This window comes from Cavia porcellus, unplaced genomic scaffold, assembly GCF_034190915.1.
Source record: "Cavia porcellus strain 051 isolate PalLab524CR breed Dunkin Hartley unplaced genomic scaffold, mCavPor4.1 scaffold_49, whole genome shotgun sequence".
NCBI lineage: Eukaryota > Metazoa > Chordata > Mammalia > Rodentia > Caviidae > Cavia > Cavia porcellus.
The window spans coordinates 2273500-2342891 of NW_026947532.1; the positions used below are offsets into that span (position 1 = coordinate 2273500).

General features: G+C 56.6%; 1 protein-coding gene across 3 annotated transcripts; it reads left to right on the plus strand.

Moving 5' to 3' along the window:
• The first annotated feature begins 8805 nt into the window (after window positions 1-8805).
• Window positions 8806-43316, plus strand: Olfm1 (olfactomedin 1). Of its 3 annotated transcripts, none has more exons than XM_013153439.2 (6): window positions 8806-9215; window positions 21497-21646; window positions 25475-25630; window positions 27687-27906; window positions 35015-35121; window positions 41665-43316. In XM_013153439.2, the coding sequence occupies exons 1-6, from the start codon at window positions 9150-9152 to the stop codon at window positions 42337-42339; spliced, it is 1374 nt and encodes a 457-aa protein (XP_013008893.2). In that variant the 5' UTR covers window positions 8806-9149; the 3' UTR covers window positions 42340-43316. The 3 variants fall into 3 exon arrangements, with proteins under 3 accessions (XP_013008893.2, XP_003470936.3, XP_063100322.1); XM_003470888.5 differs by lacking the exon at window positions 8806-9215 and adding an exon at window positions 19541-19783; XM_063244252.1 differs by lacking the exons at window positions 8806-9215; window positions 27687-27906; window positions 35015-35121; window positions 41665-43316 and adding exons at window positions 19552-19783; window positions 27177-27503.
• The last annotated feature ends 26076 nt before the right edge of the window (window positions 43317-69392 follow it).

Here is a 69392-nt window from a genome sequence, read left to right on the forward strand (position 1 = left end):
CAATGTGCCAATAAATTCAAGCTTAAAAAGAGAGTATGACAGATGACTTCATGCCAACGAATACGATGATGTTGTTACAGAGTTTGTATAAGCTTAAGTGTTAAGTTTTTCCTGGAATATCTGATTGAATTCATCAGCAAAACCAGCTGAGTCTTGAATTTGCTGGAAGAAAAGGCTTACTTGTATGAAAAATTCATTTAAAAAAGTAGCTATAGAGATACACAGATTTTATCTTCAGCTGGCATAATTTTTGCATGTTGTATTTTCAAGGAATATGCCTTTTATTAACAAGATGCCTTTTTATCAGTGCTATAGATCTGTAAACTAGTCCCCATTCATGGCTGAAATAACTGTTTGAGTAAAAATGGCTAAAGAGTCCATAAAACAACTACTGGAACTAATAAGTGAATTTAGCAAGCTCAAGGTTAGAAGGATCTTTCAAAATCAATCACAGTTTTATGTATTAGCAGATAATTAGACATAATTTTTTGGGTGTTTTGAGACATGATCTTTCTATGTGGCTCAGGCCAGTCTTGGTATCTGAGGCTGGTACCTCAGGCTGGCATCAAAGTCTTGATTGGCCTGCCTCCACCTCCTGAGTGCTGGGGTTGCAGGTGTGCATCAGCACACCAGGCTGGAAAATGGAAATTTTAAAACTCATTTATAAAAACATGAAAACTCATGAAATGAATGAATGTAACCAAAAGTATGGTTTCTCCTCACCGGCAGTCATACAACACTGTTGAGAGAAATGCAGGATCATCCGGGTCAATGAAAACTAGGTCTCACCTATACAACAGAGACTCCAGCATGGTAAGATAGAAATGCAATGACAGACCAGCCAAAGCAATTAAAATACAAAAGCAAAAATACAGGTCCAGTACTGACACTGTCTCATTTCTGGGTCTACTATAAACATGTAGTAACCAAGACAAAGCATTTGCAAAGGGTTATGCACATAAATCAGTGGTACCTAACAGAGTCCAGGAATGTTCTCACACATGTTTGTTAAACTCATTTTCAACAAAGGTGCAGTGACAATTCAAGGGGAAAGAAATGAAAGAAATTTGATGAAAGACAGAGTGTGCCTACTTGAGAAAAATCAGCACCCCTACCTCACACCATAGACAAAAGTGAACTCAAAATGGTGCACAGCCAAGTGCAAAAGTTAAAATAATAAAAGAAGAAAAGATAGGAGAAAAATCTTTGGAGCAAAGATTGCTTAGACTGGATGCAAAAAGCACGTATCACAGAATAAAAATTTGCAAATTGGGTTTTATCAAAGTTCAAAATTTTTCCTCTTTGGAAAACATCATTTAACCATAAAGGGGAAGGTCCAAAATGGAAGCGGCATTAAAGTAGACATGTGACCGAAGATTGGTCTCTACAATGATAAAGAAGTCTTACCACTCAGTAGACTGGTAAAAGCAGACGAAATCCTCCACTGGGGGACCAGAAGAGGCTGCTGCATCAGGGCGGTGCAGGCTGAGGCCCTGGGGCTCAGTCTGACCCAACTGAAGCTAGGGGTGTGACTGTCCCGGCTCGGGCATGGTGACAGGGCCCACAGTGCAGCGGAGGCGAGGTTGTGCATGGGATTCCCACACAGGCCACAGCAGACTGACCACTCCCCACTGCCAGTGCCTGCTCTCTCTGTTGTCCCAGCATCCCACATGCTCTGTGCCCTCAAAAGCTTTGCAGACAGGGTACAAGGGTGTGCAGGACACCTGCCAGGTAACCATCCCAGATCCCAGCCAGGCTGCTCTGTCCTCCCTTGAGGAGGTCCAGGAGTCCAGCTTGTGTGTGATGGCTGGGGTGGTGCCAAGCTTGTTCATTGGGTCCCTGCACCCACCCCAACAGCCCTTCCTTGCTGGTCTGGGGTCAGTGTTGCTACCATCTCAGGGTCAAAGGATGAAAAACCGGTGTTCCTCCATGCTGGTCACGGTCCAGGCCCTCTGAGCGGAGGCTGGAAGGAGATGTGAGGCTGATGCCAGTGAGGTCTGGCTGGGAAGCCGAAGCACTGTAGGAACCCATCCCTACCTGGCTCTCCCAGAGGGGTTCACTGCTTCTGGAGCCCTGGAAGACTCCATCTCTCTGTGTTCCCCTCATTGGATGGGGCCACCAATGTCCTAGGGAAGGTCACAGAGGCCAAGCAATTACCTGCTTTCATTTCGAGGCCCTGACATCTCCTAGGCAGCCTGCAGTGATTTTTCCTAAATAGCTGGTTTGATACAAAATGATCAAACCGTCTCTTTCTTTTCTGATTCCCTGGAGCTGACGCTGGCAGAACCACTAGACCCAAAGGCTGCGAAGGGAGGTGTCTTCTCTCGTCTTGCCATTTTTTCTAAACCAATGACCTTCGCTGGTGTGTTTAATAGCCGTTGATTTTCTTTAGATCTTTATTCTCAAATTGCACCCTGGGGAAGCAAGACCTTTAAGCCCCAGCTTTCAGACTGGGTTGAGCGCTATCTCTGCAGATGGGGGTCAAGGGGAACAGTGGGAGGAGATGGTAGCTGTGGTTAAGGGAGCCTGCAGGGGGTCAGGCCCTGGAATCTTTGACTCAGTTTCCACATCTTCAAAATGAGCCCACCGCAGTGCCTGCCTTGAATGGGGAGAAATACGGCAGAACCATGTGAGTGTGCAGGGAGGGGCAACCATCTCGGGAGCCTGGGCTGCCAGGGCGGAGTTCAGAGGTGGCCACTCTTCGGCAAGAGTAGATGCCAGGATCAAGCCGGTCCTGCAGAGGGGATATGGTGCAGACAAAGAAGAGCTGAGGCCCAGGGGCAGCTGAAGTGAGAGCTTTGGTCTCTGAGACTCAGTTTCCCCACTCTAGGAAGGGGGGCAAAGTGGCTTCAGCGGAGAGGAAGTGAGGATGCACGTTGCGGGCTCAAGGTCCTCGGCACTGCGATCTGTAATGGGATCATCAGGGCAAGCCCTCTGCCCATTTTGTTCACCGGGAGGGGACAGAATGGGGACACCCACACGCCTCAGGAGTCCACCACACCTTCGGGATGGAGGATCAGAGCTCCGGGGCGGGAATCAGGTGCATGCAGTTGGGGCTCTCTCCACTGGTTCTGAATGTTGGGGTCCAGCTGTCACCTGGACTGGGGTTCTCCTCCACGCCTGGGAGCACTATGCCAGCCCTGGGGCCCACCACAGAACTCCCTGTTCCTAGGCGCCTCTTCTGCCCCTGCCCTGGCCCCTGGATCAGGCTCCTGGAGGAGCCCCCCACCTTGGCTTCGCATCCCACCTCTTTCCCAGGGAGCCACAAATGCTCACAGCCTGGGGGACCGGGTCACCTGTCCTAAAAGCCTCTTTGTCTCCACTGGCTCTGTTGCCCCTGAGCCAAACCTGGGAGTCCCTCACATGATCCCTTCTAGCAGCCCCAGCACTCACATCCCTAAGGCAATGCCTTCCAGAGGTCACACCGCTAGTCCTTCCTGGCCCTGCCTCGTACCCTCGCCCTGTACTACCACGCTGGCGCCTCTCCCTCCCTCTTTGTCTGTCACCCCCTCCACGGGTCCTCAGTCCCAGCATCCTACTTATTTGCTTCGCAGCATTGAGCCTAGGTCGATAACTACCTGGTCCTTTGATTGGCTTGCTGTGTTTGTGTCTGTCCCTGCTGCTAGCTGAAAAGCAGTGTCCAACAGAGACCCATGCTCTGTCCCTGTGCCCAGACCTCAGGGAAAGTGTCTGTGGATGTGACCATGTGGATGTGACCAGATTAAGGACCTCAGCATATCCACGGGGTCCTGAGTGGAAGCACAGGTGCCCTCAGGAAAGGAAGGCCACAGAGAGTTGGCACAGAGGTGCAGGCCTGATACAAGCAGTGGGGTGGGGACAGGTCCAGCCTTGAGACTGGGGCGAGACAGTCGCAAGTGAGTGACACTGGGGCTAGAGCGGGCAAGTGAGTCCTCTTCGGGAGCCCCCAAGGAGGGCAGCCTGGCTGACCACTTGATCCTGAACTGTGGTCACTTGCTGGGGACATCGAGGCCTGGGCCCCCCATCACCCCGGTATTTAGAATGGGGGACAGTGAAGGGGGGGTGCTGTGGAGCACAGAGAGACCAGGCTGGGCCCAGGGGTGGCTTCCAGAAAGAGGAGACACCGTCCTCGTTGCAGATGTGCTCTTGTGAGGCAGGGGCAGTGCTGAAACCTGCCCACAGCAGTTCCAAGCATGGGCTCCGGAGAGGCTGTGGGGAGACGGGTCGGGGCTGCAGCCTCAAAGATATGAAGACTGGCAGGCTTGGCTCCCGGCCTCTGCAGGGGAGCAGGGTGGGCTGGAGGGGAGAGGAAAGGGCACTTGGGCTGAAGGTGGGGAACAGCAACATGTCCTGGAAGGCTGGCAGTGAAGGGGGGAGGCGGAGGAACCTTGGATGGAGACCTCACACCTGCAGCAGAGCCAAGCTGATATCTGATCCTCGGTGTCTGGTGATAGGGCCTAGAAGCCTCTCCAAGAGCCAAGCGTGGCCAGGGCTCTGCCTAGCGTGCGAGAACCATGGTGCCAGCCTGAGAACAGTGCTGATCAACAGCGGGTTCTCAGGAAACAGCTCTGGTTCTCTATCCCCAGCTCCGCAAGGTGCCAGGGGCCCAGAGAGGCTGAGGATGGTGGGCAGTGTCCACTCAGCAGTCCCTGAGAGGACCAGGCTGAGGACCTGAAGGCTCTGGGTACAGGCATCTCTGCCACTCCATGGGTTTCAGGCCCCATTTGCTGGAAATTCACACAGAGGATGCAGAGTTAGTGCCGTTGCCTTGGCAACGCTCTGTCACATCCTAATGAGGCTCAGTGGTAGAAAGAGGCCGGTCTTAAAGGAGCACGGAGCCTATCGATTCTCCAAGGTCCCCAGGAGTCTCAGCAGGAAAGTGGCTGCTCCCTGGCACTCGCTGGCCCCATCCACAGGGAGATGGCAGCAGGGGAGTGGGCACCAGCTGTGCCAGCCCAGGAGCACAGTAGCTCTGATGCCTCAGCACCTGCTGGCCTGTACCCTGGAGCAGTCCAGGCCTCTGGGTTGTGGACAGAGGCACGGCTGACCCGAAGGGTATGAGCCCTGGAGTCCAGGCCTCACCAGGGCCACTGCCAGAGAGGCTTTGTGATGCTCCAGTGGGAGGCCAGGGACTGGGGATGGGCACACTGCACTGGAACTCAGCTGGCCAGAAGGCACTTGGGGAGGCCAGCTGGCCAGCAGAAATGGGCACCACACCAAGCTCAGTCCTCAGCAGGGGCCACTGGACCACAGCTGGGCAGGCGGGAGTGAACAGAAGGACCACGAACTCTGACAACACAAATCAGAGAAGCACAGGGCTGGCCAGGGGTGATGCAAATATGATGTTGTCCAGCTGTCCACCCAGAAGTGGCTGAGCTGGTCAAATGGGGAAGAGCAGAAAGGCATCCAGCCCCAACGAGTTCCTGGTGAGTCCAGGTTCCCTGGTCCATCTGAGATGCTCTCCCAGGGAGTCAGCAGCTGTGTCCCTTTTACTTTGGTTTTTCTTCTTGAAATTCAGCTGTCTCTGCAGGTTCCAAACTGTCTGAGGGAAAAGAGCTGGGTGGGAAATTGCGTCTGTCGGGAATGTGCCTGGACTCTTTCCTTCTGCTATTTCCTAAATGATGCATTGTAGTGAGAATTTAAGTGGCATTCCCACTGTATCAGACATTTCAAGCACTCTGTCTGGAGAGGAAGTTCCGCAACATCCTGATTCCCTGACAATTCTGCTTGTGAACGGGAGCGTCTGACACAATTTTGCTTCCCTTCCCCAACTTCACATCAGGTGACAAACACGACCTCAGCCATCTTCCCCAGAACCACCGAATGAATTAAATTCCTGAGCAAAAAGACCACTATATCACACATCCATTTAAAGTAAAAATTAAAACCAAAAAGATTGGCCAAAAATAATCAAGTTAATAAGAAAAAGTACCCAGGGGTGTGTGGCAGATGACTGGCAAACACAGGTCATTGCTCAGTAGGGGGACCCCGTTTCTAAGCAGGGACTCGTCCTTCTCTGAGAACCTCACTCATCTTGCCATCAGGTTCTGTCCTAGGTACCTGCGGGGCTTTGTCACCATCACACTCACAGGGAGGTGACAGGCACAGAGCAGGGTGACTGCCAGGGTCCCGGCAGCTCCTGAGCACTGGCTACCTGTGCCTTTAGGCCCCAGCACCCTGCCCTTGTCCCTTCTATCCTCCTGGCCACTCACACAGGACAGCATCCGTGTCACGGCTGGCACAGCTGACCACTCCAGGCTCTCCCTGTCCACTTCTCTGTGCCCTAACTTTGAAGAAGCATAATCCTACCACTAAAATTAAAAAAAAAAATAGCTTCATGTAGCTGAAACTTACATTATAAAGCACCTACTTAAGTATACAAGTTAGTGGTTTGGGTTTTGGTAAATATTAAAATATTTTTTGAAGTACGTTAAAAGACATGCGATATAATAAAATTTTAAGTGCACAGTTTTTAAGTGTGCCTAACTCAGTAGCATGAAAGACATTCATCATTGGACAACTATCACTACCACTGATTTCCAGAATTTTCCATCACTCCAAACATAAACTTGTTCCCATGAAGCAGTCATCCTGGGTCCTGCCTCCCCCAGACCCTGAGACTCTGTGGTCTGTGTGATCCTCCTGGGTCTCTCCTAGGAGTGGACACGACATCTGTCCTCTTGTGACCAGGTTACTTCAACACCATCGTTGCCCCAATGTCAAATGTCTTTTCTTTTCATTGCTGAGTAATATTCCACCAAACACGCAGAGGTGGACAGACCTTTATCCATTCCTCTTTTGGGGGACATTTTGGTATCTCCACTTTCTGGCCTTTGTGGAGGACATTGCTCTGAACATGAGCGTGCAAACAAGCATTCTAGGCCCTGCCTTCAAGTGGTAAAGACCTGAGTTTCCAGGTCCTAGTATAACTATAAAAGTAAAAACAATTCTAGCTAAAACTGGAGGAAATTGACAGCTCCCCTCTCCCCCCATGCCACAGAGACAGAATCCCAAAGGCAGAGGTTCACAGCCTGACTCCAGGACCTGCATTGGCTCATGGGACTCCCTGAGCCTCTGTCTCCTGCTCCACCCCAGCACGGCTGTAAAGGTGGGAGGGGAAGCCAGGGCGCTGGAGGCTCTCGGCACGTGCTCAGAGCCCCTGGGTCCTTCTGAGGTCCTGAGAGGCTCACCCATTGCTGCATCTGATCTCAACCACTGGTGAGCCACACGGGACCCATGCCACACATTCCCGCTATGCAGAAGTGAAACTGAGGCTTGGGACAAACAGCAGCCCCTCACCAACCCTCGTGTGGTCCCTGAAAGCCAAGAAGCCTCACAAAGCTCTGGCCTTCTTCAGATGCGCATGAGAACACCTGGGTTAGAAAAAAATCACTGTGGGTTAGAAAAAAAGAGGGGATGCAAAGGGAAAAGAACCCCCACAGTGCTCCCCCCTCCTGGCACCAACTCTTCTCAGAAGCAGAAGGGCAGGGGTGCCCTGCACCCCAGAACTCTGGCCCACTCCTGCTCTCTCTGCTCTCTGAGCTTAAAGCCTTTCTGAGAGGGAAGAATCCGTTGCTCAAGGTGGACATGGCCAGGTCCCCAGGATGCCCTCAGGAGCTTGGATCTAGGCCTTGCTCTGAACTCCCTGTGTGCCCTGGAACACCCCTTACCATTATTACTGGGGCTCCAATGTCCTCACCTGTGACATACAAAGGGGAGACCCTGGCACCCCGCAGCTCTGCCTGCTGTGAGGAGATGGTGAGTCTGGGTCTCTCAAGTTTCTTTTGAGACAGGGTCTTGCTATGCAGTTCAGGCTGGCCTTGAACTCACTTTGTAGCCCAGCCTGGTCTGGAACTCACAATGATCCTCCTGCCTCAGCCTCTCGAGTGCTGGGACAACAGGTGTGTGCCACCATGCCCAGCTCCAGAGTTTCTTTCAAGAAGTTACACTAAAGCCAGCCAGCTAGGCCCTTCCAAAGCCTACTGCAGCTTCGCCTTCCAGGCATGCAGGTGAGGACCATGCCCAGGAGTAGCTGGATACAATCGGACTCCTCACGCTGGAAGGCTTAAGCTAGAGGAAGGGGGCAGAGAGGGCAGGAATGGGGACCACATGTCCACCCTGGTGAGGAGAGGGGCATTGGGACCCAGGGTATAAGAACAGGTTGGGCCAGGGGTTCTGGAAGGCTGGCCCGGTGGGAGGGCTCCTCTCCTGGGCTCCCTGTTCAGGTGAGGCCTGGAGGCCCTCAGAGCTGTCATCAGCTGAGGCACATGGCAGGGGCCCTCGTGAGCACGTGGTGCCCAGCCAGGCGCTGCAGCCACCACCCACAGGCGCAGGTCCTCATCCAGGCTCCAGCCAGCAGCTGCCCAGGGCCGGCTCCCCTTCCACCCCACAGCACTGGGCCAGGGAGAGGTCCCTCCCTCCGTGCACAAAGGACCAGGGATCTGGCCTTGGCTCCTGGAAAGGCGCGCCCAGCACTGAGTCTCAGCTTCCCCCTTCTGAGGGTCTTCACTCAGGACCTGTTTAGCTTCTACTCTGTGCAATCCTGTCTAACCCAGAGCCTCCCCGGGGCGCTATTTCTCCTCCCATCCGGGGTCCACTAGCTGCCGTCTTGGGGTCAGTGGGTCCCAGAGGCCCCATCGCCCTCGGTCCAGGCCGGCCAGGACGGATTGTTCTGGGCCCCAGTTCAATTCCCCCGCCTTTTTGATGTCACATCCTTTCCCGGCTTGCTCCCCAGCCGCCGGCCGCCGCCCTCCTCCCTCCTCCCTCCTCCCTCCTCCCTCCTCCCTCCTCCCTCGTCCCCGCGCAAGCCAGGCAGCCAGGCGCGCGGGTCCCCAGCGCCGCCCCCGCCCCGCGCCTCCCCAGCAAACTTTTGGCACCGCCACAGCGCGCGCGCTTCCGAGCTCGGGCCGCCGGGCGCGCGGGGAGAGGAGGGCGAATCCCGCCCCGCGCCCAGCCCTGCCCGGGGGCAGCCGCGCCGCCGGAACCCGGACCATAAATATGCGGCGCGGAGCCTCCGCGCAGCAGAGCCCGCGCGCCGCCCGCCCTGGGTGCTGATCCGCGGCCGAGCCGAGCCAAGCCGAGCCGGAGCCGGGAGCGCGTCCGCGTCCACGCAGCCGCCGGCCGGCAGCACCCAGGCCCCGCACGCCAGGACGTCGGAGTGGCCGCGAGACATGCCACCGGCCCGGAAGCTCCTCAGCCTCCTCTTCCTCATCCTGATGGGCACGGAACTCACCCAAGTACGTGCGGCCAAGGCCATTTTCCTCCCGCCAGGCGCCGGGGCAGCCCGGGGAGCCCCGCAAAGTCGGGGAGCCCCCTGCCCTGCTTCAGAGAGGGGGTCCGAGTCCTGCGCTGGTCCTGAGTGTGAGGGAGGGGTGCGAGAAGGCAGGAGACCGGGACCCCAGCCTTGGCACTGTGGACCCCTCTCCCGAGGCTCCCTGGACCCCGCTCCCGCTGAGAAGTTCAAAGGGCAGCGCTGGGGGTCGTGGTTGGCTGCCGATGCCACCCGGGAGGAGCCTGGCGCCTCAGAGCCCTGAACCGAGCCCCCTCCCCGCGTTCCCAGAGGCAAAGGGGCACACTCCTGGCCCCGCGCACAACCCCGGGGTGGCTCATTCCCTGTCTTTGGCATCACGCGCCCCCCCCCCCAGCCCCCAGACAGGCTGCGGGTATTGTGCCCAGAGCTCCGCAAGGGCAGGCGGGGAGCGCACGGTGCATCGCTGGCTTCCTGTGGAGAGCGTGGGGGCTGTGGCCACCGGGGTGTGTGACAGCTCTGCGAGCGTGGGCACGGGGACGACTGGGCATTGCCGGCGCTCGCCATCCCCTGAACAATGTACGTGTGCAGGGCTGCTGTTCTCCATTTTAAAAATGCATCGCGGAGCGGCAGGTCTGGGAGGAGAAAGTGCTGTCTGTGAGCTCCCTGTAGGGAGGGCGCGTTAGTGACATTAAAACGCCCTTTCTGTGGTGCCACCGTGCCAAGCTCTGAGCCAGGAGAGTCTGGCCTTTGGGAGTAAAAGTCTAGGAGGGGGTGGCAGCCAGCACCTTCCACCCGGCCAGCCCAGCTGCCAGGACCCTCCCTAGCTCCCTCTCAGAATAAAAGAGGAAACAAAGAGAGAAGGGAGGGCAGGAGAGCCGGAGGAGATGAGAGGGGAGAGAGGGAGAGAGAGAGAGAGATCTGGAACAAGCTCCCCTTGTTTCCTGCAAGTCTTTGCTGCTCCTGGCTCTGCCCAGTGAGCCCAGTGCTCCCTGACCCTGCAATGGGGTTCTGTCCCCCTTAACCCTTAGCACCCTGCCCTGGTGTTGCTGATTGCCAGCCAGTTGCCTCCACAAGGCTCCTCGTGGCTTCTGAGAGAGAAGTTTCCTGGTTCCTCTGGGGAGGGTCAGAAGGGGGGGGGGTGCTGGCTGCTCGTGCTGGGTGGATAGATGCATGCGTGCCTGTTCACACACACACGTGCACACACGTGCGGAAAAGAACCCCCAGGTTCCCAGCAGCAGCAGCAGCAGCAAGCTGTCTTTGCAAAGGGCTGTGCCATTCTCTGTTAACACATCTTGACAAAGAGACTGCTGGTTGTTGGTGGCCACGTGTGTGGCTGTCCGCAGGGCCCTTGGATGCCCTCCTGTAATCTTCCATCAGGGGACACAAGGTGCTTTTTCCTCACCAAGTTTCTCCCCTTCATGTCTTTGAAAAGGTCCCATGTTCTGGGAGAAACTTTGGGTTCGACTTCAGCAGGACGCTTTGTCTACGCATCGAATCGTGCTCACCATGCAGTAGTGGTCACCATGCCTACACCCTGGGGCCTATCCTGAGGCCCGAGGCTGCCTTCAGCACCCCGGCCAGCTCCTCGCCTCCGCCTCCCTGGCAGGCAGCTGGGAAATGTTGTTTTCTTTGCTTGCTGGGGAGCTGAGCCAGGGTCTCTCTGGGGACTGTGTCCCTTGGCTCAGGTATGAGCCACCTCCTGGGCGAGCCCACAGCCCTCCCTTCCCCGAAGCCAGGCTTTTAGAATCTTGCATGAGGGAAACCTCATGCCTCCCTTTGTAGTGGAGTTTAAGAAGCAGCTCACTGGTGGAAAACCACCCCCCCCACCCCTACACTTAAGAAAGAGGCAGAGATGTTTGTGACTCTTGCCCCCCCATTGGGGGCCACGGGCTTGGGACAGGTAGTTCACACCTTTAGCAGGGGCCACTAAGGTGGCTCTGCTCCGGCCCAGGAATCTTGCTTTCTGGATCCTGGAGCCTGCCTGGCTGCCCATAGTGCGCTCACATTTGTGAATGAAGGGACGGCCCCCGGCTGTGGGAAGCATGACTGAGCTGCCAGGTGTCTGGCTCCCACCTTCACTGCAGGAAAACTGCTCCCCTCTGCCTCGTCTGCTTCCCAGCTCCTGTCTAGGATGGGGACGTGAGATCCTGTGCTCTGAGCCTGCGGGGAAGCAGGTGCCCACCAGAGCCATACGGACACTACCTGCTCTTACAACGGGTGGCTGGTGGGATTCGCAGAGCCAGGTGGGGAGTCGAGCACGTGCCCGGGCCATCTGTCCTCTCAGCAGCTCCAAACAAGCAGCCGCTCAGTCAGGTGCCAGCTACTGATTGACAGCCTGCAGCTTACAAAGCCATGGTTCTGCATGAACTTTGTCCTCACCCCGGTAGACCCTGGACCTGGTCTTGCCTTGTGATTTTCAACAAAAGGCTGGCATTTCATGCCCTTGAGCAGAGGGGTAAAGTGATGTCACTTTGCACCTCCCAGAAGGATGCTAAGAGGTTGGTCTCAGTCCTGGGGGATGTGAGGCAGATCCCGACTCCTGGTCTGGGGCGCACCTTCAGCCCAGTGGCTCCCCCAAGTCTTCTGTTCAGATAGACAGGAGCAAGGAGCGTGGCCCCATCCGTGCTGGGGTATGAGGGGCTGGGAACTCTGTAGCTGTGACCTTGAACCCAGGTGCCCTTGCTCCCATCCCCTTCCCATCAGGCTCCAGCTGGGCAACCTTGAGCCAGTGCTTCACCAAGCTGAGCTTAACTCCAGCCCTTCTAAAAGAAGGAAGCCCTGCAAGCCCTGGTAAGGCTCTGTCATCTCATTTACCCTTCCCTGTCACAAGCCTTTCCCAGCGACCAGCTGGTTGGACTTAACCCCACCCAGTCTGAGCTGACAATACTCAGCGAGTCAGAGCCCTTTCCAACTGCCATCTGGGGTGATGCTCTTTGCAGGAGACCCAGTGCTCTGCCAGACCCATGTGCGTCCTAGGCAGGAAGATGGAGGAGGGGGTCAGGAACAGGGGTGCAGACAGAGGCTGCTGTTGAAGAAGGGTCTGGAACCCCAACTTTCCCACCTGCAGTTAAGCTGGAAGTGGCTCTTCTCGATAGCCACGAGCCAGGTGCAGGCTTTCTTAACACCCCTTATGCCCCGGCAAGGCCCCAGCTGTAAATGCACAGAGCTCTCCAGGGTGCTCACGGTTCTGCCGGCTTGTTTGCTTTTGGGCTCACTGGAGGGACTGCTGTGTGCCTGGCCTACAGTGGCAAGCCCTCTGCCAGGCGTGGTGCCTGCATGGAGATGCGGGCAGCCCCTGGGAGACAGAGAGGGGATGCTGACCTCGCTTCTCCACCCTGGTGAGGCCGGGATCCCCATTTCTTCTCTCTTATCCCAGAGCCAAAGGCCTCTCCGCCCACTGCCATGGACAAAGTAAAGGCAGAGAAACAGCTCCCCATGGTGACCAGCTTGAGCCTCAGCGGCCACCCATCTGCCAGTCCCTTACCCCAGCTTGTGCATGGGTAGCCGAGTGGTATGGGTGGCATGGAGTGGGGAGCTCGGGCGGAACCTACCGAATTCAGGGGTGCAGTCTTTGCCCTGGAGTTGCCCACCATTCTGGGGCTGCAGCTGCCTCTGGGTGTAACAAGCCCAGGCCCATGAGACAGGAGCCCAGGCCTGACCCCATGGTGGAAGGGGACAGTGTCTGTGACACCAGGGGGCAGGACTCTATAAACGCTCCGCATAGGGCAGCTGCTTCAGTGGAAGCCGTGAACTTCTCATTCCACTGACTTCCCCGATCCAAAGCAAGGTAATTTTCTGCCTTGGGTTGTATTTATTACTAAAGTTATCAGACCCTGTAATCAGTAGTAACATCGCCGTGTAAAGTAATACAAAACTAATTACTAGCTAAACTGAATTAGATGCGTGGCAACAGTGAGCGAGCGGGTGGATGCAGAGAAGAGGACCCGCTCATGTCCAGCCAGCAGCCTCAGGTGGCTTCCGTGACAGGGCCGGCCCATCTGCGAGGGGTGGGAGGGGTCACAAAGTGGAAATGCAGCGTTCCCTTTGGGCTGTTCCACACGTGGGGACCCCAGGACGGACCCAGCTCCTGTGGCAATGCAGGTGGCCGCTTACCTGAGTCAGACTCTTGCAGGGAGGAATATCGTCTTGTCATGCTGTGACAGTCCTGCCATCCTGGGCTCTTGTCCGAGGCTGGGAATGAGGACAGGAGCTCGGAGAGGGGTCTCCACAGGTGTATCTAGCTCCGTCTAATGCCAGGGCTCAGGGCATCGTCACAACAGGAAGCTGGAACAGCAGAGGGAAGAGCTAGTGTCACTGGGTGCCAGGAAGGAGGGCACCTCGCATGCCATCAGGTCACACTGATTTCTGCCTGGCGCTGGGCAGCGCCTCAGCTGGGCTTTTATTTTAATTTTGTATTATTAGGAGCTCTGAGAACACATGTGCTGTGTGCAGCCAGCTGCACAGCCAGCTTTCCAAGCAGGCAAGGAAGGAAGCACTTTTGGTGGGATCAAATCTCCAGGTGCCTCTCCTTCTCCCCGAGGAAGTCCTGCCACCCCTCAGAGATGAGGTCCTCAAGGGCACGTGCTGAGGGTTCTCACCTCAGCCTCTCTAGCCAGCATAAAATAAGGGGGCATGTGGCAGCTGTGGCAGCTTTGTGCCTCTGAATCCCCCCCACTCCCCGGGTCTCCAACTGCTTGAAATCCAGGAAGTCACAAGTAGAGTGTAAACACTAGGGTACATGCAGCCCCCTGAGCATCACACACCCCCAGGGCTCGGGTCCCATCGCTTGTCCAGGGAAGGTGGCAGTCTCCATATCTTCCTTTTGTCTGGGGTGGCCTCTGTTCCCCATTTCTTCTGCACCCAGAGTAGAAAGCACACGACTACCACTCAGGTGACAGTTGGTGACCGTGGCTTCTTTGTGGGATCTCTGCAAATGTGGGCTTCACGACCCGCTGGTTCCACAAAGTTGTCTGTTCACTCTGGTCCCAGATGTGGCTTGTGCGCCCCTCCTATATGCTTCTGTGACACATTCCAGGACTCTGAGGGTCTGGTGAGACCATGTGTGCTGGGAGGAGTCGAGACTGAATAGCCCAGGGGAGGGGGGTGTGGGGAGATGCCGGGTCCCTAGCTCAGTCTGCACCCAGGTGAGCAGGCAGCCGGCGCCCACTTAGACAGTAGCCTCACCCAGGCTAGGGCTCCAGTGGGAACACACACCCTCGGGGACTCTAGACTCTGAATGGAGATTTCTAAAGTGCCAAGAGCAGCTCTCAAAGGAGGGGGGCTCCTGCTCCCCACAGGGACACTTTGGGTGTCTGTGGCCGAGAAAAGTGCAGAAATGCTGTCAGTGGTTTTACTGGGTAAAGCCAGACAGCAGAGCAGGGCTTGAAGAACTGGGGAGCTGTCCTTGGCTTCCAGATAGGTCAGTCCTGCAGCCCGCTGCCCCCCAACACACACATGCACCCTTTCTGCTCCTGAGGCCCCCGGTCACCAGCTCTGGGCCTGCTGAGTTGCAGGCCAGGTCAGCCAAGAGTAGCAGTTGGGCTGAGGGCACTGATGGAGCCCAGCATCCTGTATCCCACAAGCATCCCTGGGGAATAGGAAATGGCAGGAGGCTACTTCAAAGATGGCACTGACCTTAGGGGATAAATAGGGAGGACTTTGGGGCAGTGGGTCCAAGTCTCTGTGGCCCAGGCTGGCCTTGAACTCACCACAATCTTCCTGCCTCAGCCTCCTGAGCTCTTTGACCAGGGTGACTCTGGGAATCAGCAGCAGAGGGCAAAGCCCGTGCATGGGAACCAATGCTACCTGGCAGACAGATGTCCTCTGCCAGGGCCATCCTGTGTCCCTGCCTGTCGGGGTTTCCCAAACACCCTGAAGACCCCAGACTGAGTGTTCCACATCCCTGTCATGACATCGCCTGTCTATCCAGATCTGGACCCGTTCATGTCCTCCTGGCTCAGCCCTGGCAAATTCTCTGGCTGGCGAAGCAGACACAAGACATTGGTCAGTCAGGAAGTCACAGGGCAGCTGGAGGGTGGCGTGTTCCCTGAATTATCTCGAGTGCCAGGCATTCAGAATGCCAGTCCTGGGATGCTGCCCCTTTTAGGGGCAGCTGAAGGGTCAGAGCTGCAGCTTCCCGATGTCTGGTGACATTTCTGAAGGTGACATGGACTGGGCAGGACAGAGAGGGACAGTGTGTGGGGGCCAGGCCAGCCGGTGGAGTAGAGTGGTAGCTCGGACCCACTGTGCTGGAAAACTGCCCTCTCTCCACAGCAGGGGGCATCACCCGCCCTTGCTAGCTGTGTCGAGAGGCCCACTATGGGCAGCTCCGTGACAATGTGCACCTCTTACCCTGGTTCAGACAGGTCCTGCCCACTGCCCCCTCACTGGGAGGAAGGAGCCCCTCTTGGGCGGGTGGGGGCCTTTGGCCCTTGGGAGACACTGCAGGCTGTGAGGGCATCCAGGATGGAAGGGAGGAGCCGGATACACAGAGCCTGCGGGAAGGTGGGCTGAGGGGACCTTGGCTCAGGCTATCCAAGGATGGGGGTGGGAGAGGGGTTCAGTGGCTGCTGGAGAGCAGTCAGGAGCCCGAGGGCTTCCAGGCCGGGGGCAGAGTCCATTTCCTGTCTGTATCCGGCAGAGGAAGGGAAGGAAGGGGACACTGAGGCAAGGGAAGATGGGTCACCAGTAGCAGCCCTCCGGCCTTTCTCGGCTGCTCTCTCTGCCTCCCCTCCCCCACCTGCTTTTCCTCTCCTTCCTTTCCCCTCTCTTTTTCTCCCTTTCTTCTCTCTCCTCGAGCCTCCCAAACTGTGTGCCAACAGCATGAGAAGAACACGCACATTTTAAACAGCAAAGGCCATCACCCTTCGTCCTCCAGCGTGTCCTTTTGTCAGGGAGCCCGGGGTGGGGGGGGTGGCCTGGTGACCTGTCCTCTCATAGTGATCATCCCTGGCCCCAGAACCTGCAGCTTCTCAGCCTGTGGACATCGGGTTCCTGACTGCGTGACGGGGAGAGTCACATGTGTCCTCCCTGCCCCCACGCGGCTGCTTCGGTCCTCCCTGGGCGATTCTCTAACGCCCCCCGGAACTGGTCCCCCATCAGATGACCACATTCCGGGCAGCATTCTGGCCCAGCTTTGCTCTCCATCCTTGCATTCTGAGGTCTTGTTTTTACCTGTGCCAACGAATTCATGCAGGGTCCACCACGATTAAGGCCTGTGCAGAGCTGGTTGGGGACAGAGGCCTGGACAATCTAACCGTAGGCCATGGCAGGAGGGGGACATGACATGGGTTGTCATGTCTTTCCTGTGGACTCTGGGCCAGACAGGGAACACTCTGGCAGAAATGTCTGCCAGTGGGCACCAGGGTTCAGGGCTCCCCTGGTGAGCACCCAGTGACATCATGCTTGGTGACCCGGAGGCTCTTCCTGCTGCACTGGCTCCACTGGCACGAGGGTCACTCAGCGCCAAACTCAGGCAAGCCTTGCCGCATGGAGGCCATTGGAATTTGGGTCGAACCGTCTTTAGGTGCTCGCTTTGGCTTCACACACACCAAAATCAAATCCTCTCTGAGAACACATGTGATGGTGGGTGTGGTGGGTCCTTTACACCCAGAGCCCTTTCCCCTTTGGCAGCCCAGGTCTAGATTTTGGAAATGCTATGTTGCCTTCCAAATCCAATTTTGCCTAATTGTGATCTCTCTTGAGGATCCTTACCATGGAGTTAAAAATAGCATTTGCTGCTATCAGAGCTCAACTTAAGACCCCAGACAGGACTTGGCATGGTCTTGAAGAGATGGAAGTGACTTCCTTGAATAGCCCTGCTCCTTACAACGGCGCCCGCTGCACACGCATGTCACAGTGGCCGGGGCAGGTGTGAGCAGGCCGGGTGCAGGCTGCAGCGGGGGCGCCGGTGCTGCATCCACCACACACCCTGTCTGCTTATGCTGTGCAGGGCTGGGCACGAGTGGGCGTCTGTTCTGTGCCCTGCAGACATAGACAAATGGCCAAGCAAGGAAGCCTGGGATCAGAAGGCACCAGGGCAGGTGAGGGTCGCCCCTTCCCTCACTCTGAAGTCCTTTGATTTTCCAGGCTGGCTTGGTCCCTGGGAGTCCCAGGAACCGCAAGGCCCGGCTCCCATGGGGTGAGGTCAGTGTGCATCTTTCTAAACCACCTCTTCAGACAGTGCTTCTCCTGGCTCCCCTACAGGGCAGCAGGCTCAGGAGATAGTTTGGGGTTTGAACCTCCAGGCCATGTCCTGGCTGCCTGTCCCTAAGAGGGGCAAGAGTAGGAGGTTGGGGGTTGAGCATTGGTTCTCTGGGGCCGCACCGGGCTGGATTTTATTTCCTCCATTCAGAAGCCCAGCCGCTAAGTGCTCTTCAAATGTAAAGTACCACGACAAGACCGATGGAGCCCTGAATCAGGAGTCCTTTAATGCCAGGAGAGTCATTCTTTATTCTATTGGCCTGTGCATTTGCCCACTGGGGACCCTCACGGGACGGAGTGCTAGTTGTTGGAGTTATTTTAATATTCAGCTGGGCGTCTGTCCCAGCCCAACTTACATCCATGGTCTGGGCCCTCCAGGGCTCCACAGAGTGGCCCAGGAGTCCCTAGGGGCATCACACCCCATGTTGGACCCCAGCCCTAGAGCTTGAGGCAACATGCATTGGGGGGTTGAGCTTCTTTCTGTGCCTCTGCAACGTGGGTGGCAGTGACAATGTCCCCTCTAATTGCTCCTACACTAAGTCACTTAATACTAATAATGCCTCACAGACGAAAGTTATTACCGTGAAACCCATTTTACAGCTAGGGAGATTGAGGCAGGCAACAGAGAGCCAGTTAGCTGGACAGGGTTTCCAAGTCAGGTTTGAGCCAGGCCCCTGGATCAGGATCTGTGCATGGATCTGGCAGTGCGCAAGACCTCCCTCCAACAGGGCCGCTTGTCCTTGAGGTGGCAGGGAAGTCAAGGGCACCGGCCTGAGGGAAGTGCCTAGGAGTGAAGGAACGCCAGCACTGTCCTCTTCCTGTTGCTTCTTTTCGGGTTTGCGAGAGGCAGCACCCCACATCTTGTGCCGAGTGGGCGCCGTGTGGACGTGTGGGCTCCTGAGGTGGCCTGGAAGTTTGTGGATTTGGGATCGCTCGGACGAGATCGCGGTCTTTGCTCTTCTGTCTTGGGAAGCCAGTGTGTGGCTGTGGACCGGATTCCCAGCGCCCCGAGGTGACCCACCCCCGGCGGGCTCTGAGCCTGCAGTACCACTTTTCCCTGGGAGGTGGCGCCCTTATCCCGCAGTTGGAGTTTGCGCGCTAACCGGGAAAACAAGCCGGAGGGACTTCCCCAGCCTGCGGGCCGCCACCCTGGCCCGGCCAGGAGCCTCTTGGGTGTCACCAAGTTCTCAATGGCCAGCCAGGACCAGGCGTAGGGAGAGCAAAGCGCCGGGAAGGCGCCCCGGGGAGGAAGCGGCTTCTCGCCCCAGCTGCTCCAGCCACCCCACCAGGGCCGCGCTTGTACCCGGGCGGGGGGAACCTGGGGTCCCTGTGTCCCAGCCGCCGCAAGCTTAATGGACGTGAAAGGAGTCGCCTTCGGCTCGGATTCGAAGCTGCCGCACCCGGAGAGCCCCAATGGAGTGTTCAGCCCACCCAGGCCGCTTTTGCCGAGAGGCACGCGAGACCCTGCGCCGGTGCCGCTCTCTAAGGGACCCCGCCCCACCTGCGCGCACGGACCCCGGCCCGCTGCCCTGCGTCCCTGTCTTGCACCCCGTCCGCGCTGGGACCCCGCGAGGCATGGGCGCTTGCTCCGGGCCAGGGTGACTCCGACTCCTGCCACCCGTGGGGTGTCTCCGCACTTCTGCCAAACGTGAGGTGTCTCCGAGTGCGTCCGCGAGGGCCTGGGGGAGGGATGCCGCACTGGCATTTTCTGGTTTGGGGGCGCTGTCTTGAGCCTGGTCCATGGCCACCCCAGCTCCTTGGCCGGCTGGGTTTGCAAACCTCCCTGTCCGCAGCCAGGGGGCGCGGGGAGCCGGAGCGCGCAGGAAAAATCCACCCGCTTCCTGGGCCGATTGCGTAGCCGCCGCCCGGCCGTGTCCCCGCCCCCGACCGCGGCCCCCGCGCGTGTCGCGAGCGGCGCTCAGAACCCAGCAGTCCTGCTCGGCGGCGGAGCGCGGGGACAGGGACGCGGCGGCGGCGACAGGGACGCGGACACGAACGCGGGCGGGCGCGCGGCGCGCAGGATCCCAGGCCTCCTCCCGGCGATGGCCGGGGCGCGCGGGGTGGCGGCGGGCGGGCGGCGGCGGCGGGCGGAGGGCGCGCGGGGACGCGGCCGGGCGCCCCTGCCCTCCGCGGTGCCCGCCGCCTGAGGCTGCCCGGGCGCGGGGCCGGCGCCGGCGCGGCGCGGGAGGCGACTGAGGCGCGATGTCGGTGCCGTTGCTCAAGATCGGGGTCGTGCTGAGCACCATGGCTATGATCACCAACTGGATGTCCCAGACGCTACCCTCCCTGGTGGGCCTCAACACCACCAAGCTCTCGGCGGCCAGCGGCGGGACGCTCGACCGCAGCACCGGCGTAAGTGCCGCTCCGCCCGGCCTCCCGCGTCCCCTGCGCCTGGCCGGGCGGGACTGGGACGCGGCGGCGCCTGGGGAGGGGAGCGAGACCGGGCGGGGTTCCAGAGGTTCCTCTTCGCGCCTTGTCCGCTGAAGGGGAAGGGGGAGCTCGCTCAGGGACTCTGCACCCTGGCGTCCTCGGACACTGATAATGAGTCCTCTGGTCCAAGCTCAGGAAACTGAGACCAGGGACTTGGGGACTTGGCCAAGGTCACTCAGCAAGTAAGGGGCGGAGGCGCCGCTTGACCCCACTCCGGGCTTGCCCCAGCCTGGACGCAGCCCGCTGTACTTTGTCAAAGCCCGGCTGGACCGGGAGTGGGCCCCAGGGCACAGGGCATAGGGCACCGGGCACCCCCTCACCTCCCATCCCCACACAAAGGCAGAACCACTGGGTTCCCTCCTCCGGAGAGGGTGCAGAGGAGCCGGGCGGGGCCCCTGGAAGCAGTGCGCGCTTGTTTCTCCCCTGGCCGTCGCCCACTCCTCCCTCCTCTCCGTGAAATCGCTGCCTTTCCCATCTGGAGCGCTGGGGCTCGGGGAGCAGTGGCCCGGAGCTCCTGAGGAGGCCTGGGGAGGTGTTGTGGTGGATAGAGCTGGCTGAGCCTGAACCACCCACTAGCCAGGGGTCCAAGCTGCAGAGGGGCGCGCCCTGGCCGTGTCCCTACGAGTGGAAAGGAGAGAAGGGCAGAGTCTCCGTCCCGCTCCCTTTTCTGCTGCCATTAAGGCTCGTGCTATTTCTGGAGATCTCGGAAGTGTGACCCCTGTATGAGACCCTTGTTCCTTCCAGCTTCCCTGTGGTTTCAGAAGTCCGAACTGTGCTTCCTCCAGGGTTTTGTTCCCTGCCTTTGGGTCTCGAGCTCCTGGGGTTGGAACTGAATGAAATGAAATTCATCACTACTATCGCTTCTCCCGCCCAGCTCTCCGCCAGGCCCCATCTAAAAATAGCAGGGAGGTGACTGATGCCAGAGGAGGTGCCGGAAACCCAGCAGGGGCAGTGTGTGTGTTTGGGACATGATGGGCAGGGCCACCCAAAGGAGCTCTGGTGTGGTGATGGTCTTCCGGCAGTCCTGAAGATGGAGGTTGGGATGACCCCTGCACAATATGTCACCAGCAGTTTGGTGCCATCCACCAAATGGCTTGTGGGTGGAAGCCCTTGCAGAGCTGGAGCTGGTGTCCTCGCCTGGCTGCCAGCAGAAAGCTTGCTGTGGCTCTGGGCCGTGGCAGCCCTGGGCTCTCCGGGCCCTGGTGGAGGGTGCATTGTCCTCGTTGTCCTCCTCTCCAAGTCTCAGGGACTGCGGTGCAGAGCCTGGCTGTGCCTGTGTCCCTCCCCGGGAGGGAAGGTGTCTGTCAGTCACCCAGCCAATTACTTTCCTGCTGGCTTCTCCCATGTACCCCCAAAACTCTGATTTAGTAAGATGTCAAAACTCACAGCTTTCAGCTTGGATTTTTAAACTTTAAAGAGCCCTTTGACTTCTCTCAGCCCTGGGCACTCTAGTGGGGACCTGTGCTCTTCGTTCCCAGGGAGTTCTTTCCCTCCGTGGGGTCCAAACACGACTTTGTCCCCCCAGTTCTCCCCGCGGTTGGCCATAGACAGTGTCCCCCGTGTAGCTGCCAGTGCCTGACCTTCCCTCTCCCTTTCCTCTCTGCGCCTTCACCTCGCCTGCCCCCTCCCCTGCAGGTGCTGCCCACCAACCCAGAGGAGAGCTGGCAGGTATACAGCTCTGCCCAGGACAGCGAGGGCAGGTGTATCTGCACAGTGGTTGCCCCCCAGCAGACCATGTGTTCCCGGGACGCCCGCACAAAACAGCTGAGGCAGCTACTGGAGAAGGTGAGTCCAGGCTGGGCATGTGTGCATGAGTGTGTGTGGGCCCATGCCAGTCCTGAGGCTGGGCCAGCCTGCTGGCCCATCCCTGGCCTCTCCTGGAGCAGCCCCATTGAAATATTTGTGAATGAATGAACAGACACGTGAATGGATGGCTAGACGGATGGGCAGACAGACGGGTGGAGGGGGTTACCCAGGGTGGCCCTGGAGGAGATGAATATGCCTATTTCCTGGTCCCTGTGGACACCACTGAGGAGCCCTGAGGGGCCAGGGAGGCTAGACTCAGGGTCCAGCCTGAGTGCTCAGAGCTGCCACCAGGGGACAGCTTATCTGGGCTCAGCCATGGGTGGCCATGCAGGTTTTACATGGTGAGGTTTCGGTGGGGGTGTCCACCATTGTGGTTGTCTTCCATTCAGATGAAAGACCACATGGTCACCATCATAGTCCAGCCGGGGGCAGTGTGTATAGCTGGCTTACAAATCACTGCATTGCTTCACTTGATCTTCCCAACAGTGGTGTGGAAATGGGTGATTCCAGAAGGAGAAAGTTCGGACCCCACAGAGGAATTGACTTCCCTGGGCCAAACAGCTGGTTAGCAGGGGAGTCACCCCACATGCTGCCCCAGGGCACTCTATTCTGCAGTAAACCTAGGTGCCGGGGTCTCTGGGCAATACTAAGGGAGGGGGAAAGTATCTCTGCCCCTCCTCCTGCCAGGGAAAGGGGCAGTTTATATGTGGCACTTATGGTTTGGATACCCTCCCCAGAGTGGGGCCACGCCAGACGCACCCACTAGTAAAGCCACGACTTCCTGCGGCTTGGCTAGGGCGGGGACCCTCTGTGACTCAGGACACCCGCTCTGCTCCCCTTCCCACAGCCACCCGCCCTGGAACCTGGTCCCAATATTCCTCCCTCCTTGCCCTAGCAAGTGCCTCCAGCCCACTCACCCTCCCTCTCCATGCTGCGGGCAAAGCAGGGTCCCTTGTGGGACTCAGTTTCCCCAGCTGTCAAGGCAGGGAGTGGGCCAGAGATTCTGCAGTTGCTGGGTTCTGTGTCTGGTGCCTCTGGAGGGCATGACCTTACCTCCTGGGGCCTGCAGGAGCCTCCCTGGTTGCCAAGGAACAGGCTGTATCTTTTTTTCTGCTGTTGTTAGTCACTTAAATAAATCATTTGCAGAGTCACAGAAAAATGCATTTAGGAGCCCACAAACATTTATTAACACCCAACAAGAGCAGGGGCCACTGGGTCTTTAATTATTCAGATTCAGAAGGCAGGCTGCTGGGCAGGGCTTGGGACTGGGGCCTTTGGGGAGGCCAGTGGCTGGGAAATGGGTTCCAGAAAGCTCCAGAGCCCCTGGGAAGGAGGCCTCCAGCTTTCCTTTCTGCTTACGCAGGCCACAGCTCTGCTTAAAAATTTAAAGCCCTATTTTGTGCGCGGGGGCACTCTATTTTCGGCGGCAAAGCCATTGGCTGGAAGAGAGGCCACCTCCTTAGTGGCCTTGCGTTGAAATGGGCAGATGGGCTAAGCATCCAGAAAGGCTTCTGGGGCCCTTTCTGCTTCTCTCCAGGGGGGCCCTGAGCCTGCCCTGGGGGGTCTGGGCAGGAGGAGCTGGGGAGCCAGATCCTTGTTTTTGGCTTTGTGCAAAGACCCAAGGGGTAGGATCTCAGGGTGCTCATCCTGGGCCCCCAGAGCATCTGGGGTGATGGCCTGGAGCTCTTGGGGGCTGGTGGCAGGGCTGGGATTGTGCTCTTGGAAGAGTCTGACTCTGGGTTTGGCACCTTTGTCTCGGTGCATAAAACCCCTCAATGGTTCCTCTCCCAGGGCTTTGCAGAGGTCACAGGCCCCGCCTGGCACCTGGACTCCTACCTGGGGATATTCAGTGGGAACCAGCAGTTGGTTACTTCCCACAGGCCAAGTGTGCAGGCAGGGGACCCCTGCCTGCTGCCACACCAGCTAGGGTGCGGCTTGGCTTTGTGACCTTGGGGGCCTGTTGGCTTCTCAAGGGCGCATCCTAGAAGTAATAGGCTTTGTGGATCCCAGAAGAGGCTTTGGACACAGAGTCTCTGAACACAGTGGTGACACTGGACCCTTTAGCCAAGGACTCACAGGGGAGTGGCCAGGAAGTGTGTGCCTTCCCTAAAGGCAGCTGGGTAGCTTGGCATCTTTAAAACCTGAAATATGGTAAAGTAGTGAAGGAAAGTGGGTGGGATGAGGAAGCCCACTGTGCAGTGAGAGGCCTCCCGAAGAAGCCAGGTGAGCTCCGCAGGCTTTGTCCTGGCTCTTGGGGCCTTGGCCCTCACTCAGCTCCAGCTGGGTCTCCTCTGCAGGGGTAGCAATAGGGTTCTGACTGGAGCTGCCTATGGGGTGACAGATGCAGCTGAGGCTCAGCTCTCCAAGAGAGTTCTTGTCCCTCAAGGTAAATGGGTAGATGGGGTGTGTGGCTGGGGCATGAGGTAGCACTTGCAGGATGACCAAAGCTCAACTCCCCAACTGCCCCTCCCCCCAGGGGCGGAGATCATCCAGAGACAGAGCAAGCAGGGGAGGGGCAGCAGGGAGCACAGAGCCACAGACAAATATGCTCTAAGGAGATCAGGGGCTAAGCCGCCCCCACGCTGTGCCTTACACACCCGAAATGCTGAAGCCAGTCCATGTGTGTCATTTCCCCATCAGGAGCCACAGGGTCCCAGCACTCTGAAGTGCTGAGTTAGCAACATTTGTCTTCCTGTCGCCCTGGAAGGCTCATTCCTGGTTGCTCTCTTTTAATACCATTTTACTATTATCGCAGAGCGGGGATTGGTGGGAAGAAGTGGGCACCTCACTGTCCTCTGTGTGGTCGCAGAGCAGGCAGAGCTCAGCCTTGGACCCAAATGCGTGTTTTCCTAGAAGGGAGAATATTTTCAAACTCAGCAAAAAGAGCAGGAATGGAGAATTGCTCTTTGGAGGTGCCTTTTTCCTCGGTAATTGGATTCGATTCAGGAAACGCCCCCCACCCCCACGGCGGCGGCGGTCTGGCTTCCTGGCTCCTCCCCACCGCCCTGATCGCATTTGCAGAGTTGAAGCCGCTTTCATGCAAACGAAATGCGCTGGCAGGTGGCTGCACTAAAACTGTTTTTCTTTTAAGCTCTCTGGAATCCTGTTGAATATTAAAGTCCCATCTCGAGGCGAGACTCAATTCAGATCTGCCTGTAAAGATGTAAAACAGCGATCCTTCATTTGCTGGGTGATTGATTCCTGACACCATGTGCCGAATGTGTGTGTTTGCCGAGCAGTCATCTGCCTATGATACTGTGGGGGTGATGGATGGCGCGGGAGACGGGAGTAGCTCGGCGCTGAGGCTGGAGAGTGGTTTTCTTGTTCTTTCATTCCTCACTTAGCGCCACCACCCCTGCAGGAAGACACCCTCCCTGCCAGAGGGAGGGGGAAGGGGAATTTATAGGGGGGGGCAGCCCTCTGTGTGTGCATCTCTTGCTATTTGTCGCTGAGATCATTGTGCAACATAAACAGTGTAGAAACAGCCCCCACCCCCAAACAGGGGAGAAGATAAATCACCCCAAGTCCTCTGCAGCCCAGGAGGTACCGACTTCTGTGAGGGTGTGCATCTCTGGTTGTAAGAGCCAGGCCGGGAGACAGCAGAGGTGATTTTACCAAGTTGGTTTGCTTTTAGGGACTCGGTCCTGGCAGTGCCGGAACTGGGGGTTAGCTGGTAAATAATGTGTGGGTCCTTCCTGGCTGCTGCGGGCTGGCTTTGTGGAGAGGTCAGCGTGGTGTGTGAGTGGGCAGGCGTGATCGCAGGCACCTGCCGCAGCTCTGGCCTTGAACCTGTTGCCCTTTTGACAGGTACAAAACATGTCTCAATCCATAGAGGTCTTGGACAGGAGGACTCAGAGGGACCTGCAGTATGTGGAGAAAATGGAGAACCAGATGAGGGGGCTGGAGTCCAGGTTCAAGCAGGTGGAAGAGAGTCATAAGCAACACCTTGCCAGGCAGTTCAAGGTATGTGTCCCTCCTGTCCTGTCTTGTCCTCTCTCTTGTCCTCTCCTGTCCTGTCTTGTCCTCTCTCCTCTCCTCCCTTGTCCTCTCTTGTCCTATCTCCTCCTCTTCCTCCATATCCCTCTCTTCTTCCTCCTCTTCTCCTATTCCTCTTCTTTCCTCCTCGTCCTGTTTTCTGGTCTTGCTCTTTTTCTTCCTCTGCTTCCTTCTCGTCTTCCTCTAAGGCTGGGCTTGTTTTCCCTTCCTGCTTCCCCTCTGCCCAAGAAATACTGAGTTGAAAGCAGAAGGGATACAGAAAGACCCTTGTCCTACCGAGGGCTGTCGCCCTTGGGGTAGAGAGCCCCCACCCTGGTAAAGGCACCTGGGGAGGGTTGGGTGGCACCATGCAACACACGCCAGCCCTGGCTTGGAAGCCAGTCTGGTTTAGAAGCTGGGGTCCCTCCCACCCCCTTCGTTCCTCGAGCCAAGACACATATTAGCTGCAAAGGAACATCATTTTGGTCCTTGTCATTCTACAGCTGCCGCAGGTAATCACATTAGCCAAGGATTAGCTTAATTGATTAGAGCTGTTTCTGAGCAGGGATCACTCAGGGCAGTCTTTCACATCTGACCTAATTTAGCTATGACAAGGCATGCTGTAGATGCAGGGAGAAAGGGAGCCCAGGCTCTCCCTCAGCTCGAGGTGAGCATTCTGTGTCTCCAGATCATTCTGGACATTCAAACCACAGGTCCTTTGCTCTGAGATGCTCTATGTGCCTGTATCAGTATGTATGTGTATATCAGCAGCGCTGCTGCTAGGCTGAGAAATTACATGCCGCCTTAATTAAGGTGTGTATGCATGTTAATTAGCAGTCAAGCCCTGATGTAAGCGAATAGGTCAAATTACACAGCCGCTTCCTCTCCTGGCTGGGGACTGCTGAGTCCCCATCTCTGTCTTCCTGTCCTTTTATGCTAATGCCTTCCTTTGATGTGCTCCCTGCATGAAGCAAGAACTAATTCTCCTTTAGAAGCAGTACATTAGGTAGAGGAGTCAGCAAGCTGACCAAGTCACAGATCCATCTCCTAGATAAAATTCTCCCAGGCTTGGCCCTGTCCAGGTGAAATGCCCTGGGCTGCTCTTGTCTGAGGCTGGTGATCGTTTTTTGTCCTTGTCTCTGCTGTGTGATTGTAAATTACCCTGAAGAGAGAGTTTGACCTTTTTGACCCATAAAGATGGGCAGTGGGTGAAGGCTGCCCCTTGTCGGTGCCCGCCAGACCCCCCTCTAAAGACGGGGTTTCTTCAGCAACCACCAAGTTTCTTACCCTTTTGGACATTGTCCCCCAAGACATTGTCTGAGTTGCAAATCGTGGCTTTGAGGAAGGAAAAACAAGCCCTTGCCCTTTGCATTGCTGAGAAATCCAAGCAAATTGCTGTGAGGGAGTCTACGTCGTGTTGAAGTCAGTGTTAAAGTGTGATTTTTTTAAGGAAGTGACCATGCAAATATTTGTCTCTGTGTAAGGCAGGTTAGTGAGCTAGTTTTTCAACGGTGTTTCATTTTCTTGCTTGCAGGGCTAACTTAAAAGCGTTTTTACAATGCTGCAGTGACTGAAGATGCAGTCCACTCCCATGTAACCATGAAAGAGCCAGAGAGCTTTTTGCATCATGCATTTTTACTATTATTTTCCAATACTTAGCACCATATCACTAAGGAACCTTGAATCCAACCAGGATCCTCCTTTGCATGCGACTCTAGATGCATTTCACGAATAGTTTGAACCCTTGTCAATGCATTTTTTGAAAAAGAAAGAAAAAAACAAGAACTTTGTGTATGTGACCTTGAAAGCATGTAACCTTGAGATGTTGCATCCTCAACTGACAATAAAGACCTTTCCCAAATATGTTGGTGTTCTGAGGACTGTTTAATATGCTCTCCTGACTGCTTTGGACCAGAATAAATAAATGCATACCTAAGGCGGCAGTGTGCACACATTCCCTCGCGTAGGGAGAAACCAGGCCGAGGCAGGGTGTTACGAGTTCTTGCATGCACCGCACTGAACCCAGCTTATTTTAACCTTGCAGGCGATAAAAGCGAAAATGGATGAACTTAGGCCTTTGATCCCTGTGTTGGAAGAGTACAAGGCCGATGCCAAATTGGTATTGCAGTTTAAGGAGGAGGTCCAGAATCTGACGTCAGTGCTTAACGAACTGCAAGAGGAAATTGGCGCCTATGACTACGATGAACTGCAGAGCAGAGTGTCCAATCTTGAAGAAAGGCTCCGTGCGTGCATGCAAAAACTAGGTAGGCCCAGCACCCTGCGGGCGCAGCGCCATCCGCTGGCCCCGCCCTCGCGCCCTTAGAAGTGGTGCTGAGCGGACAGCGCCCGCGCACCAAGGCTCGGTGGTGCTGAAGGGACAGCGCCCGCCTGTCTTCCCGGCTGGTGGTTGTGCTAGGGCCCCTGGGTAGAGCCACTGAGATAGCAGCCAAGGAGCTAGGCAGCGCCCCCGCCCCCTAGGTCCTCCGTGCAGGCCAGCTGCAGAGCCCTTTGCGTAGCACAGCTGGAGCAGAGCAGGATGACACTATATCCTGGTACCATCTGATGGAGGAGGCGTGCGTGCATACGTGCGTGCGTGCATACGTGCGTGCATGCGTGCGAGGGTTTATGCGTGGGTGTGCATATTGCAAGTGTGTGCTTTTAGAACACTAGTTGAACGCAGCTGGCCACAGGTCTCCGGTTCCTCTAGGGTGAGAAGAGGGCTGATGAGGCTAAGAGACCGAACCACACCTGGTTTCAATGAAAGGGAAAGGTGATTTCAGCCACATCTTAGCAGGAGAGGTTCCTGTTCTGGCAGGCTGGAGGAGTGGGAATCGGGAGGAGTCAGACCTGGGGTTCCCTCCCCAGGTGGGGTGGCCTCCCGGGCTCCATCGTGATCGATGACCCGCCTGCCAACTCTCAGTTAGCATCTCAGGCAGACTGAGCATGCTGGTGTTGGGGTCTTCTTTCAACAGCGCACTTCCTGTCCCGGCCCCAGATTTTCCTGAGAATCAGCCAGCCTTCCCTGCCAAGTGCTCTTAGCACAAGTGTGGTTCCTTCCCCTACTGTACACTCTCTAGGGGGACTGGGAGCCATTGTTGGGCCAGGAGCACCTCGCGAAAAATTTTCCAGGCTCTGTTTCTAACCTGTTCCTTTCGCCCTCCCACCCCATGCTTTATGATAAACAAAGAATCCAAAAAAGAACAGACACCTCTAAAATTCTTGGGTGTTAGGGAGAAGAGAGAATTTAGTGGGGGCAGAACTAGCCTCAGTTCTGGATCATTCATAAATGCTATTCTGGATTTTCTTGGTGAGGCAGAAGACTCCTGGTCCTGGGGCAGTGTAAGAGGGGTCGCTGGCCGTGTCACTGAGAGATCACAGACAGCATGCCTGTCAGCATCGTGCCTCATAGAGCCTCCATTCCAGCATGGCAGGGACAGTTCTGGCAGGACTCTGGGACGGATGGTCCCCACAACCCTTCCTATGATGACATCCTAGGAGCCAGCAGAGTGTTTGGAGCATTAGTGACCTGAGGGATGTGTGCATGAATGATCGTGGGCCCAGCTGACTCCTCCGCTGTGTGTGGCCTCTCTCCCGGCCTGCACAGCACTCCCAATTAGCATAAGAGCTGTGTTTCAGTGCGTGCTGTTAACCATTTCCTCTGCAAGTGGTGCCCCCACACTGGTGAACAGACCACAGATTCCTGGAGATGTGAGAGGGGGCCTCCATGCCCTGCAATCCAAGGGCCAGGGCAGCGGGGTGGAAAGGTACTACACTGGATATCTGAGGGCTGGGGGCAGGGGAACTGGGCTTCCCAGCCATCCTGGCCAGATTTTAGTAGCTGGGGGAGTGCACCTTATGGCACCAGGGTCTTGGGTCCTTCATGTGGTTATGTTCAGGCTTTTGATTTCGAGCAAAGAGAAAGACCACACCCCATGGCTGTGTGGCACTGCACTCTGGGAAGGCAAAAGGCAGTCAGGCCTCTGCCCAGAGACTTGTGTGGGGACAGACCCTGAGGCACAGTGGCTGCTGGCGGCCCATGCTCTGTGATTCTAGCACCCAGCACCCTGTCCATCAGGGGCAGCCCTTTCAGGTGGCACAGAGACTCCCAAGTGCCACTCGATAGCTGCCAGCCTCACCTGGGCATTTACCTTTTCCAGTTTCAGCTGCCTCCTCATCTGTGGAGGAAGATACAGGAGGAGTCCCTGGGCCCTGGGGGATGACAGGATGGGTGAATTTTCAGGTGTCACTCATGTCCCTAGCTGAGTGCTATCTGGTGACAGGATGGGTTAGTGAGAAGGTAGATAGGCAGGTAGGTGGGTAGCTAAGGGATGGACAGAGATGATGGTTGATGAGTGGATGGATGGGTGGGTAATGGGTGGATAAGCAATTGATAGAGTTGATAAGTGGGCAGATAAATAAAGGATAGATGATACATGATAGATGATTGGGTGACTGATGGGCAGGTGGGTAAATGATCAAATTACAGGACAGATGATTGGCTGACAATAAACATCTAGACAGCCTTAGCAGCTGCTGCCTCTCCTCCTCCTCTTCCCAGCTCAGTAACTTAAGGACCCAATCAACGTCCCTTGGCTGCCTAATTAGTCGTGGCTTTAGCTTTGTAACAGGCAGCTGTCTCTAGCCTGTCCTGACGCCTGTCCCTTGAGTGGCAGTGGCCAGGGACGTGGCTTCTGTGCCGTGGAGCTAACACTCCCTGCCGGCCCTCCGGGTGGATGGAGCTTTGCAGGAAGCTGCAGCTCAGTAGCTGGCAGGGTCGCCTCTTGTCCCCTTGCTGTGCCTGCTGCCTCTGTGGGTCCCCAATCTGACTGTTGGCTCCTTGACCCACTGGGATCAGGGTCTTGGTTTCCTTTCTGGGACAGCAAAGGGCCAAGTGTCCTTGCCGCCCTCAGAAGTCCTGGTTAGAGCTGTCCTCGCTGTGGACAGCCCCTGACCCAGAGCATGCATGGAAACAAGCAATGCCAGGGCCATGATCCCTCTGCCCCCCAGTCTTGGGTCCCCATGGAATCTCGTATTTTTCCCAAGGGTGCAGCCAGAAGCTCGAATCCCAGCCTCTTAGTGCTAGCCTGGTGGTTAAGCCTGGTATCTCCTGGCCCCTGGAAGGGAAGCCCTTCCTCAGAGCTCCACTGTAGCCCCAGGGAAGGGAGAGGGAGTGCCACTCTGTGGCCCTCCAGGTGCCCCTGAGTCAGAGCTTGGGCCATTCTTGCTGGGCACCGCAGAGTCAGGAAGCAGCTGCTGGACAGAAGCCCAGCAGTGTGGCTGAGACATTCTGCTCCTGCAGATCTGGGGGTCCTCTGTCTGCCCCCAGTCACACCATCCTTGCATGCCTGCTGCTGGCTTCTTTAGCTTTTTTCTACTTTGGAGGGGGAGGGGTTTTCTGTTAGCCAAGCCTGGCCCTCGCCAAGGAGTCCTGCCAGCCAGAGGAGAGCAGGTAGGGCCTCCTCTCCCTGGGGGAGGTCAGCAGTGGTCAGGGCATGATGTCGTTCCTGGTGCAGGGCTAGCACTCTCTGCTGGGGGCCAGTCGAAAGGCTTCTCTTGTTCCTAGCTCTGCAGAGGTCAGGAAGGGTGGCCAGGCAGAGGCTGGCCCTCACCTTCCTCTTGGGGCCCTGGGCGGGGCTGGGCCTGCAGGCGAGGTCAGGAGGCTTGGCATTCAGTCCAGGATCAGGAGTAGAGGGTCCTTGGCCTGAGAAGAGCCCCTGGGAGGCGAGAGCCAGCTGAACACACCTCTCCTGGGCTGGCTCCAGGTTCTTCCAGGAAGTCGTCAGGGCAGCCTGTACTCGGCAGACTCCTGCCAGGTCAGGAAGGGAGAGGCCCACAGTGACCTTCTGGATCAGCGCCTGAGGCTTCTGTGGGACCTGTTTACTTCAACCACATTTCAGACATTTGTTTGTCCAGCTCTGCAAACTTCTCCCAACCTAACTGTTCCAGGGTTACAGAGATAAACCTGGGAATAGAGGCTGGACCCACCGCTGAGGGGCAGCCAGTCCCCCCAGCTGCCCTCCGGGGCGTCCCAGAGAGCCGTGTGGCCTGGCCTAAGCCCCGTGGGCGGTGGCCTTTCTCCCTGTCTCCTGAGATGGCATGGGCTGCTCTGGAATGACCTCCCGGGAACAGCAATACTCGCTTCCATCACAGGGCTTGGGTTTGGGTTCCAGTTCATCTGTGCTTCCAGCCTGGCCGGGGACCCCTCCTTTGAGAATGTCCTGCCGGGCACTGTCGTCTCTGCCCTGCCTCTGCAGTGGGGCCTGCAGACCACTTCCTGCGCCTTCTCTCCTCTCCTCTCCCCTCCTCTCCTCTCCTCTCCTTTCCCCGCCTTTCCCCTCCCTTCCTCCCCTCCCCTCCTCCTCTTCCCTCCTCCCCTCCCCTCTCCTCTCCTCTGCCCTCTCCTTCCCCATCCCTCTTCTCTCCCCTCCCCTCCCCTCTTTTTTCTCTCCTTCCTTCCTCTCCCCTCCTCTCTTCTCTCTCCTCCCCTCCCCTCCCCTATCTCCTCTTTCCTCTCCTCCCTTTTCCTCTCCTCTCCCCTCCCTCCTCTCCCCTCCCCTCCCACCTCTCCTCCTCTCTTCTCCTTTCCTTCCTCCTCCTCCCTCTCTCTCTGCCTGCTTGAGCCCGAATGACTGGATCGGGACACTTTGCTGGGCTGGGTGTGCCAAGACTCTGGTGAGGCTCTGCCGAGGGCTTTTTAAAATCCTGTCAGTTCCTGAGGTCTTGGCAGATCCAGTCTGGACGGAGAACCAAAAATAACTCCTTGAGTTGAGGAGGCGGGTAGCCTCCAGCCCCACAGGCCCAGGAGCTGTGCCTGAGGCCAGCAGCTCAAAGCGTGGTGCACATGGCTGGGGTTGGCAGCTGGCATCATGGCCAAGCATGCATGTACAAGAGGGCACCAAGGAGGAAGCCCTGGTGCCCACACAGCCTGGGAGGTCCAAGTGGGCAGGCAACGGTAGCTGTCATGGAGGCTGCCGCCACCCTGACCATGCTGAGCATGAAGCCCCCTCTCTGTGTGCTCATCTTGCGCTTAGGGCGGCACAGCAGGGCTTGTGCCATGTGGCTGCTCTGGCTCTGCCTCTTTCTAGGCCCCCCGCCCTCAGAAAGGTCCCAGGTCTCTGCCTGTTCCTTGGTGCAGAGGGTGAATGGCCACAGGACCCTTGCTCATCCCCACTGTCCCTTGCTGGGCCAGACAGGGAGGCAGTACAGGTGTGCTGAGAATGTGTCACTCACCCACTCTTCTTGGGGACAGGGGAGGGAGACTCAGGCCTTTGTGTCCCCCAGGAAGTGTGCAGTGCCAACTGAGGTCCCCAATGGCCTGCTCGGTGAATTCAGGATGAGAGAAAGAGAGGGCAGGAAGGGAGGGGAGGGACAAGTGTGCAGAGGCAGAAAGGGCCAGGCCAGCACACGGCCTCTGAGCTGAAGTGGGGGTCCACCTGCAACCTCCACAGTGGTCTGGGCCCCTTTGGGTGGGCTTTTAGCCTGGGAGGTCTCAGTCACTCTGGGACACGGCTCGAGTGTGAATCCAGTCTGGGAAGACACTGCAGCACTGAGCAGGGTGACCCACAAGGTGCTGTCACCCAGGGCTGCCAGCCCTGTCACCCTCTGTGCAGTGGCTTCTTTGGACTTCAAAACCACATCCCTGGATCAGGGATGAGCGATCGCTTCCTCCTCTTCCTCCTCCCACAAGACAGTCACAGGGACCCTGGCTTTGTCTGAGTGAATGCCGGCAGTGGGCCCGGGGAGGGGCTGGGGACAGGGCTGGCTGGGACCCTTTTGGCTTCTCCCAGTCACTTTCTTATTAAGAGCAAGCTGCTGTCCATCCTGCCTCTCAGGTCCCCCAGCAGCCCAGTAACTCTGGGGTCAGCAGGAGCAAAGGGAGAAAGGACCAGCCACGAGGTGGCATCCAGCTGGGCCCCACTTCCCCCGGCCCTGCCCACCCCAAATCCCAGAGCAGCATGTTGGGTAAGAAGCTGGCCTAGGCTCTCATGGAAAAGGACTCTCCCGAGAGATTTCCAGGCCACACTGTGGTTTGTCCTTCCAGTGCCTGCAGAACTGGTCAGCATGGCCAGCATCTTGGCCCCTTCTCTGGGTCTCCTTCCCGGGACTCAGCCAAAGCAGGGCTGTGTGAGCAGAGCCCAGCAGGCTTCTGTGACGTCCAGAGTTGTGAAGGAAATGGGGAAAGGGGGAGGGATGGGGAGCAAGGCCGGCGGGGCCAGGGGTGGTGGTGGCCTTTCTTGCAGGCTGGGTCACAATGCTGGCCCAGGACTCTGGCCCATGACTCTGGTGGGACTCGGCAGAGTCCAGCTTTTTTCTGCTCATGGCGGCTCTTTATCTGGCCAGGCCCCCTGCTGCCAGAGAGGTCCCCTCCTTCCAAAGTGGGGGCCAGGGCTCTGCCTTTCATCTTCCTATCTTGGCGGATGCTGCAGTGGACATGGTCACCACACTTAGTTTTAGGATGCACCAGAGAGGGAGGTGCCCTGGGCAGCAAGGTGGTGACAGTGCCCTCCAGGGCTGGACTTGGCCTCTCACGTGGGGGATTATTCTGGCTTCCCCTGGTCTCCGGTTAAGTCGCTGACAATCTTCTATAAGCCCTGGATCTCCTCTGAACTTTGCGGATGCCTGTGTACATATGCTAACACGGGGGCCCTGGAGGGCAAGAGGAGAGGCAGCTTTGAGGGCGTCCACACAGACAGCCGTCCAGCACCGTCCTTGGAATGCCTTGCCCCTTAAGATGCATGCCCCAGGATGAGTGGCTTTGGAACAGCCGTGTGGCTGCCAGGGCCTGGGGTGGCACTGCCGCAGGAGGCAGCAGGTTGGGTAAGGAGAGCTGGGCCTGGCCTTGGCTCTGCCTGAATGACAGGGTGGCCCTGGGCACATCCCTTGCTGTCTCTAGCTGCTGCTGCCTATGAGGCATGAGGGCTACCTCGCTCCTGTCCAAGACCCCAAGTCTCATGCTCAGAACCTAGGCCTTAGCCCGAGTGGTGCCTGTGCATCTCTGTAATCCTAGCTCCTCTGGAGGCTGGAGCAGAAAGATCGCAGCCTGGAGGTCTAGGGAGCCCTGCCAGGTATCCGTAGCAGCTGTATGAGGCCGGCTGCTGCTGTTCTCGCTGCCCAGAGGAAAAACTGTGCGAGGCTGGCTCTTCCTGGAGGTGCCATGCCCCATCCCGAGCAGTCCCTAGACCTGCAGGGTGTGGCGCTCCTGGCTCCTTCCTGCTTCCCGTCACAGCCTCTGGTGCTCTGCAGTGAGGACTGATAGAAACAGGGCAGGAGCAGCCGCTCAGCAGACCTGGGGCAATGGGGGCTTCTGGTGGGGCGGCTGGTGGGTCACGGCCTCCCTCCACCCCGTCCTGACCCCCGTGTGCTCTGTTCCAGCCTGTGGCAAGTTGACGGGCATAAGTGACCCAGTGACCATCAAGACTTCTGGCTCAAGGTTCGGGTCCTGGATGACAGACCCTCTGGCCCCAGAAGGTGACAACAGGGTAAGTGTCCCTTTATCCTTTTGGGGACCACTTGGATGGAGGTGTTCTCATGGGCAGGACTGGTCTCTGACACTCACAGTAGCATCAGCGTGATCCCCACGTGGGCTGGGACCCGGAGAGCTCAGGGTCTTCTTGGAGAGCAAAGCTCAGGTCCTTCACTGGGGTCCCAGGCTGCAGGGGCTCCTTCAAAGCCCCTCCTGGATGCCTGGTGCTGGGCTAGGCTGGGCTGGGCTGGGCTGGGCTGGGCTGGGCTGGTGCTGAGTCCTCTGTCCCAGGAAAGCCTCCGCTCATCTCTGCCTCTGCTGCACAGAGGAATCCATTAGGCCTTTCTTGTTTTAATGACATCTCATTTGTATTTCATTTGCCATTCCTTTCATGACTGATAGAAGCCCATGTTCCTTTTTGATTTCGGGAAAAGGCCTGAGTTCTTTTTTCCTAGGCCTTTTCCCCAGGGGCAAACATCCAAAAAGGACACCCTGCCCCCACCAAGGCTCTCTGGTCCTGTTGCCTGGGGCTGGGTTGTGGCTGGAGCCCTTTGGGAACCAGAGTGAGGGCGGCTGCTGAGGGTGGAGAAGCCTGGCATCTTCCTGGACCCCATTCCACTCCTCCGGGCCAAGAGGAGGGAGCTTTAGAACACCAGATCCTGCAGCTTCAGTAGAGAATCAGTAATGTACAAGGCTGGCTGAGTCCCCTTTTCTGGGGCCTCTGGTCTTCGGGACAGGAGGGGGGAGGGGCGCTCTCCTCTCTGCGGGAGGTGACACAGGCATTCAGGGTGCCTGATACTCCTGTGTCTATCTGTCATTCTCCAGAGGGCAGGGTCCTTACCGTGTGGCCTCATACACCGTCAGGCAGTGCACCCAGACCCTGCTGGCGAGCTCCTGACGGCTGGCAGGGTGTGTACAGGAGGGTTTGGCATTGGGGCAGGGAAAGGTTGTTTCATTCCATTTTCTGAAGGTCGCTGTGCGGTGCTTGGAAGTTTTCTAAGCAGGTCACTGGCTGTTTCCCTGGCCTTTTCCGTTTGCATCACACCTGGAAAGCCCACCTCCTTTGGAGCTGGGCTAGGAACACCCTCTTGTGCAGGTGTGGATGAAAATGATGATAAAATGGGAACAAAAACCAAACATTGTAGCTGGTGCTTAGAAAGCATGGCCTATGTGCCTGGCACTGTTCCAAGCACTTGACATCCCGGTACTCCACGTGCAATTGCAGCCACCCTCAGTGTGTCCCCAAGCACCTGTGTGCACCCCAGGCTTGGGAATGTCGTTCTTCCTGGGCTGATGAAGATGGCATCCTCACTGCCTGCATACAGGGGTCCTGCCCAAATCCTGGGGAGGCTGGCCCTTGGCATCACTGAACACAAGTCTCTGGTGGGCACTGACACTCAGATTGAGGCTCCCAATGCCCTCCAGGGACCTGTGTCCCATCCACCTGTGGCTTTACCCACAGAGCCGGGGCCTACTGCTGACCTGTATGGGCTTCAGCTGGGACCCGAGACCAGGGGTTAGATACCTTCCTGCCGAGAGGGGCCCACGTCTGGACATCTGGTTGTGTCCAGCCCTGCAAATGGGCCTCTTGGCCCTGTTGGTCTCCATTCCCTTGTCCTGGAGGACGCTGGTCAAACCAGGAGCCAGAGCCCGAAGCTGAGCTGTTTGCACGGCGCAGCGCGGGTGTCAGTCCACAGAGCTGCTGAGCTGCCTGTGGGTGCTGCGGAGAATTACACATTCATTTTCCGCTCTGTGACTCTTGTGCCCTTCAGGAGAGAGGAGCTGGCAGACATGGTGCCAGCCAAAGGACCTACGGGAGAAAGGGAAGCTTGGGAGGTGGCAGGGAGGGTGCACACTGGGCTGGGAGGTGATCTGGGGCACCATCCTGGGCCTTCTCCAGCCACTCCAGGCTGTGCATTCTGTATGGTGGCCTTCATCTCCCAGCTTGCTAAGTGGCGTGTCGCCTGGTCCTGCCATTGATCTGGACCAGCAGTGTTTTGTTTTGGTGTTTTCCAATCTCTCATCCAGTTTTGATCACAGACACACAGGAGACCAGTAACGTGCAAGAGACCAATAATGGGCCAAAAAAGAGAGCAGGCAATGGGATGTTGGCATCAGGGCAGGGTGCCCAGGTGCATGGCAGGGTGGGCAGGGAGAACTGCTGTTCTGCCTGCCCCAGCAAGGCTGTCCCGGGCCACCCTGCAGGCGATGCCCAGCTGCCTGTGTGCTGAGCTGTTAGCATGGGGGAGCTTGGGACACCCTCCCACCTGTCCTGCCTCCACCCATTTATTAAGCACCAGCTGTGTGCCCGCTCAGTGCAGAGGGACCACATGGGCTCCAGGGACCCAGATCCTGACCCTGACCATGGGTCCCGCCCGAGCCCGCTGCCCTCTTGCTGGTCTGCTTCCACCAGCGCACTTGGGCATTAGAAAGGGGGCCTGTGCGGCCCTTATGCCAGCCCAGGAGGCTCACGTTCCCAAGGGGGAGGAATAAGGGTGAAAGCACTATCGTCTCTGTCAGCATCAGCGTCCTTGCCCGGTGTGACGCTGCCAGACCATCTGGGTCCTCTGTAGGGAGGTGACACCCAAAGGGGAAGGATCAAGGGTGCTCTGGGTTGGGCAGAGGCCGCCAGGGCCACACAGCACCATCCTAAGCTCCTAAGCTCCTTCCTGGGCCCACCTCCCCCGCCCTGCCCTTCCCCATGGCCCCATACCCCCTCCTGTCCTCGGCATTTCCTTCCTAGTGCTGGCCTCTCAGCATTATCGGTCCCAACAGGGGGATGTGTGACAGCTGCTTGCCAGGCCACAGGGAAGAGCAAACCAGGCCCGAGTCACTAGGCAGCCCTTTAAATAGCACCGCCATGCAGCCCCTGCGCGGCCCCCTCTGGGGTTCCCCAGAGTCCGGGGCGAGGCCTGCTTGTTGTTTTGTCCCAGCCGGAAGAACAGCCAATGAAAATAGGACAGTCAGGAAAACCAGCACTGTCACTAAACACCACTAACAGTGACCATATGGAGCTGCATCGCAGCAGGGAGACCCAGTTTCTTCCCAGGGGAAGCGGGCGTTGGGCGTCTGGTCTCTGAGAGTGGCATCTGGGGCTCAGCTGATGCTGATGATGGAGGAGGAGTCTGGGCAGGGGCTCGGGTTCAGCAGGAGATAGACGCCAGGAGCCCGAGGCTGCGGACAATTCAGAGGGATGGACTCAAAGGCGTCCGTCTCGGGCCAGTCAGCTTGTGCTGTGGGCCTGTGGCTGTGGCCACTGGACACTGGGGTTCAGAGATCCCAGCTGCCCTTAGGGAACCTGGTGCTCCTGTCTCTGCTGGGGGAAGGTGCAGGGCTGTTGATGGCATCAGAGGTATCATAAGGGAGTCCCTGCCACCCTCACCTGCTCTGCAACCTGGAGGCATCCTTAACTGTCTGCAGGGAGACAGAAGGGGGTGCAGAGAAGCTTGGAAGAGGCTATGGGCACTGGGGTCTGGGAGGGGTGGCTGCAGAGTCACTATTGTTCCCCCATCCCTGCCTGGGTGGCCCCACTTTGTGGGGTAGCGTGAGAGAGGCCTTTGGAATTTGGTAGAAAGGACCTTTTTTAAGGAGCATGGTGTCACAGCTCAGGGAGGCCGTGGTGGCTGTGCACAGTGGCTGACAGCTTGGTGCACCTTGTAAGGGGTGGCCAGTGCTAACAGGGCAGGTGAACCCGAACAGAAGCACCCTGCTCACTGGGTCCCTGAGCTGGGAACCCAGAAGCAGTGGTTTCGGAGACCCTGCCCTGTGCCCTGTGTTATCATGGAGGGGTCACAGCCTTCTGTTCCTGGTGTCTCGGGGTGACCTCAAGGCTGAGCACTGCATGGCCAGGGTGACCCCTCCATGGGGCTGGGCATATGCAGACTTCCCTCAAAGCTGCCGGGGCCCGAGGTGCCCTCTGCAGCCCACCCTGGGAATGGGTTCTCAGTCCTCTCAGTGAGGGTTGTGACAGAGCTTCCCTTGGCCCCCCAACACCAGGCTGGGGCTGCTGGCCTGTTTCAGGCTGGCTAATGCTAGGCACATGTGCCAGCCTTGGCCTGTGACATGGGGACCAGGGCTTTGTCTTCTAGAGCAATGGGAACAATGAGCAGAAGGGATGGGTGAACCAAGAGAGGTCACAACAGAGACAGCACCTGGCTTCTCGGCTCTAACTTCTGACATTTAGGACCTGTCATCTCTGTCGTTGGGCATCCTGGGCATTGCAGTATGGCTAGGAGCTTCCCAGACCTTTGCTTGCCTTGGCCAACCATGATGATTAAGACTCTCCATACAGGGTTCCTGTCCTCTGGCCAGGGCAGGGATTTCAGGCCCAGGTTTGGAGTCAGCCCTGGCTCTGTCCTCAGTGGAGTTGCTGAAGCTTTCTGGCCTCAGTGTTCTAGTCTGCAAATGGGGCAGAACCAGCAATGTGGGTACACGGGGTGGCCTGAGGGCAAAAGGGGAATCTGGCAGCCAGCACCTCTACCACCCCAAATAAAGGTTCCTGGTGCCCAGGCTCTGCCTGGGGCCTGGAGCTGGGCAGCTTTGAAGCTGTTTAGGAAGAACTGTGGGTCCTTCCAGAAAGCACCGGAAGCCCAGTGCTGTCTTGGGGACCCCTTTCTTGGAGACAGATATAGCAATGTTGATGGATTTAATCGGACCCTGGGAAGATCAGGGTGGGGGAGGTAGGTGGGGCCTTGCCCAGCACAGAGAGTGGCTCCTGGCCCCTTGGGCTCTGCCTCAGTGGCTCTGTTCTGCACAGAGCAGCTCCTGATAGGTGACACCATGGGACACCATGGTGGCCACACTTACACGTGGATACTGGCAGCCCTCATAGGTCCCCCCAGAGCCACTGTGACTGTCCCTCCCTCCCCAAACTGCATTTGAGTCTGATTTACTAGCAGATAGGAGAAAAGGCCACTGGAAAATCACCGGTGATTGAATAAATACTGATGTCATGGGCGCTGGACTCCAGGGATCCAGAAATGTGTCACTGGCTGTCTGTTGGCACAGGGAGGCTGGTGTGAGAATATCCACAGAAGGGTCCTCCCTGCAGAGATGAGGAGTGGTGGCTTGGGTGAGGGGGGCTCCGGGAGCCCCATAAGAGCTAAGCCAGGCAGAAGCAGTGAGCTCCTTGTCCTAGGAGGGGTGAAGGGGGCCGCTTTTAGGATGTGTGACCAAGGGGTTTTTGCACGTGGCCCTGGTGCCTGCTCTGCCCTTCCCAACTCTAATCCATGACCCACATCATGAAGGCCCCTTCTGTGGGAGGTGAAGGGTACTAATAGCCTCTCACATGAGCCTCAGTTTAAAATTTTTTAAAAAAGCTCTCATTAAAAACAGAAAGAACATCTGCCTGAGAGCACAGGAATGGATGTCACAGAACAAGGTTTAGATTTTTTAAAAACCTCTAACACATGTGTTGGGCCAAGTCTGAAGGCACCCGCATCCCTGATCCCCCTGCAGTTCCTGATGGATAAAGCGGCTGTCACTGCAGGCAGATGCCCAGGCGGTGGCATTAGCCTGGCGGATCCTCATCTGCTCCCGCACTGGTGGAAACGGCTAAAGGGCTTTGTTCAGAGTCTAGACAGTCCCGAGGCAGCTGGCGTCTAAGCAGTCACACCGTCTTCCCCAGTAGCCCAAAGCAGGGCCGCTTCCAGGTTTGGTGGGGTGCATTTCCACAGCCGGGGCTGTGTGCCGCAGAGCCTCCATTCTACTGGGAGAAGCACTTTTCTCAGATTAGGTGTGACCCTGAGCAATGACGTCAGTGCTCTTTCTGAGCTAAACGAATGAGGCTCTGCCACCCGGCAATGCCAAGATTCAGTGGGCACTGCGCAGGGCCTAGTGTGGTGGAAAAGTCTAGTGCACGGCGTCTTGTTGGCATTTGGGAACTGGCCCACCTCAGTGACCTTGAGAGCCCATTGTCACACAGGCAAGAGTTGCCAGGGCTCTGAGCATCTGTCCTTGCTCAAGACATGCAGCTGAGCCCTTTCTGTGCCCACTGGTATGGAGATATGGTGAGCTGGGCAGGGTTCGGCTGTGGACAGGGCAGGGAGCTAGCAGGTGCGGCCACAGTCTCACAGTCTGAGAGGTCTGGGCACAGGGCTCAGTCTGAGTCCCATGAGGTGCTCAGGGCCACACCCTGCTGTGGTGGCTGTATGTTGCATGGGGCCGCTGCAGCCTGTGTGTGCCATGAAGCAGCAGGGCCCAAGCTGTGCAGCTCCACGCCGCCCTGCCTGGTGTCCTTCCTCATCCTGCAGGAGCCTTTCTCTGGAGGAAGGACAGGACACACCCTAGTCTTTTTGTTTATATTTCTTTTATTTTGCTCTTTGTTTTCTTGAGACAGGGTCTTGCCCTTTGGTTCAGGCTGGCTTAATCTTACTATGTAGCTCAGACTGGCCTTCAGCTCGCAGGCTTCCTCCTGCCTCAGCCTTCCCAGTGCGGAATTACAAGTGTACGTTGCCAAGGCTGGCCCTTGCAAACTCCAGGTGGGAGGGTGCGGTCTCCCCCACCCCAGGATCCCCACCAGCCCCCTGGGAGCACTGACCAAGTCTCTTGTCTCCCGCAGGTCTGGTACATGGACGGCTACCACAACAACCGCTTTGTGCGCGAGTACAAGTCCATGGCGGACTTCATGAACACGGACAACTTCACATCGCACCGCCTCCCGCACCCCTGGTCGGGCACTGGGCAGGTGGTCTACAATGGCTCCATCTACTTCAACAAGTTCCAGAGCCACATCATCATCAGGTTCGACCTGCGGACCGAGGCCATCCTCAAGACGCGCAGCCTGGACTACGCCGGCTACAACAACATGTACCACTATGCTTGGGGCGGCCACTCGGACATCGACCTCATGGTGGACGAGAACGGGCTCTGGGCCGTCTACGCCACCAACCAGAATGCCGGCAACATCGTCATCAGCAAGCTGGACCCTGTGTCCCTGCAGATCCTGCAGACATGGAACACCAGCTACCCCAAGCGCAGCGCCGGCGAGGCCTTCATCATCTGCGGGACCCTGTACGTCACCAACGGCTACTCGGGGGGCACCAAGGTCCACTATGCCTATCAGACGAACGCCTCTACCTACGAGTACATCGACATCCCTTTCCAGAACAAATACTCCCACATCTCCATGTTGGACTACAACCCCAAGGACCGCGCGCTGTATGCCTGGAACAACGGCCACCAGACCCTCTACAACGTCACCCTCTTCCACGTCATCCGCTCTGACGAGTTGTAGCTCTAGCGCCCCGAAGCCGAGGGTCCAAGTCCTCGCCTCTGAGGGCCCCGCCCCTCCCTGAGAAGCAGCTGCCAAAATGATACTAAGAAGACTAACGATACTAATTTTGAAAAAAATAAATAACAAATCATCAGCAACGATTCTGACGCCTCCGTGTTCCTCCCACTCGGCTGGTGGGCGACAGATTTCGGAAGAACCCCCCCCCACATTTGCAGCTGGAACTGCAGCCCAGCACCCCCATCTACCCCCACCCCTACTCCAGTTCCTCTCCAGCAGCAAGGCAATGACTGTTGGCCGCTCCCGCCCAAGAGCAGCCTACTCTTCGGATCGCATGGACATTCCCTGAGTCGCGGGCAGCGCTGATAGGCGTGACGCTCCTGACTCTGCCATGGGAACCCCCAGCCCCACCACCCCGGGCAGCCTCTGAGGAGGCAGGGGGAGCTCACATTCGTTGAAGCTGCGTTTCCTGACCGTATTGTTGTCTCTTAGATTAACTGTGTCGAGGCTGCCAGTAGCTCATGGACCCGTGTTTAGTACTTCCTGAAGCAATGGGGGGCGTGTGTCCTGCACTTGCTGAACCCACACTGTTTGGACTCGCGTACCCCGTAGATCTATCGTGCAGTGTCTGTTGTTCTTTCCTTGAGGTGGTAACTTTTGTGCGTTTAGTGTATGCGGTGGATGTTAATGCGATGCCGTACGTAGTTTGGATTGATAAGTGGATGGTTCTTGTTTCTAAAAAGAAATCAGTGTTCACCCTTATAGAGACCTAGTCAAGTTCGTGTTGCTAATAATCCAAGGAATTCTTCTCTTCTTGTTCGATTACCTGGATGATATAACTGCAGGTGCAAAGGGCTTGTCTGGGAAACCCCGGTTTCCGGTGGGAAGGAAAGCCACAGAAGGCTCACTTTTTAGGTCCAGAGAGGGAAACTTTGTACTATCCAGTTATCTAAGGAACAATAAAAATATTAGGAGATGTTTGTGCTTCTCTTGTCATTTCTGGGGGCTTTCGAGGGGACAGGGACCCCTGGGTCCTTGCGGCTGTGGTCCAAATGTGAGTGGCCCTTCCAGGAGGGGACAGAAGGTTTGGGTAAGAGGATCGTGATGTGTCCCCCACTTCCCCCACTCCCACAGTTGGAACCTGGTGGTCAGTTGGGGCTGCCTCCCCTTACGAAATCCAAGGTGCCAACAGGGGGCTGCACCTGGAGATCCATACTCCCTTCTCCTGCTCCAAAGGCATAACTAGGAGAAACCTGGGGAGCGGTGACCCCAGCAAAGAGCCCGAGAGTGCCAGGAAGGCTGACTCAGCCTCTGGACAGTCACCCCTGAGAGGCTGGCCCTCTTCTCTGGTCCTGAGACAAGGGTCTCGGCAATGCCAGGGAGCCAGCCTGTGGGCAATGCCCTTGAGGGACAGGACTTTCCGGAATGCCCCGGGTGCCATGGTCCCTCCACCCACAAGGTGATGCCCCTTGCCTCAGCATGATGGGAATTTGGTTGGGGCTTATGGGTGGCATGGGGTTCAGGGTGTAGTGGACAGAGCTGCCTGTAGGTCCACTGTGGAATGTAAGGACTACGATACCAGCCCTGTGCCCAGTGGATGCTGGAGCAGGATGCAGCTGTGTGTATCTGGGTGCTATGTCTGCTCTGGCCACCACAGGTGATCTGGGCAGTAGCTGGGAACACATGGGTGATGGGCAAGGTGAAGGTAGCCCTGAAACACTGGGTGGGGAATGGGGAGGTCCCAGAAGCCCTTGGAGGTTTGCTGGGAACTGTGGATGGGCAGGGCCTCATGCACAGTCTGTATGGCCACTGACCACTCAAGGGACTACGGTCTGGTCCTCAGTTTCCTCTGCGTGGGCTGGGTGGACTGGTGATGCTGCTGGCTATGAACGGTCTAGACTAGCAGTGATTAAGTTATGGCACCTGCTGCTTGGTGTTAGTGATGATCCTTGAAAGCTCTGAATGGTCTGCCATCACTAGCCTAGACTTTCACTGCAGTGGGCAGTGGCCTTTCTCAGCCTGCCCAGTCTGTCCTCTGCTGTGCTCCTTCGAAGTCCCCAGAGTCTGGCTGTCCTTCCCTGGCCTCTTCCCTGCACACAGAATCCTCTTTAGCATGGGGACAAAGCTTGCTTCCAAACTAGGCTCCTCTCCAAATCCAAGCCCTAACCAATCCTTCCTTGCTCTCAGGTTTTTCTGAAAAGTTGGAGCCTCCACTGCAGGGAGTTGAGAAGAGAGGCGGGAGGGGTGGGGAGCTAATCCTTAATTACAGCCTCATTAGCTGAATGGCTCCCCAGCAAGCCAACCTCACGCCCCACCGCGGGACCAGCCTGCAATTAAAAGTTTCAGAAGTGGGACACAGTCTCTTTCCTTTCATGTCTACAAACGGTTTTGGAGAAAGACAGAATATTTAATCCCCCTGGGGCAGAGGAGCTGGTTATTAATAGGAAAGCCGGGGTTTTAATAAAGCCGTAACAGCTGGCCACGCCTGCCATGCTTCTGTGACGAAACCCTGTGCATGCACCTCTGGGAGACAGTGCGGTGATGGCAGTAATTATGGGCTGATTTCCGTGTCACTTCCCCCTAACAACATAGTAACACTGGAGCGGACTGTAACCTTTCCTACCAGTCCAAGATAACAGCCCAGTAGGTCCAGCATAGATTTGCTGTCTCAGACTAAGTATTTGCTAGGGAAAATATTCTTCCAAGGGATTACGCAAGAAAAATGGTTCCATCCAGAAAGCAAATAAAACAACCACCGGCCACTAAATCTCCCAGATTCCAATAATGGACTGTATTGGCGGATGGTGGGAACATCTGCGGGTGAATTTTCTTTATTAAAAGTTTGGCCTGGAATCAAAAGCCAGCAGTTCCTGGGGGTAGTCTGAGCTCACAGCATGAGACAGAGGCGGTTCTGTCTGCAGCTTGATCCTGGACCTGGCTCGGTTCCGCAGGGTTCTTTCCCCTCAAGGGAGCTTGGGACAGCGACCCCAGCATCTACAGAGCTGCCCATGAGCTTCCTCTGAGCCTCAGAGTCAGAATTTGTCATGGAGGGGGTGGCAGGGTGGCTCTCCTTCCTACCCAGGGGGCCAGAATCAGTCTCCAGCTGCAAGAGGCTGTCCCTGGGCCCTGGGACGTCGGGCAGAGACGGAGGCCGGTCCTTTGGGACAGCCACAGCTGTGCAGTGGGCCATTTAGGTGGCAGTGTTCACTGTGAACACTGTGTCTAGCACTTGGTGTCCTCTGTCCGTTTTTCCTTCTGTTCCCTTTCTGTTCTCCTGTCTCCGTCTTCAGGAGCCCTTTCTGTGTACAGAGTGAGGCTCTGTGACTCTACGCTGTACCCTGAAGGTGCTGCCCAAATGGACATTTATCTCTTAATTTCCGTGATGGTGGCTTTTTTTCACTTCTTATTCAACTGTAGTCAAAATGATCAGCTATTCATTTCCCGCCTTTGCTTCTGAGCCGCATGGGCCCAGTCTTCCTGCTCGGGCTTCTAAGGGATTCGCTCGGGTTTTCTTCTGAGACTTCTGAGTGTCCTCCTGGTGCTGGCACTGCCCCTTCTGGCTTCATCTTTTCCAAAGGCCGTCCAGCTGCCCTGCGGCTGTGGATTCCATGGGCCGCCCTTCCCTGCTGAATTTCGTGTCCTTGGGTTTATTTCTGGACCCTTCTCTCGAGGAGTCTGTGTTTGATGCTGTTCTTGGAAATTCCACTCCCAGATGTTCCCGGTCATTTACACAGACAGGTTGGGCTTCTCCCTGAGGTGAATATTCTTGATTTCTGGGGTTGGTTTAGTGCTTCTTGCTGCTCAGAGCCGTCCTTAAGATGCTTACACATGCAGGTGCCTTGGACAGCTGGACCTTGGGGTCATTCTCATCCCAGGTGGGGTGCATTGGCTTGGCATGAGATCCGTCATTCTCAGAAGAACAAGGGACTTAAAATGGATGAACTTTTTCTGTCTGGAATTTTCCGTTGAGTGTTGTTGGACGGAGGCAATCAAAACCATCAGTGTTTATTGAATGAATGCACAATGGTGCACAATGGTGAGCATGGGAACATATCTCCCAACACAGATCTAAGTTCAGCCATGGCCAGGGCTTGGTTTCTAGAACCTTTATTCCAATTTAACTATTTCCAGCACTTCACGGGGGCAGTTCTGGCTCCTGCTCTCCCCGGACAGTCCCTTTACAACAGGGGCTGCACAGTGACCTGGCGGAGTGAGCCACGAGCCCACAGGACAGAGACTGGACTCTTCTGATGCCCATTCTCCTCTCTAAAGGGAGGGAAGCCCAGCAGCCTGAGCTTAGGAGCCTCAGCGCCCCGGCCGCTAGTGCAGGCGGCGGCATCCGCCTGCACCCGGGCCAGGAGCGGGAAGCAATTTCGAGCTGTGAATTAGTCGGAGCAGCCAAGCAGAACAGAGAAGCAGAAATAGATCCCAACACGAAGGGTTTGCAAGGTTGATCTGAGAACACATCAGGGATGAGGTTCGATGGCTGTTTGGACAACCGAGAGTGTAGGTCCCCTCCTCCGAGCAGCATCCCCGTGCTGCTCTGTGGGCCGATGCCCCCTTGCTCGCCGCCCTGTGTTTTCCAGGATGGCAGAAGACTGGGACGCTTTCCCACAGTGACCACTGTCATCCGGGGATGGCAGAGTAGCCGCAGGGTAGGGTGGGGGATGCCAGCAGCACAGAAGGAAGGCAACAGATCAGGACCAACATCCCAGGGTCTGGAGGGGACAGATCTAAGCCAGCCAGCCTCGGACCGGCACAGGGTCACCTCCCAGGGTGGCGGGGGTGGGAGGGCTCTTAATGGGCAGAGCAGGGTCTCCAGCCTGCTGGGTTTTCAGTCTGAGTGAAATGGGCATCAGGCAGGGTGGGGTGCAGTGGGGTTTGGAGGGTGCGTGGGCACACTGGTTGCAAAGGGGAGGAGAACGGACCTCCCAGGCCTGGGGGGGGGGTGTCTGACACAGCCTGGGGGTCTCAGTGAGTGAGGTCTGTGGCTGGGTCCCAGGGAGACTCCTGCGTGGGGCACACCTGCCCTTCTGGGGATGCCAGTGTTCTCAGGCCCACAGAAGCTTGGAGTCCCAGGTGCAGCTGTGTGGGTTGGGGACCCCAGGAGTAAGCAGGAAAGGGAGTGGCCAGCGAAGGTGAGTGAGAGCCTCCATGGGGTCACCAAATCACCAGGTGGCCAGGAAGGAAGGGTGGGCAGGGGTCGAGACAGCCCTGGGAGCCACACAGCCAAGGCTGGAAGGTAAGTCAGGTGAGCTGGAAGGGGTCAAGGTGGAACCCTCACCAGAGTGACAGGGCAGGGGTAGGGGAGTGGCCCACCAGAGCAAGGCTACAGTAGAATCCAGACCCCAACAAGGGGCACACCAGTCACAGGCTGGGAAGATGTGGCCTCCCAGGGAAACGGACAGTCAGGGAGCAGGCCAGAGGGTTGGAGTTGGGTTGTGGAAGGCAGAGCCTGGGTGGGGCTCAAGGTTGCAGGTGGGCAGTGAGCTCAGGGGATCAATATGCCTGGGATGCAGAGCTGGGGTGTTGGGGGGCCAGTCTGGGACTGTGGCAGCTCCACTCTCCTCTCTCCTGGAGCCCCAGGAGCAAGTGACAGGGTGAATTTGGGGTCCCTTGTCTGCTGGCCACGTGGTGACTCAGGTGCTGGCCTGCAACTGCTCTCATCTCTGGGCTTGGCACAATGCGGGGCCTGCAGTCACGGGATGACCATGCTGTCCACCTCGCCCCCCTCAGGCTGGGCTGAGCTCAGGAGGCTGAGGCTGAGCCCCAGCCCTGTCTTCAGCCCCCTGGCTGCCTTATGTTTCCTGTCTTCCTGATGATAGGATCCAGAGCCCGGCTGTGTACCCACACTTGCGGTGCACCGACCCAGGCACACCCTTATGCCTGCACATCTGCGCACACGTTTGTGTCCTGGCACATAACTGTCCTGGAGGGGAAAGTGCAGAGAAGGGAGAGCCTCAGCCCTGCAGGAAACACCAGGAAGGCTTCCGGGAGGAGGCGGCATCCAGGTACACAGCCAGGCCCTAGACCCAGTGGGGTTTGGGAAGCAGACACAGCAGGAGAGGTTGTCCTTCCAGATGGAGGAACGGGGCAGACAAGCGAGCAGGTGGGCACTGGCAGGGTGCATCTGGAGGTGAGGAAGCTGGGTCCATGTTGGCATGCCCAAAGGAACCCATCTGTAGGTCACCTAGTGTCAGGAGGGACCAGGGAGGATCCACCACCCCCGGCACCAGGGGAAGGGCTGCCTGGCATCACCATTCTGCACCCACTCAGCCTCCTCTTCTGAATAAGGCAGGATCATATCCACTCCTTCAGCTTTCACATGGAGCTGTACAATTGGGAACCGAGAGGAGGTCTCCCAGGGAAGGAGGGGTGAGATTCCTGTCATTGGTTTATTCAAGCAGAGGCAAGGAAACCACGGGGCAGGGTGTCAAGGAGACTTGCATGTGTGTGAAGGGAACTGGGCTGGCTGTGCTCGAACCCCTCCTGACAGCCGCTGGTGTGCACATCGTGGCCCCAGCACCCTCTCTCCTCTGAGTTTCTTCATTAACAGGCAGACCGTGTGCTGAGTCGGGGTAATTTCCCAGCCCAGCTCAGGGAAGCGGCAGCCCCACCCCACCATCTGTCTGTGCCCAGCACCAGCTTGTCTCTGTACATCAGCAGCGAGGGAGAAAGCGAGGGCCACCCTCCCACCAGCCACGCCCCCACCCCACAGTGACATCCCCCTCCCCCTCCAAGTCAGCAGAATATGATTTTATTGATTGACCACGCCGGGCTTGTCGATTTCCTACACAGGCAAAAGCATGCATTTTCCTGTCTCTTTCTTAAACAAGTTGTAAAATGGATTGTGCGTCTAAAAGGGCGACATAAAACACTGGCCCGCATGAGCTTCAGGGATCGGCTGGCTTTATAAATCAGGGCGATGCGCTCCCTCCGAGAGCCTCCTTCCCAGATCTGCATGGAGAATGGCTGACTCCAAAACTGGGGGAAAGTCAGCCCAAACATGGCTAGACTGTCAGAGGCCAAGGCCACGGCCCCCAGCTGGCCAGAGCCCTTGCACACCTGGAGAAGCCACAAAGCCTGGTGCTGACTTTCCCAAACTTCTGTTCCACCCGCTCCAGACACATGCCACTTTCGGGGCCCCTATGCTGAGCAGTTTAGAAAAAGACCCCAACACGTCCTGTGGTCTCACTTTGACACCTGTCCGTGTTCCTGAGTGGGGTTTACAGAGCTGCTGTATTGTCCCCTGATACAGTAGATGAATGTCACCTTCTCCTTTCTCCTCTCATGGTACACAGGGATGGAGACTGCCCCAGCCACTGAGCCCCCCAGGGTCTCCCCAAAAAGGGAAGGCTTTGTCCTCATCCCATTGGCCAGAGCCAGTCATGTGACCCCAGTCCAGAGCAGGGCAGCTTGGGAGATGTGGTTTCCTGGAAACAGAAGAAGCAGGAAATTGGAGTGAGAGGATCAATCTTTGCCAGCTTTGTTAAAATCAAAGGTTCATCTCTGTGGACCTCTTGGGCCACACCCAGGAAACACTGTCTTTGGCTTCAGAGAGGCTCAGGTAGGAAACGCCTTGCCCTCTCTGGATGGGAGTCTGTGTTACCCAAATGCAGAGGTGCCAAAGATTTGCTGGGCTCTGAGGAGAGTGGGGAACCAGACCCCGGGCCCTGACCAGTGCAGATCCCATGACCTGTTTTGCAGACGTGTGGCCTTGAGGGTGGCCTCTCTGAGCTCCTTCCTTACCAGCTGAGGGATGCTGTCAGTCAGGAGCACTGACAATAGCTAGACGCATGTCTGTCCAGAGAGCACAGGTCTTAATTGGGGACAGGACTGTCACCGGCTGGCATGGGTCCTCTAGCCTGGGTCCCTGGGGATAGGACTGTCACCGGCTGGCATGGGTCCTCTAGCCTGTGTCCCTGATGAGGATCAGGCCAGCCCTCAGCAGAGGTGGCTGGGATCTCTGATCGCCGTCCCTGGCCATGGTCACAACTCTGGAGTCCTCACAGGTGAGGGGCCATTCCTTCCCCACAAAATGCAGGTGCCTGCCCTGGTGGTCTCAGTCCCAAAGCAGCAGATCACACGTGTGAGCCGATAGCTACAGCGTAGTTGGATGCCCCTGTATACCTCTCACCTTGGTGTCCTGGCCTTGAAGGGGGACAAGATCCCATCAATTTAGGGCCCATCAATCTCCTTTTGGCAACCTGTAGACAGAAGCCCCCAAAACAATTTCCATACCCACATGCAGTGAAGAGCAGGGATCTGACCCTTGGTTTATAAGGTGACAAAGAGCACGCAGTGCAGGCCAGCCTGTTAGTTACTTATCGGACATCTGCAGAGCCCAGTGAAGAGGCACAGGTTTGTTTGCTTATTTGTTTTTGAAACAGAATCCACTATGTAGCTCAGGCTGGCCCCGAACTCACAGCGGTCCTCCTGCTTCAGCCAGCTGAATGCTAGGATTACAGGCATGTGGTGCCATGGCCAGCTTCAGAATCACAATTTTTAAATATCAAAAATAGCTCTTAAATCCCCAGCTGTCCCAGAAGAAAACACAATCACACTTGTCGCAGGTCAGGGTGCCAGCATCGGCCAGGCCCCATCCTCACAGGGTCTTTGGCGGCCTTGACCCCACTGGGCTGCAAGGCCGAGTTGCAGCAGCTACATCCTCACCTGCTGCTGGCTGCCTCCCAGTCACGGTCAGGTCGAGTTCAAGTCTGTTTTAGGGGGCACCCAAGGGTGCTGGGCTTTCCGCAATGGAGCTGGGAGAGCCCCGATGCAGGGGGCTGGGGCGGCACCGCCCATCCTCACGGGTCTGGCAGTGTGGGCACTGCGTGCGGAGGCTGTGCTGGAGCAGCTGGCTGTGTTATGTAGCGCCTAATGACAGCAGGAGAAGCAGCCCTAATCACCCATGTTAACCAGCAATTTATTCTACGTCCATAATTATGTTTTGTAGCAGTAATGACAGCCCTGCGCTCTGGCTTACAGGAGGTGCAGGTATCCCCATCTCAGAGTGCAGCTGGTGATGCCACTATGGCCTGGCTGCTCCTGTCCCAGGTCTCATACTATGGCTGGTGGGACTGGCCGGGGTGAAGGACCGGAGGACAGGCCGTAAGTGGGACAGGCATGGTCCCCACCGTTAGGTTACTGTGGGAATGGTGAGGTGACAGCACATTGTAGATGGAGGATGTTTATCAAAGAATGGGACAGGCCAAGACAGTCAGGGCTGGACCTAACACCCCATTCCACGGAGATGTGGCGTCCGCCTCCCTGGCACTGGGAGTCCATCACCTTACATGTCAGAGGGACTCTGCATCAGGATTTGAAGTGGGGTCCTTAGCTGGGCATGGTGGGGCACGCCTGTCATCCTAGGACTCAGGATGCTGAGGCAGGTAGATTCCTTCAAGTGGGAGGCCAGCCTGGGCTAAGGAAGAAGTGAAAGAGCAAGGGGGATTATCTGGGATAACTGGGGCAGGGCCCCTGGCACCTCCCGCACCCCTTTTAGAGGAGCTGAAGAGGGGCTGGGTGTGCAGGTCAGGGAGGACTGGAGACACCGCCTGCTGGCACTAGTGACAAGGCCTCTGAGGACGGGATTGCTTCCTCCACAGGAGTCTGCTACTGGTGTGTATCAGATTTCAGAGCTGGAGCTGGGGCCCCACAGAGGACAGTTCGTGCTGTGACTCCTGACTGAGTGAGCAGCTCAGGGCTCAGGCCAGCTACCTGGGTGCAGCTCAGCTCCTTCCCACAGGGAACAGATGGGGAGGGAAGGGGAGAAGGAGGAAGGGACAGAGGCCCCCAGCTCCAACACTAGCTTTGTCCCACCGGAGCCACGCTTCCCTGCAGGCAGGAGGGGAACAGGAAGGGTCCACTGGGGGATGGATAGAGAGCTCCTCCCTGGCCCAATAAACCCTACCCGGGCCCAGCTGCTGGAATGCACTTTGGAGTCCCAGGGCTGGTGTGGCAGGTTGCAGAGGGTAGGCTCTCCCAGGCTCCAAAGCCCCTCAACCTCTGCAGCCTGAGCATCCTGTCCTCACAGGGTCTGGCTTCTGCATCTCCAGCCCCCAGTGCCAGGCCAAGCTAAGACACAGGAAGAGGGGGAGCCAGGAGGGTGAGCCTCGGGGTTGGACCTCCTCAGGCGCAGGTGCATCAGAGGCCATAATGGTCAGCAGGGCAAGAGAGAGACAGCCATCACCCCAGTCGACCTTGACAGCCTGGTTCTAGGCAGATCGATAGAGATAGCGTGACAATGACCTTGTTTTTTAGCTTCCATTCCCTGGAGACTGAGGCTTCCGCTTGGGGCACAGGATGGGGAGAGGTGAGGCAGGGCCTTTGGGCCATGGATGAGTCTATGATTCCGTGACCTGCTTGGGGCTGGGGACTCTAGGGAGAGAGACACCTGGTGACTGAGGGACCAGAAACCCAGGCGACCTCCTGGAGTCCCTTTCCAGCCCCAGGATGTAATTTCCCCACAGATCAGCCTCAAAGACACCTGGGGGGAAGGGGCAGTGACAAATATAGAGCGGCTTACAAGGTGCTGAGTCACGAGCTGCTGTTTGGAAAACAGACAGCTAATTGCGGTACTGTCCCAGGGAGGAGGCACAGCAGAAAAAGCCACCTGAGGCTTGGAGTGGCTCAGGGGAAGTGGGACTGGATTCACCCCAGGAGACAGGCGAGACACAGGCACCCTGCTTGTTACAGCCCCAAGAAGGAGCCTGTCCTGTGGGCATCTCTGGGATAGGGGCGACCCGGGTGCCTCAACCTCCAGCCCTGGATCACCAGCCAGATGACTGTGGTCCCTGAAAGAATAAGGTGGAGGTCCAAAATAAGCAAAGAAACAAAGACATCTCTGTTTAATACCTTTTCGTCATTTTCTAGGTCTCAGATCTACAGGTACCCCGCCGAGCACAGTGACAATCAAAGGTGGCACGTTGCACGCAGTCCCCACCCCCGCCACCTGGCTGTCCACTCCCACAGGGGATGCACAGTATCCTGGGTGGAGCCGTTAACATCAGGAAAGCAGTGTGCTTTAAGGACCTCCCTGCCCAGCTCCTGGTGACATGAAGTGCTTGGCTGGTTTTCAAAGGATCCTTGCAGGATTAAAGCCCTTCAGGAACAGTAGACCCTCTAACGAGGAAAAGAAGACCCGGTGTCCGAGTAACTTCTAAGTGGCATGGTGATAGACACTAGAATCCTCCCAGGGCCCTGAACCCACGAATAACTCTGTGCACAAAAAAGATCTGGACTCACACCAGGGTGGATTCCTTTGTGATACCACCTGCCGTCTGCCACCCACCATCTGCTTGAAGATGCGACTCCTTTCGTATCTCCTTTGCAATAAATTCTCCCTAGACTTCGGCCTGGCCACCAGTGTGTCTTGACTGAATCCTTTCATGGAGCCCACAGGAGACCAGGGACCAAGGAAGTAGGCAGTGGGTTCCACCCTGTGTAAGCTCTACTACATGGCAGGACATGATTGCCTGGTGACAGTCCCCACCCTCGGAGTTCATAGCCCAGACTCGAGGATGCATCAGAGCTGGGAGTGTCACGGTGGTGATGAAAGTTGATGGTGACACGTATGGAGACCTGGATGGGTGTGTTCTTGTTGCTAGCTCCTTCCGCTCGCCCTGCTTCTGGGTAGCACTGGGTGAGGCACTGTCCTTGTCCACCATGTTGTTTCTGCCCAGGAGTCAGCTGACCACAGACTGAACCCACGGGAACTGGAAGCCAAATAAACCTTTTCTCCTTCAGGTTTCGAGTGTTGGGTACTTTGTCCCAGCAATGGGACCGTTCCCAAGGCCTCACACATGGCACCCCCATCTTGGCTTTTCCAGGTCCAGCTGGTCCTTCCACCCATTGACTCCACCATCATCCAAATCACCTCCATCCTCTGCACCAAAGCAAAGGCTCCGGACACTAACACTAACTCTAATCCGACAGGTCCCCATGTCCCTCCTGCCATGCCTTGCAGTGTCTGCTTTGTAGCAGATAACTGGGCACTGCAGGCTGCCTCTTTCTGTTTTTCTCAGGGGCCTCTGAAGGGAGGGAGGCGTGTGTCCCTGGGTCCCAGCCACCCTTCTGGGGACCCGTGCGGCTCCTCCACTCACACCCACAGGCCTTGGGGGTTTGGAACGCATCATATCCCAGGTCAGCGCCCCTCCTGGGAGACAGTGTCTCGGACCCTGCCACACTGCCTGTCTATAGGGCTTCATGCCGGGGTGACTGTTAGACCGCTCTCTAGTGTGATCCAGAATAGCATCCCAGACCCAAAGCATTCCCCAGAGCTCCCCAGAGCTCCCTAGAGCTCTTTCTGAGCCCTGGGTCCAGCTTGTGACTTGCAGGGCAGAGATGCTGCAGAACACACACAGTCAGAAATTAACAGCAGCCTCCCCGGCCTGGTCTGACCTCAGCAGCTCTTCCCTCTCTGCCATGGCCTCTGAGGCTCAGGGGGATCCTGGGGGGGGGGTCCCAATCTGGGAGTACAGGTGTGTGCTGGTTTTCTGGGACTGATACGACCACCATTGCAGATATCTGAAAGAATATATTATCCTGGGGCTGGGGATTTAGCTCAGCGGCATAAGCGCCTGCCTTGCAAGCAGGCAGTCGTGAGTTCGATCCCTGGTACTGATAAAAACGAAAAAGACCAAAAAAAAAAGAGAATATATTATCCTCACGGTTAAAGCAAAGCAGGAAGCCAGAAACATGAGATCACAGTGTCCTGGGCCATCTGACCCAGGAGGTGGTCGGGGTCCCTCCTGCTTCGCCTGCTCTCCTTGGCTCATGGCCCCATCTGTGCAGCTTCTGCCTCTGTCCTCACACGGCCTCTGCTTTCTCCTCTCTCAGAAGGACTCAGTCCCTGGGTTTGGGGCCATTACCGTGACTGAGGACATTCTCCTCTCAAGCCCTGTGACTCATTACATCCATGAAGGTCAGCCTGACAGGAAGCCTTCTGGTGACTGTACAGGGCTGAGCACCCCTTCTTCCACTGCACAAGCTACATGCAGGCCTTGGGACACAGAGATAAACCGGAGCCCGGATGTGGGAAGCCCTCCTGCCTCTGCGGGGTTCATTATATATAGCAGGGGCTGCTCCCAAGGAGGCCGAGGGGGAGCTCTAGGCTGCAGCCTGGCATGTGCCTGGATGGGATTCATCCTTATTTACAGAAGTTCACTAATAAGCAGGAAGGGGAAGAGCTGACGTGTGACCCACTTCCCTGCTGAAGTCAGGGATGCCATGGCAACCAGGCGTGTGGGTTAATTACCCTGGTCCTCATCCTCTCCAAAGGTAGCAGGGTGGATGCTCTCATGGGTGGCTTCAGAAGAGAAGAGGGGGCTGCAGTGTCTAGGGGACCTGTCCACCCTGCCCACTTGGGTTGGCACACTCGAACCTGCTGGGAGCCAGAGTCCGATCGCCTGTCTTCCCTCAGGCCAGTGACTGCTGCCTGGGGCTCTCAGGGGCCTAGGGATATCTTATGTAGGGAGCCCCTGGTTGTCCAGGCCCCCAGTCCCCATGACAATCACAAGCTGGAATGGAAGCAATTCACCCCTCCCTCAGCCACTCTGGTGTGGGCCCAGAGCCCCTGCTCAGGATCTGTGGCCATCCATGCTTGAGATGCAGCAGGAGACCCCGCCACTCCCAAGGGCAGCTGATGTCCACCTGGGGACAGCCCATCGGGCTGCTCACCAGGAGGCCGGGTCCCTGGGATCAGGCTGTCACAGTTTGGCCACAGTTGTAGAAGAGAGTGGGGCAGGGGCCTGGGGCAGGAGTGAGGTGTCGCGGGGCCCTGCCTTTTACCACATTTTAGATGTCACCGTGTGGGAGCCTTGGCAGAAGTAGCTTTGGGCCTGGATGGGACAGGCATGGGCTGCTTATTAGTGGGCTCACCATAGGGGTCAAACGTGGGCTGGAGAGGCTCAGGCTGGACCCTGAGGCTGTACATCTTTGGCCCGAGGGGCCAGGGTGGAGGGTGGTGGTGCTGGTGCCCCCAGATTCAGGGTATAGCTGAGGTGCTATGTGGGCTCAGCTGCACAGGAAGGGGAAGGTTGGGGCTTAGCCTAGAAGCTTGGGGACAGAGCAGCCGGGGACCCTCCCTGGGGACAGAGCAGCCGGGGACCCTCCCTGGGGTGCCTTGTCCTCCCTGAGGGGTCAGGGGTGGAGAGGGATATGGGGGTGCCTTACTCCAGTCTCAGTGTCTGACACTGCCACGCAGATGCATCTGCTGCTGCTCGGAGGTTCCACAGGGGTCTCCAAGGGCAGCGCTGGGAGCTGTGTAGCCCATGCCTCTGGGCTACCCTCAGCCTCTTCCCAAGCCCCTGCCCTCTCCTGGTTCTCCCTGCCTTCTCCATATCAGCCCCATGTGCAGGAGGTTCCCGTCTGCACAGCCACAGCCTCTTACACCCTTGGGGTGGTTTCCCACTTGCTACAGAGGTGATCAGCTGGGAAGGGCTGCAAGTGCCAGCTGCACCTGCAGACCAGCAGCTTCCTGCCCCTAGAGCCGGAGGGTGGGAGACATCATGGGACCAAGACAAACAAGAAGACAGGTGCAATGACTGGGAAGCGGGGACCCAGCACCAAAGGGACCTTGCTTCTTGGAGAAGGTGGCATTGGAGCTCAAGGCCAGGGCGGGTCACTCGGCAGGTGTCATTGTGACCCTTGGTGTTTGGAAAGGACAGCCACAACCACACGGGGAGGGAGGGAGGATGGAGGGGAGGAGGGGCAGAGGAGGGAGAGGGAGCCAGAGGAGGGAGCAGAAGAGAGGAGGAGGAGGAGGAGGAGGCAGGAGGCTCTCAAGTTGGTTTTGGACATGTGTGGGAACTTCTCTGGGTGATAATTGAAATAATTAAAATTGTGGCAACAGCGTGCATTTACAGGCGGGAGCTCCCATTGGGAGGGAGGAGGGAGGGGCCTCTGCTATAGCAGCAGGGAGCTCAGGCCAGACCTGCAGAGGGCAGGGCTTCCCGGGGTGTCCTGGCTGGGGGCCCGGCACAGGGGTCCTGTTCAAATGTGGGTGCAGCCGTTCACACCCTTGGAGACATGCAGGGAACAGGTGGGGGTGGGGGGTGTGGGGAAGACTTCCCCACAAGTAAGCAGGTGACAGCTTGACTACTCCCCTGGCTTCTGTCCCTGTGAGGGTCCCTATTCGTCTTCTAAGTGACCCCAGCTGTGAGTGACTTGCATTACCTGCGCTGGCAGCCCCATCATGCAAGGCATGGGACAGCAGGAGGACCCGCAGATGACGGCTTGGTGGCAGGGACGTCGGGAGAGGAGACTGGTGGGGTGACTGCTCCCTGGGCCCCATGGAAAGGCCAGTTCTAAACATCGCCATCCCCAGGGCTGAGATAGTGGTTTAGAAAGGGCATCGGGAGGGCCTGTATGCAGCTTCAGGTCACTAGGTCTGATCACAGAGACTCACTAAATTCTATTTTTTTCCCTCACAACGCTAAACACAGGGTGTGCAGCTAGGCCACGGGGGCAATGCCACAGTAACTGAAACCCAGGTTCTCTCTAAGCCTCATGACCACAGAATGGCTCCAGCATCCCCAAACACATGCCCACCGTGGGCGGGGCAAGGGGCCAAGAATGTGAGAAACTGAGTCCTCTTCTTTTGATCCAGAGGACACAGCTGCCAGGAGCCCTGCCCTGCCCGGAGATGTCTGCTTTTGTTTTCTTGGCAGAACTGAGTCTCCTGGGCATGCTGCACCTCCAGGTTGTAATGTGAATATCCAGAGTTGCTTGTCTGCCAAACAAACCTTTGCGGAGGGAGGAAGAGTGGGAGGTGGTGGCAGGGGGGTCACCCACGGGGTCACCCACCCCTGCACTGGGGGATGTGGCTCCTCCCAGATGGGCCAGGATGGAGGCGGCATCTTCCATCCAGGCAGTTCCAAGCCCAACCCAGGAGCCTGGCTTCCTCCAGCTGCCCTGGGAGGAGCTAGCTCGGTGGGTGCTGCACCCAGCTGTGGCAGCCGGGCTGTGGCAAGGGACAAAGATCCTGTCCCAGGCACCGGCACCCTTGCTGTCTCCTCCCTTGGTTTCCTCTTTCCTTCTCTTTCTAACTCTTGTCACACAGAGCATCCTGGGAGCCACCACTGTCCTGTCCCCACTTCACAAATGGGGCCTGGAGGCACAGAGGATGAAGACCCGATTCAAGGCTGGTGGCAGTGCAGGGCAGGGACCCGGTGTGCCGTGACAGCAAGCCTGAGCCCAGATCTCTCCTGCTACTGGTTTCCTTTAACAATCTTTTTTTAGTTCCAAGGTGGTAATTGGAAAATGCAAACATGAAAAAGAAAAAAAAAAAAGAAGGCAAGAAAAAGAAAAACGGAAATCTGCCAGGGTTTTCACAGAAAAGAGAGCTTAATGAGAAATGTGGTTTGTCCAGGGGTTTTCTGGTGTGGCTTTGATACAGTTTGAAGATCAGTAAGAAAGGGAGGGGTGGTCTGGGCCAGAGCTGGGGCCTGCGTGGCCTCCAGGCTCCCTTAGGTGCATCCGAGTCACCATCCCAAGTGGTGACGTTGTTACATAGGCGACCTGCCTGGCTGAGAAGAGGGGCCTCCTTCCCTGGGTGAGTGGAGACTTCCGAAGAGCTCCCCTGAGGCCTCGGGCCTGTTCGGATGGTGAGAACCCTCTGGACCCTGCGGACGCTGCTAACAGCGATGCTACTGAAGAGACAGGCCCTGCCCATGGCCAGGGCACCAAGCTGGTAATAAGCAGCTGGGCTCCTGGGCTGCTTCCGGGCACTGTTAAACTGCTGCAGGTGAGGCAATGCCACGCTGCTCCACCAGCAGAGACCACGCCCACCATTGTTATGGTTTCCGAGCTAGGCTCCTTGGGGATTGGCGGAGCTCATTCGTGGGTGTGTCTAGGCAGGTCACAGAACATGGCCTGGAGCATGCAGCTCTGCCTCCGTGCTGTTTTGCGGCCTTGCTCCTGCCTTGCTGGTCCTGGGCTGAATTCTCCTCAGACTGTGAGCCTAATTAACCCCTCCTCCTATATTCATGTGTGTTGATCTTCGTGTCCCAGGATAGGACAGTGGATCAATACGGAAATGATCTTGGTGCTCTGTGTGGACTCAGAGATGCAAGGAATGTTCTAGAACTGAGGAGCCGAGTGAGAAGGGATGGAGGAGGAGGGAACATGGTAGTGAGGCAGACCTGGGGGGAGCTTGGCACTGGCACTGATACTGTTGGCCAGGGTGGCCTTGGCCAAGGCCCTGTCCCTGCCAAGTCTCTGAATTTTGCCTGTGGAGACAGACATTGTTATCTCTACCATGGGGTGTTTGGGTCAGGTGAGATTATGTGGGCCAAGGGTCTGGTCCATGGCAAAGGCCCCTAACTTCTGCAGCTGCTCTCTTGGGTGAGGGAGGCTGTCGCCATGATAACGACACACATTCAAGGCCTGTGCCCTTGGGTGGCCTCACCTGCTCTGCCAGCTGCCCACTGAGAAAAGGGTCATCATTAACGTCATTGCATAGCTGGGGACACTGCTATGGAGGTGGTAGATGACCAGCCCAGACCTCGCAGCTGGTGAGGGCCTGGGCCTGGCCTGAACCTTTCCCATGGCGAATGCCTGCTTCTGCCACAGCTCTGCTTGGTCTCCCAGCTAGAAGAGTCAGACAGTGGGGGCAGAGGAGAAGCCGGCAGCAGCATCTGCAGGGCTGGAGGCCCAGGAGGTGCAGCGAGCTGGTCCTGCCCAGAGATCCTCTGAGGGAAAAGGGTGGTAAAGACCCTCATGGCACAGGGGGTACCCTGGGGAGGTGAGTGGGGTCCCTCCCTGGCCTGACTCAGTAAGAAAAACTCTACACTGATGAAGCTGGAACTTTATAAAAGCATGCGGGGCAGCAGATGGGTAAGGTATGGCAGTGTGGTGTCTCTGAATGGCAGTGACTGGGAGGTGGGTGGGCCATGCAGAAAGAGATGCTGCTCCCCAATGAGTGTTCCCAGAGTTCCTGGGCTGGAGCTTGCAACCCCAGCATGGCCATGGGGGGCGGCAGGGTCTTGGGAGGCCCCTAGGTAAGGTTAATGCCATTATAAAAGGCTGGACAGAGGGCTTTGCCCCTTTGTGCCCCTCTGCCACCTGCTCTGTGAGGGTGGAGGAGGCAGCGCCCCTCTCTCCAGAGATGCAGCCTCCAAGATGCCATTCAGACATCCAGCCTGCCTTGACTCTAGACTTCCAGCTTCCAGCACTGGGGAGAATGTGTTTGTGTTCTCTAAGGGTTACTCAGCCTCAGTAACTCTGTGATAGTCCCTCAGACAGACTGAGACAAGTTTCTTGTGGATTTGCAGGCTACGTGAGACGAGTTCACTCTTACCAGCCTCCTATGAGAGGGAAGGGTAAGGAGCTGAAGCCAGGCCCTAGTTATAAAGCAACATACTTGATGCATAGCTTTGAGTCCATCCTTTCTATGTCCTGGGCCTCAGTTTCCCCATTTATAGAATGGGTGGGATAGGTGAGATGGTTTTTGATTTCCATGACTTATGTATTATGATGTGACAGGATCTGATTTGGTGAGCTACTCTCCAATGTCAAGCCTTTTGCCACACACTATAGGTGCTTGAGAGAAGTTTGGATGGATGGATGGATGGATGGATGGATGGATGGATGGATGGGTGGATGGGTGGATGGATGGATGGATGGGTGGATGGGTGGATGGGTGGGTGACTCATGGATAGATGGATGAATGATGGGTGTATAGGTTATGGATTGATAGATGGATGGATGATAGAGGAATGAATGGGTGGGTGGGTGAATGATAGATGAGTGGGTGAATGGATGCATGGATGATGAATGAATGAATGAATGAATGGGAAATGATGAATAGATAGATGGATAGATGAATGAGGGTTATTGGATGGATAAATGATGGCTTGCTGGCTGGATAGATGGATGGATGAATGGTGGATGGGTGGGGGATCATGGCCACATGGATGAATGATGGGTATATAGGTTATGGATTGATGGATGGATGGATAATGGATGGATGACTGGATGATGGAAGGATAGATAGATAGCTGGATGAGTGAGAGGATGGTAGAGACTAACAGCACAGAGGATGGCTACAAAGTGCTATCCATTGGTGTCAGCTCAACCTTGGTAAGGTCATCAGACACACCAGAGGGTCATTTGCTAGGTCCTTTAAGATCCTACCACTTCTTTGCCTGGAGCACTTCTGTTCTCTGCTTTGGATCAGTCTGGAAAAAAATGGAATCTCTGCTACTGATTAAGTTTAAAAACCACTGAGCTAATGAATCTGGTTTCTCCTTTTTAATGGCAAGGAAATCAAGGCCCAAAGTGATATTTCCCAAGAATTACAGAATAAGGATTTCTCAGCTTCCCAAGGACTCATGGGGCTGGGATACACAGTTCTGCACCAGCACATCTGGTCTTTGAGTGACCAGACTTCCGATCTACTTGTGGACAGCCCTGAGAAAGCTCGAGGCAGGGCCAGTTTTCACTATGAAGGAAGGAGTGTGCACACATGTGTGTGTGCAAGGCAGGACTGGGTATCAAGACCACTCATGGAAGATGCTTCTTGAATCCCTTGTCACTCACACCTTTGCTCCAAGTATTAGTTGAAAGTCACCTTGTTTGTGGGATAGTGTTCCATCTAGGGACACAGAGTTGAAAGTTGTACGGCATTATGGTTTGTGTCTGGATGTCCTCCCAAAGCCTCATGTGGTCATGGCAGAAGGCGGACTTTTTGGAGGCAGCTGATTTAGAGTTTGTGACTGGTTCATTGTCTAGTGCTATAATTGGCGGTGTGAGTGCTTCCCTTCTGCCTTTCCAGAGCAGGTAGCCTACACCATATAAGGGAGGGAAAGAGGCTCATTCCCCCCACTTGCTCTCATTGCTTTTGCTGTCTTCTCTTACCATGAAAGGTTACCCTCAGCCATGCCCCACTGCCTTGGAGCCAACTGAGTATGGGTTGAAATCTCCACAAACTGTGAGCTAGATAAACCTTTCCTTCTTTAATTTGGGCCAGGTATTTTGTCTCAGCAATGAGAGAAAAATAACCAAGACACCTGGCCTGGCTTTCAGGAGTGTGTGGTGACATGTGGGAAGCAGATCCACCCAGCTGTGTCCCTACTGAGTCCTCTTGGTGTGCACCCACATTGAGACACCCACACATTGGGAAGATGCCACTGCATGGAGCTTGGAGGCTGTACTCGGTCCCCAGGCACATAATTATTAAAAGACAAGGGTCCAGGGTGGCAGTTCAAGGGTCTTGCTCTACCTGTGCAGAGTGAGCTGCTGTGGGACTTTGCCTCCCGGCATAAATGGCTATAAGACTGGACCACAGAGAGGAAGGGATGTTTTCAGCTGCGGGGAGGTTGGCTGTGCTGAACTGTGATCTCCTTCATAGACAAACGAATCTCGGGGTCCTCTGATGGCCCCAGCCCACAGCTTGGAGGCAGAGCCTGGTTGCCTCATGGAAGAAGCATGGATTAGAGGGCCGAGGAGCCAAGATAGATGGAGTTTGCAGAGCAGAAGTCCAGAGAGGAGCATGACACACAGAGGGAGGACTCCAGAGACCCACTGCAGGCTCCAGAGTGCTTGCAGGGGTGGCACAAAACCATACAAGATAAGGAAAGAGCTACTGGCAGGCAGGAGGGCAGACAGCACCCAAGCCTCATTGTGGCTGGTGCCAAGTAAAGTCCCCAGGAGCGAGCACCTCAGCTCCAGAACAAAGGCTCCCCTATACACACTTTAAAACGCTTGAAGAAAGACTGGAGAGCATCAGACAGGTCTCAAGTTCTGTATGATCTGGAAGAAAATCCAACTGTCCTTGAAGGAATAAAACAAAAACTCATGACTGCCAATATAAAAAGAAAAAGAAAAAGAAAAAAATGATCAGGCAAGAAAGAAGCAGGAGGAAGAACAGCCAATAGAAGCAGACCCGGAAGTGGCATGGGTGATTTAACCGGCAGAAACACGTGGAAGAGCAAGCATGCATTCGTGAATGTTGAAAACACAAGCATTTTGAGGAGAAATGGGGGGCAAAGAAGACCAGAAATGAAAAATAAAGTGTGTGCCCCTGAAAATGCAGTAAGGAGGGTGACCAGCCAGTCACACGGCATCGAATCCAGCATTCTCAAAGCCTCCTTGAACGAGCCACCCAGATGCTGCACAAAGAGAGAAAAAGCCGGGAATAGAGCGAGCCTGTGTGATCTGTGAGATAACACGAAGCCACAGGACACTCTGGAACTCCAGGGCTTGGAAAGAGAGGAATGGGGGAAATATTTGAAGAAATAATGGCTGAAAATTTCCCACCTCAGATGCAAACTCTAAGCTCAAAGCTCTAAAAATCTCATGGAGACCTTAGATGGATCAATGCAAAGGGAACTGTAGCAGAGCACAGCTGGGCGAGTTGCTGAAGGCCAGTGATGAAAGGAACAGGTGGGAAGCAGCCAGAGATAGAGGGACAAGAATAAGATGAGCCCCGGACTCCCCATCGAAAATCACGGAAGCTGGAAAAGCATGGGGCAGCTTTAAAATACTGAAAGGAAAAAGAAAAAAAGAGTTGCCTTTCTAAGATCCCAAACCAGAGAAAGTATTTCTCAATAAAGTGCAATAAATACTTTTGAGACACACACACAGCAAAAATGCTTGTCAAGAGATGTTGAAGAAAATTCTGGAAGCAGAAGGGAAAGGACGCTGAACAGAGATTTGGAACAGCCAGCAAGCCAGCAACGATGCATGTGTGGGGGATTTGCTTTTCTTCCCACTGCTTTGGCTTCTTTAAAATGCAGTCATCTGTTTACAGCCAATCTCGTAGAGGTAGGGAGAATGGAGCTGAGGACATTTGGAAAGGGGAACCGTTTACTACCAAGGGCAGGAGGGGAAAGAGAGGAGTCCCTGGCCCTAAGGCACTGACACCCTAGAGAAGCCGTGGTTCAATTCCACAATCCCCAGCAGCTGGCCTTGGAAGTATGAACTGTGGACCCCCATCAGCCCCCCAAGACTAGTACGATGGAGCGCGATGCTCTTGCGATGCTGGGTAGCAGAAGCCACCCAGCTCCCCGATGGCCTGAGGGTTATGCAGAGACACCACCCAGGTTGCCCAGGTGCTACATTGCTAAGCTTTGCAGGGCATTCAGCCTGTATATTGAAAGCATTTTCAGTTTATGACATTTTCGACTTCTGATGGGCTCCTGGGGACTTAATTTCACTGCTGGGCAAATCGCATCTATGTGCTGTGACCTAGAGGATGACCACGTGTGGTAAGGTACAAATGGATATTGTAAACTCCATGACAACTGCTAGGAATTTTAACAGAAAAAGAACTGGAGGGACGCCTTGGCATAACGACCTCATGTTGGCTCTTAACCTCCAGGCTGACATACAAGCGTGAGCTCTGTCCCCAGCGAACACAGGGTCCTGTCCAGCAGCTGTGTGAACGCTGAGGTCTCCTTGGTGGGGTATCGGTGAGGGGCCAGCTGAAGAACATCTTGCAGAAGTACAGGAGGACTCAGGACCTACAAGTCAGAAAGCCAGTGGCCAGAGGTCAGAGGTTAGATGGGAGGTGACCATTGGGGAGCCAGGCAGTGAGGAACAGGATGGGGACTTCGGTGCTGCTGCCCCAGGGTTCTGACCTAGGTGTGCACATTTCTTCCAAGACCCACTTCCCCTTGTTTCCCCTGCAGCGCAGGATGCTGAGTTCAGTGTAGAGCTGTCCAGGGCTCCTTGAAGCCAGCCTGTGGGTCAAGGAGGGATGGCCTGGGCCCCAGCGGGGCTGGTGATGCCTCTCCCTTTGTACACTGTCTTCTAGCCCAGCATCTGCCTCTAATCTATGGTTCTAGCTGTAACTCACCCAGCCAGGCCTTCGTCTGTGGGCCAGCGCCCTTGTTAGGCTGCTGACCTATTCCTTGGGAGCGACGTGCTGCAGCTGTCTGTAGATCTGGGAGGTACAAGGGCAGGACCCAAGGGTCAGGACAGAGATGGATCTGTGAGAAGCACCTGACCTGCACAGCTCAGAGCCACCTCTGTGCTCCGGCTGGAGAGTGGCCCATTTATCTGGGCTGGGAGGGAGGCGGACATGGCCTTGGGTTTTATCTCCCAGGGCTCCAGACCCTACCTTGTCTACCTATGTCCCTGGGCCTGACTGATGTCCTCCCAGGACTCCTGGGAGCTCTTAGGGCTGAGGGACCGTGGCCAGGAGTGGCCCAGGGCATGGCTGGAAGGTGCCCAGGACAGCAGTGAGGCCTGTGTGGAGAACTCAGTCCTGGACCCAAGTGCTCAGCTCCAGCCTGGTCACTTTCCCACCCTCTGGGGGAGTTTGGCCAAGATGTCCCAGAGTCCATGCCCCAGCTAGCCACTGCCTTCTGTTTGGCAAGGTGACAAAGGAACTGGGCCCCAGGGGGCAGGGCCAGGGCTGAGGGTAGGGTACTTCCCAGGTGCTACTGTGATATTGGCTACAGGACAGAGCTGGGGGATGTGGAGAACCCGCCTCCCCTCCATGTCCCCCTGTTAGGGTGAGCAGTTGAGGCTCTAGGACTTTGGAAGTCCTTCTAGTGCTGCTCAGAGGGGCTCAGCCCCGAGGAGTCCCCACAGTGTGGATCAGTTTTGCTTACTCCGACCCTTGATGGAGAGGAGGGCAAACCAGCTCGTTTCTGCAAGATTTGCTTGTCCCCTTCACCATGTCCCAGGTACCAACCAGACTCATGTGGGATCTAAACGCAGGCAGCGTGGGCATGACCCATGTCCCCAAGCAGCCCTGGATTCACCACGCTCCCGCCTTGTGCAGAGCTCATCTGTGGCTCCCATATGTACCCTGCAGGCCCTCCTCAGGCTGTTCCGGCTGCACCCGCCTGGAGTGCCATCCTTGGCTGGGGAGCACCTGCTCTTCAGGGCTGCCCCTGGCTCTGTCTCAGTCTCCCCCAGCACCGTGGCTGTCTTCACTCCTCTGCGTGTCCCCCTAGCTTGGCATTTGCTGCGTGGCTAACTGGCGGTGGCCTCTCCTGATGACAGCATGAGCAGGACCGTGTCAGGCTTGTCCACACTGGTGCCAAGTGCACACAGCAGGGCTGGCCACTGAGACACAAGGCAAAAATGGAATGAATGAATGGACAATGTTTCACTGAGGTGACCAGGGCTGATTGGATCAGGGCCTCAATTCAGACCCCAAGCTGCAGCCATGATGTCTGAATTGGTCCTGTGCCAGGGCGCATGAACCACACAGGACATACCATGCTTGCAGTCCAGCCCCACTCCATCCCAGAAGCTCTGCAGATAGGACAGCAGTGGCCACATAGCAGTCAGGCTCAGGCCACCACCTGGAGCCCCAAGTGAGCAAGGTGCTGGCCAGGAGGAGCAGTACCTGCTCAGCCCCGGGTGGACTGAGGCTGCTTGCACTTCAAGATGCAAGAAACAGAAGAACCCAGTGAGGGTTGGGGCCCCCTGCTTTGTACTCACTGCGCCCCCTACAGCCTGGCCAGGTCCAGCCAGCCCTGATTCCTGACTTTGCTTCCCTCTGTTCCTGCTGCTGGCCAGGACAGGCACTAAATCCTCATTTGGGCCTTGGGTCCTGCTGTTACCACCCTGCAGATAACCAAACTGAGACCCTGAGTCACTGCCACTCTGCCACTGCCACTGTCTGGCCCGGGGACCAGAGAGCCTGCATCCCACACAGCCCCCAGCTGGAGCTGGGAATCACTGCTGGGATGGACGCTGGGCTCGCCCCCAGGTGCTGGCAGCAGCCTTGTCCTCTGGGCCTGTCTCTTCCACCCTCACCCCCCACCCTGTAGGCAGGTGCATGACGCTCTGTCCCCTGCTGTGACAGGCCGGGTGGGGTGGGCACTTATCCCAGAGCCTGTCCCCAGCCATACCCATGGCACAGCACTGAGCCCATTCCCGCCATCCACCCACGAGCGCTTACTGGGCTGCTGCTGCCAGCCTGGTGGGCGATGTAATGAGAGGATGAGCAGCTCACAGGCTGAACCTCTCTGACATGCTAATTAGTGTTTTCCTGCAGCTGCTGGGGGTGCTCAGCAGTGTCACAACACACCCTGATGCCTCAGTGATTAGGGCAGGGGCAGTGCTGGCTTCCAGAAGCATCCTGGCAGGAGAGGCTTCTCCTAAAAGGCTCCAGATGCCTTCTGTGGGCTACAGGTAGACGTCCCATCCCCTCACTGTCCTGCCTGACTGTAAAGCCATCTGCAGCCTGGTCCCCGGGTCCTTTGGGTGCCCCAGAAATCACAGTAACCTTAGACACAGGCCTGGGGAGGGGCCGTCCTGGAATTTCTAATGCAAGGGATGGGTCTCTGGATGGTGACTGAGAAAGTGCCAGGCCTGCATCCTCCCTGGCTGCAGTCTAGGGTGGCAGAGCTGCCTCTAAGGGGTGAGGGGCTTCCCTGGGCAGGGAGCAGAGGGCAGGACAGTGAGGAGCATGGAGGCCAGGGCATCTGTAACTGCAGCTCAGGACACCATGAAGGGGCTGGGCAGTGTCCTCACAGATGCAGTCACTGTGGTCCGTCCTTGACAGCACCCCAGAAGCCCATGGCCACATGGCCAGAGGGCGGGTATCGGCCCACCTCTGCCCACCTCGCATTGCGCAGCAGAACCAGAGGACTGGAGGGGGGCAGTGATGTGGGGTTCACCTAGCATCCTGGAGTGGAGTGATGGCTGATGCCTCTCCATCAGCACAGGGACCAGGGGGCTTCTGGATGCACAGAAGTGGGGGGAGATTTGTCTTCTAAGTGGGGCTGCAGAGGGTGGCTATGTAGCTAGATGAGAGGGAAGGGAAACAGACTTAAAGGATGGCTCCCAGCAACTACTCTGTGGTCATGAGGACAGTATCAGGAGGGCAGTACTGCAAGGATAAAGGCAGAGCCTAGAGAAGTGGGTCCAGTGGTCTGATCACCCTGTGCCTGGGGCTCCATGGGCAGGTTGCATTGTCCTTGCAGACCAAACCCTAACCCTCTTTGTGAGCCCCAGGGTCTTCTCCAGACCTGGGCAGCCACCATGCACAGAGACCTCTCATGAGAGATTCAGCGTGCAAAACCCACGCCACTGGAAACCAGGCACCCTGCAGGTCTCAGCAGAGGCCATGTGGAACCGAAACTTGAAGGAACTTCCTGCACAGGCTTCCAGGCTGAGACAGGAGGATGCAGGCCCAGGTGTCAGTGGGTCGGGTGGGGTGGGAGAGCAGAAGTCTGGTTGGAAGGGGTCCGCAGTGTGTGCCCTGCTCAAAAGAGGGGTGGGGAGGAGGAGTCCATCTTCCACGGCCTTTGGCAGGGAGGCCTCCAGCACTCGGCAGACTTTCCATAAAGGAGCCAGATTGAGAAGTGTTCTGTTTGGACTCACCTTGTGGACTCAACTCATGACAGTTGGGCCATTTCTTTGGGGCCTGGGCAAGAGGGCCCACCGTGGGGGCGGAAGGGCCTGGCACGACCAATCTGCTTCTATGAAGACCGAACACACTGCTCAACACTGAGCCCAGCAGCCCCACTGCTGCGTGTGGTGTGCAACTGCTCATTGGGGCTCCCAGAACGCAAGGGAGCCTCTTGGGGTTCTGGAGAGGGAGGGGTCTCTTGACCTAGTTTCAAGATGAACTTGTTAGGAGATCATAAGCCAGGCTAGGGAGCCAATTAGGAAGAAATCTGTAATACACAGAATCACATCTGTCCAGGAAAAGCTGTGCTGTTGCGAAATCCACCACGTGCGGAATGCATGCCCCACTCCCACGCTGAACAAGGGACACAGTGGAAATCCCTGGAGCCCTTGGAGAGCCCAGAAGTGCTTTCCCATAGCACAGGGATCTGGGTTCCAATCCAGCTCAGCTGGAACTGCTTCTGAGCCCACTGGCTCTGGGGATCTTTGGGGCCTGGGGTTTGTTGCTAGGATGTGACTTTGTCCGGCAGTCTCAGTAGTGCAAAGGACAGCCAGGACAGTGTCTACAGGCATGCATCTGGGCACAGCGGATGTCTGATGAGTGTGTGGCCAGATATCAGAAGAATGGATGGTGGCATCAGAGAGCTCTCTGCATCACTGTGCCCAACAGATGGTGGGAAAGGGGCCAGGCATTGCTGCCTGCTGCTTGTTGGAAGAAGACCATGACCTCTGGCCAG

Coding starts and splice junctions, on each gene's coding strand:
- Olfm1 (XM_003470888.5), top strand. CDS start 19,634: ATGTCGGTGCCGTTGCTCAAGATCGGGGTCGTGCTGAGCACCATGGCT. Junction 25,631..27,686: donor ACCTTGCCAGGCAGTTCAAG/GTATGTGTCCCT, acceptor TTAACCTTGCAG/GCGATAAAAGCGAAAATGGA. Junction 35,122..41,664: donor CCCCAGAAGGTGACAACAGG/GTAAGTGTCCCT, acceptor TGTCTCCCGCAG/GTCTGGTACATGGACGGCTA.